At 56.1% G+C, this 70251-nt stretch overlaps 1 protein-coding gene and 1 long non-coding RNA gene across 2 annotated transcripts; both read right to left on the bottom strand.

Annotated features, from left to right (window-relative positions):
- Positions 1–10329: 10329 nt before the first annotated feature.
- LOC308346326 (uncharacterized protein) lies at positions 10330–35639 on the bottom strand. The gene is made up of 4 exons (XM_080809181.1): positions 34345–35639; positions 34087–34238; positions 24941–25016; positions 10330–10687 (listed from the first exon to the last, which is right to left on the bottom strand). The coding sequence occupies exons 1-4, from the start codon at positions 34656–34658 to the stop codon at positions 10549–10551; spliced, it is 681 nt and encodes a 226-aa protein (XP_080665307.1). The 5' UTR covers positions 34659–35639; the 3' UTR covers positions 10330–10548.
- A 3831-nt stretch (positions 35640–39470) lies between these two features.
- On the bottom strand, positions 39471–43855 carry LOC308346327. Its single transcript, XR_013967166.1, has 3 exons — positions 43755–43855; positions 41116–41192; positions 39471–40871 (listed from the first exon to the last, which is right to left on the bottom strand). It is a non-coding gene; the product is annotated as an uncharacterized lncRNA (long non-coding RNA).
- Between the last annotated feature and the right edge of the window lie 26396 nt (positions 43856–70251).

The following is a 70251-nucleotide window of genomic DNA, read 5'->3' as shown; positions in this document are numbered from 1 at the left end:
AGGAGGGTGTCAGCATGACACATGGAGGAGGTGCTCAATGAGACACGAGACAATGAGAAGCTCCGTGTGACAGGTGAGGGGGGAGGGGCTCACATGACAGGGGAGTGAGGAGGGCCCCAAAGTGGCACATAAGGAATCAGATGCTTAGTGTGACATATAAGAGGGGAGGGGCTCCATGTGACACATGACAGAGGAGGAGCTCATTGTGACACATGTGGGAGGAGGAGCCCAGTGTGACGGGTGAGTGAGGTGGGGCTCAGTGTGACATGTGAGGGAAGAGGGTGTTAGCAGGACACATGAGGAAGGAGGGGGTCCAAGTGACATATGACAGAGGAGGAGCCGAATGTGACACATGAGGGGGGAGGAGCTCAGTGTGACAGGTGAGTGAGGAGTGAGTCAGTGACACGTGAAGGAGGAGGTCTCAGGGTGACACAAGGGAGGAGGAACTCACTGTGACAGGTGAGGGAGGAGGGGCCCAATGTGACACATGACTGAGGTGGGGCTAAGTATGACATGTGAGGGAGGAGGGACTCCGCATCACCCATGAGGGAGGAGGGTGTCAGAGTGACACATGAGGGAGAAGGGGCTCAGTGTGACACATGACAAAGGAGGAGCTCAGTGTGACAGGTGAGTGAGGAGAGGCTCAGCGTGACACGTGAGAGAGGAAGGGCTCAGCGTGACACAAGGGAGGAGGAGCTCTGCGTGACATGTGTGGGAGGAGGGGCCAGTGTGACAGGTAAGTGAGGAAGGGCCCAATGCGACACATGAGTGAGGTGGGGCTCAGCGTGACACATGAGGGAGGTGGGTGTCAGTGTGACAGATGTGGGAGGAAGGGCTCCGTGTGACACATGACAGAGGAGGAGCTCAGCATGACACAAGTGAGGTGGGGCTCAGTGTGACATATGAGGGGTGAGGAGCTCAGTGTGACACGTGTGGGAGCAGGAGCTCACTGTGACAGGTGATTGAGAGGGGCCCAGTGTGACACATGAGGGAGGAGGGGCTCAGTGTGACAACAGAGTGAGACATGACTCAATGTGGCACATGAGGGATCAGAGGCTCAGTGTCACACATGAGGAAGGAGGGACTCAATCTGACACATGATGGGGGAGGAGCTCAGTGTGACAGGTTGAGTGCGAAGTGGCTCAAAGTGACAGATGAAGGAGGGGCTCAGTGTGACACATGAGGGAGGAGGGGATCAGCGTGACATGTGAGTGAGCTGGGCGCAGCGTGACACGTTAGGGAGGAGGGTGTCAGCGTGACACATGAAGGGGGAGGAGCTCAGCGTGACAGGTGAGGAGGAACTCAATGTGACACATGAGGGAGAAGGGGCTCAGCGTGACACATGAGGGGGGAAGGGCTCAGCGTGACAGGTGAGGAGGAACTCAGTGTGACACGTGAGGGAGAAGGGGCTCAACATGACGGGTGAGTGAGGAGGGGCCCGATGTGGCACAGGAGGGATCAGAGGCTCAGTGGGACCAGGAGGTGGGGAGGGGCTCAGTGGGACACAGGAGCGAGGACGCGTCAGCTCGGGCAGGAACCAGGAGTGGTGTTCACCCCCAGGACCACCCCTCCCCGAAAGGATGAGCGGACTGGGGCGAGGGAGGGAGCCCAGGGCACCAGGTCGGCCCGGGCAGTCCGCGCACACCACACTCATTGGGATTCAGAAGCCAACCCAGAGGGGCCACCCGACAAGCCTAAAAGTTAGACAAGATCATCTCCCGAAGGTAGAATTCCACGTCGACACCCCTGCTGTAGCTCCCAAAGCCCCCCAGACCCTCTACCACGGAGGGCACGCCACAGTTTTGAAGGGGACCCTTAAGACCGCTGAGCCACCCTCCCCCCCAGCCCGCCACAAGCCCATGCCCCTTCCACCCCAACCATCCACAGGGTCTTCATGGACACCCGAGGGTCCAAGATTCTGGCTCTCTGAGACCTAGAAACTTCCAAAATGGGTATGTGACAACCAACACTTGGCCAAGCACAAGGCACGAAAGTCGAGAGACAAAACAATTCCCTCCCGGACCGCCACTGTTTCGGAGAACACAAGTACGTTGTAACATCCCCAACGCACCGAGGGCAGAACTCAGATTTTTACAATGGAATACATTTTGCTTTACAAAAACATGCACTGCTCGTCCGCCATTTTCTGATTTTGCCCCAGAAACATGACGCCGTGTCACACGTGGAGCCCACTCCCTCCCTGTCCCCAACAGCTACCCCTCCTCCACGGCCACGTAACCTTGCCCTGAAACCACCCCAGGGCTTAGCCCTGAGGAGCAACGGTCCTGCTCCCCTCTCTCATGTCCACTTTGGTGGCAAGAGCCCAGAATCTGGTTCTTAACCCTCTCAGTGCCGACATCTGATACTCAGGGGAGCGGCCGCTGTCCCCTCTGGAAAGGGAATGAGGTGACCAGCAATGGCTGTAGGTAGAACTGGGTGACCTCCAACAAAAGGCACGGCCAGGGTGCTGACCCGGAAAATGGGGTGTCGGGAGCAGGAGCCCTACCAGGGCCTAGGAGTGAGGACCCCTTGGACAAGTGGTGAGCTCCTGGGTTCCCGGCGCCATTTCCGAGATGTCAGCCACCAGCAGGGAAGAAAGAGAGCCATGTGCCCTCTCCTTCCAGACCCCACTCAGCAGGACCTTGGCTGAACCCTCCGCCCCCGTCCCCTTCCCCCCCCCACCCCGCCCCCCAGGTCACGTTCACTCTTCTCTGCCCCGCGTCCCCAGGCTGCCCAGGCCCAGGCTCTCTGTCATCCGCCGGCTCTCGTACGTGTCCCCGAGGCGTGCACTCCCAAGGGCAATGTCCATTTACTTGATGCCTGGCACAGGGCCTGGCACACAGTAGACCTTCACCGAATGTGCAAACGAATGAATGAAAGCCTACCATGTACAAGGCCCTGGCGGCCAGAGGGAGCCCCGAAGCGTGGATGATGGAGGTGACTCGGAGGATGGGTGGGTGATGGCCAGGTCCGCAGTGATGGAGATGAGATGCTGTGCCCGGGATGACAGAGGCCAGGTGGAGATGATGCGAGCCCGGGCCTCGGGCCCAGCAGTCGCAGGTGACAGTGAAACAGTGCCAGGGGTGAGGAGCCATGATGAGGGAGCCCGCAGTGACAGATATGCATGACATGGAAACCCCCCACCCCCCCCCCCAGAAGCTGAGCGGGCGATGGGGAGGAAGCCGGGACCCACCAGGGGGACCTGGAAACTTCCGAAGGCCAAGGTGACACATGAATCCAGAGCCTTTACAACCGCGGCCCGCACGGCGTCTGGCCCGACACCCCCACCACGCCCACGACACCCCCACCATGCCCACGTCATCAACAGAATGCACGCACGAAGCTTCCAGAACACTTGTGAAGGCCGAGAACCTTGCTGGTGAGGAACAGCGGTAGCCCGGGAGCAGGGCTCAGTGAACGTTGTCGCTTGCATGCCCCATCAAGGAATTTTGGAAAAGCCACCGACCCCCTCCCTACCCTCCCCCAGGCCATTTTTGAATCGGCAACAATGCCAAGCTCCAAGTGCTGCAACGACATAACCTCCGCGTGTTCTATGATATACGCGCGGCGGGCGTGTGGAGCACGTGTACCATCTACGGAATGGTCGAAAGCTCAGGGCTGTTGGTAAGGCTCGTTTGAGTTTTCCACTCTCAGCCTCACCGGCAAACCAATCGGACACAAAGTCTAATGTCATTCTTGGCACTTTTTCATCCGAGTCGACGATCAGACTGTGCGTCTCCGGTAGAGGCAGCACCTGGAGGGTAAAGGGGGCGGGGTGGCGCGAGGCGCGGCGGGAACTGACCTGGATCCTGCAGCACCGGGGACACGGCTCTGCTCCAGTCCGAGGCTCTGTCAAGGGCGGGGCGCATCCGCCGAGGTCTGGGAAGCCCCATCTGGTCCTGCGGTCCCCCGCCAGCAGCACGGTGACAAGTGCCCCCGGCGGCAGGGCAGGCGGCAGAGGCTGGGCAGAGGACCCAGCAGCGCCTCACTGGACCTGTTCCTGTCCCTCCGTCTGTGAGATGCCTGAACTACCCTGTGGGCTGCCCTGGAGGCTAGGGTCTAGGGGCTGGTATGGAGGAGCTGGTTAGAGCCCTAGGCCAAGGGGCAGAAGCTGGGGGGCTGTGGGAGGGGAGGGGTCCATGCCAGGACACAGAAGGGAGAGACTACTGTGTCCGCTGGCTAGAGCTGGTAAGAGGGGGTGTCGGCAGCTCACAGGGGGCAAAATCCCCCTGATCTATGACCAGCGTTGCTAGGGAGAGGCAACTGGCGGGGGGGGGGGGGGGGGGGAGGGACAATGAAGGGGAAGGGGGCGGGAGCCAAGACTGTCACTCTCCTGCCCGCTGTGGCAGGAATGGACACAGAGATGGGCTGTGGACAAAGCTTCAGGGGGCATGTGGCAGGGGTTGAGAGTGGGGAGTAGGTCTGGGGGAGAAGCAGATGGGGGACTCTGCACTCACGGCTTAGGGAGAGATCCAATCTGTCTCTCACTTCTAGTCACCCTCCACCGTCTGTCTCTCTCACCCATGCGCGCGCGCGCGCACACACACACACACACACACACACAAGCACAGACCCTCACACGCATGCACGCTCACACATGCGCACACGCACGCACACAGACACACCGATCCAGGCACACACAAGCAGGCACGGGCACACGTCTGCCCCCTAGTCAGGCCAGGGACCCTCTGCACACGGAGCCCTCCCGGGGCCAGGACCACACCTGAGCCTAACCTGGGGCAGTCCCCCAACACTGACCCAGTGCCCACCTGTGCTGGAGGGCTGGTGCGGCAGCTGGGGTAGGTACAGGGGTGCAGACTACTTCCTGGACCAGGGTCCCAGGCTGCAGGAAAGCTCTAGAGGCAGCACACTCAGAGGCGGCGTGAGCAAAGGCTGGGGGTGGGGGGCAGCTAAAGCCTGACCCTTTGAGGTTGGGGTCACCGTCAGCTCTTAGTGAAGGGAGGCACCTCCCAGTCTGGGAATCCAATTCCAGAAGGTCAGCTCTGGGGCACACTGGGGGTGGAGACTGGGGGGCTTCCCTCCCAGCAGTGCGGTCCTCTGAGTGCTGGGCACGGAGGGCCCCAGCCACGGCATCAGAGACACAGCCCCTCCCGGGAAGGTGAGCCCCCCGTCCCCCTCCATGGACACGTGAATATCCCCGGAATGGCCTTTAACCCTCTCGGAGCCCAGGGCGTCCACCTCGACATGGGGGCGCTGCCAGGAGCACCCAGCCCCCCGACAGGCACACTTCCACTCAACTCCACCATCAGCCAACACCAAGCAAACGAATAAAGTGCTTTGTCAAGTGCAGGTATAGAGGTAACGTTCCACAACACCCTACCAGCCCCCAGCCCGCCCCACACCCGCCCCAGTTCGAGGCCCCTTGGCTGCAGGAAGGCAGCCACAGGGCTGCGGGCTGTCTGCGAAATGCAGCGACCCCAAAGCAGCCTAATAAATGCCTCTCTGGGGTGTGGGGTTCCCCCTCCTCTGCTGATTGAGTAACATGTAGCTTGAATTTGGCCTGACTCTTTGGGCTGGCCGGCCGGCGCCCTGCCCATCCATCCTCCTGACCCACCCACGGGTGGGGGTCCCAGGCTCCACAGGGGGGCTTTTGCTGCTGCTGGGACTGCCTCTCCTAAGCCCCAACGTGACTGCAGGGTGCACAGAGGGGTAGAGCCCTAAGGGTCTCCTGAGAAGTGCACGGAGGACACTATTAGGAACACTCACTGTCCCCTCACTGGCAGGCTGGCTGCGAGCAGAACTTGTGGGAAAGTTTGCCCAGGGCCCACCTGACGCTGCCTCACCCCAGCCCCCCACTCCAGAATGGTAGCTGGTGGTTAAGACTGAGAAGGGGAAAATGATCGTCATCGGGGAGAAAACGGCAGCCCCCTGCCTCCTCTAAGAGCTGAGATAGGAGCGTCAGTGTAGTCTGGGGCCCCACTGGGTCCCTCCGGGGAAGGAAGCAGCCCCAGCCTCCCTGTCACTGATCTCTTTGGCCAGCAACAGCCGCTCCAACAAGCAAGAGAAGGACAAAGTGAATGATGGGGGAACTGAGGCCCTGAGGAGGGTGTGGGGCAAATTGTGGCTGGGCCTGGCTCCCTAGACTCCTCGTCAGGCTTCCTCCTGGCCCACGCCCCCCCCCCCCCGCAACCCCCAGAGCATCCTCACTCCCTCTGGTCTGCTTTTCTAGCACGGAGCTTGGGGCTGAGCCCCTGGAGGCTGTCACCACCGCAGTCATTCTGCCTGAGGAGGAGGGAGCTCGGGTACCAAGCCTTCCTACTTCTCTCTTGATGCTTGACTGCGGACCACCCACTCAGCCTTTGGGGCTTTTCCTGAATCTCAGTAAAATCAGAGGCAGCCTGCGGTAGGAAACGTTGACCTCCAGAGGGAGGACTGGTCTTAACAGACACCAAGGAAGCAACCTTTCTCTGGGCCCCATCCGGAAAATAGGGGAGCTAACTGGGAGACCTCTCAGGGCCATCTAACCCTGATACAAGGGAAGCCCTCTGCACTGAAGCCACAATGGTAGCATCTGGAAGCCGGCCTCTCATGCTTTGAGGGCAGGGGCTGTGTCAAACTCATCTCCTCCCCGAGTCCAGCACAATGCCCAGCACACTCCAGAAACATCCTCGAGCTGGATGACCTTCCTGGGAGGGGCCGTGCAGGAGTCTCTGAGCGACCCTAAATCAGGGGCTCTGCCTGATGACCTAGAACTTCTACCCATCCATCCCTAACGCCTACTCTGAGCCTCGCTCCCCAAAACAGATGACTTTTTATAGCGGATTCCACATTTCTTCACAAGCGCTGCAAGCCTGCCGGCTCACCCGGTTTGCATTTGGCTTTGAATTTGTTGTGGGGACTTCTAGGAAATCAGCAATGAGTGATTCTAATAATTGCTTGTTCTTGGAAACCTCCTAAAATAACTTGGCCAGATGAGGGTGGGGGAAGGGCAGGGCCGTCCTCTAGGATGACATTTCTCCTCCGCTCCGTCCCAAGTCTAGAGTTCCAGGTACTCATAAAAGAAGTTTTTGTGTGCATAGTTCCAAATGCTAATGAATTTCCAGGAAATAGCACCAAAATGATGTTGGCATCGTTAGGGTGTGTTTTTCAAGAACTCTTGCTAGCTGCTCCCTTTTCCGGCACGCTCCAGCTGCATAAAATAAGTCCGTTTCTGGGATATGTTATCAGAGCGCTGTCTCGATGGCATGACTGAAGATACCGGATTCTCAGAATCTCCTGGTCTAGACACTTCAGAGTCCTCACACGCAGAGACTGCGAATTCTCTCCTCCCAAAGTTGACACTTTCCATGGCTTCAACTCCATGGAGTTCTCATGGCTTCTGAGAAAGTCAATGTTTTTGGCCTGATCTCTTTCATTGTCATGTCTCCTCAGCTTAGCAGACAGTCTGGTGTCAGCTGAGTTCCTGAAGGACCACAGCAATCAAGGTCCTTGCGGCAGAGTCCCAGCCCACAAGGCAGCTCCATCTGGGAAGCTGCCATCATGTCCCCATGTACTTGGAGGTGCCCCTCACCCACACCCATGCTGTCTTCAAACCCATCTTGATGGCCTGGCCCTGTCTCAGTCCCAACCTCAGTGGAGCTTCCGTTGCTAGAAAGAGGCAACCAGATCTGACCAACCCCAAGGTCACAGCTTCCTGCCGGTCTGGCGAGTGGGCGTTTAGCACCTTCCCCTAGGAGAGGAGCTAAGCCGCAGAAACGAGCTTGGGTTACATTCCAGGGTCCGGCCAACTTGGCAGCCCCGTGGGTCAAGGCTGGTGTGCGGCCAGCCATGAATCCAGCCCAGCTACAAGGCATAAAACAGTGTTTTGCTGCACAGATACCCTCTCACGGGCAAGCTTCGTCAGCAGTAGCCACCCACAATCCATGATTTCGGCCGCCATGCTCTTCCTAACACTGTTTCCTCCTGCCAGGAGTCCCCACTCCACATCTTTCCTAATGCGTCTGGAACCCAGCTTCCTATGGGATCCAAATGCTACCTCTGGTGTAGTGAGGAGTGCTGCAGGCCACGGGTGGAGAACAGAGTCCCCTCTGCCATCTCCAGTCTCAACACACCTAGTCCTGCCCAAGCAAAGTCCTGTCCAAGAAAGCCTTGAGGCTTTCTCACCATTTCTGCATGTCTGAGCTTCATCAGAGGCAGGAGCTGAGGTTTCAACTCTGAAACGTCAAGGGGACCCTTCATCATGGACAGCTGAGCTTCATCAGAGGCTGAAGCTGGGGTCTTGGCTCTGGAACATCAAGGGACCCCCTCACGCTGGATGTCCCGAGTTTCATCGAAGGCTGGAGCTGGGATCTCAGCTCTGGAACATCAAGGGGACCCTGCTTTGGTTGCACAAGCCACAGTGGAGTCTGGAGCTGAGGTCTTGGCTCTAGAACATCAAGGGGGCCATTGATCATGGACATCTGAGCTTCACCAGAGGCGAGGGCTGCAGTCTCCGCTCTGGAACATCAAGGGGACCCCTCATTCTGGATGCCCAAATGTCATCCAAGTCTGGAGCTGGGGTCTTGGCTCTGGAATAGCAAGGGGACCCTCCTTCTGGCTGCAGAAGATTGATCGAAGTCTGGAGCTAAGGTCTTGGCTCTAGAACGTCAAGGGGCCACTCGTCATGGACATCTGAGATTTATCAAAGGCTGGAAAGACAGTCTCGGCTCTGGAATATCAAAAGGACCCTCATTCTGGATGCAAGATCTTCACTGGAGGCTGGAGCTGGGGTCTCAGCTCTGGAACATCAAGGGGCCACTCATCATGGACATGTGACCTTCATCAATGCTGGACCTGGGATCTTGGCTCTGGAACATCATGGGGATCCTTCATGATGGACACGTGAGCTTCTTCAGAGGCTGGAGCTGGGGTCTCCGCTCTGGAACATCAAGGGGGCCCTTCATCGTGGACACCTGAGCTTCATCGGAGGCTGGAGCAACGGTCTTGGCTCTGGAACATCAAGGGGGCTCTTTCTTTATGGACATCTGAGCATCACTGGAGGCTGGAGCTGGGGGATCTCAGCTCTGGAACATCAAAGGGACCCTTCTTCACAGACATCTGAGCTTCATTGGAGGCTGGAGCGGCGGTCTTGGCTCTGGAACATCAAGGGGGCCCTCCGTCATGGACATCTGAACGTCACCAGAACCTGGGGGTCTGTCCACCATGGGCAGGACCCTCTGGGCCCCTTGGCCCCATCTTGGCTGGGATGGACTCATCTCAGCGGGACACACTCTGGAAGCCTTCTTCTCCTTGTCTCCACACTGCCTGGCCCATACTCTGCGCCGTGGGTGTCATCATCTCCATCAGGGACTGGAGTCAAGTCTCCTTGGCGGAAACATGGCCATGGGCACCAAGGTGGTTCTTTCTTTCTGCAAAGGGGCCATGCTCAACCCCATGCACTCATGGTGCGACTCTCTTGTAGTTCTCTTGGGGCACCTCCCTGTGTGGGGGTGGGGAGGGGAGGTGGGGAGGGGAGGAAGAAGAGAAGAAAGAGGAAGAGGAGGAGGAAGGAGAAAGAGAAGGTAGGAAGGTGATGAAGGAGGAAGAGGGAGAAAGAAGGTGAAGGAGGAAGGATGAGGTGAGGGAGGTGGCAGTGGAGATGTTTTGGATGTCGATGGTGGCAGTGGCAGAGGTCAGCCTCTCCTTTTCCACTGGTTGTGTGTCCAGATCGCCTGTGCCTTGGCAAAGCCTGGTGTGCCGACCCCAGGACTCGGTGGGGACTTGGGTCCACAGCTCCCTTGCCTTTGCTCCTCTCGGTCACCATTCGGCCAACAGCCTGACTTTCCTGAGCTGGGTCTCGGGGGCACCGGGCTCAGTGCCCGTGCCGGTGGGGACAGCAGCTGCTTCCGGGGGGCCACTCCTGCAGCCTCCTTGGGTCCCGCCGAGCTCAGTAACTATCCTGTGCAGTGAGCGTCGGCCCCAGGTCATCTCCCGGCTGGCCGCACACTCACCGTCAGCTCGAGCAGGACCGCAGCTCTGCCTGGCCCCGGCAAGACCCCGGGAGGAGCGCCGGCGGAGGGGAGGAAGAGCGGCAGCCCAGGGGCAGCCCCCCTGGGGCTCTAGGGACCCCCAAACCGCGCTCAGCTCCGACTTCCTCCACTCCCCAGCTACATTCCTTTCTGGAAAGGAAACTGGCATCCCATAAACCATTAGAAGGAGGGGGACCCGCCCGAGTTAGTTCACCCCAACACGCGTCAGCCACAGGAGGTCAGCGTGGGCTCCCCCGCCCTCCCCGCCCGCCACACACCCCGGGGGGGGAGAGCAGCCCCAGCCAGACAGGACACCCGACAGTCACCCTCCTCATATTAGTAGCACACCCATCACGGCTGTTAAGGCAAGAAACACATTTATTGAGAGCACAATAGGGTGTGCCAAGCCCCAGGTCAGGCGCTTTCAAACCGCATCACTCGCTCCTCACAACAACCCTGTGAGGTAGGTGTCCTCAGGTGTGGGCCAGTGAACGCTCCGCGGTTCCCCCAAGTCTCAGGGCTCCTGAGGGGTGGGCAGAGGTCCAGCCCACGTGTCTGAGCCTCAGATCAGTGCAGTCCATCAGTCAGAGGACGGGTGGCTATGCAAGGAGAGGCCAGGAGGGCTTGCCCCTCCTCGCAGGGGGCGGCCCTGGTCCAGAGTCTTTGGGTCCGGCCTGTCCCGCGGGGACGTGTGCAGGGTGTCCCTGTGGCTGCGGAGGCTGAGAGAGACACAGGTGCAGATGAAGGGGCCCGCTCCCCGTCTCACTGGCTGACAAGAGTTCTCATGCAGACAGGCGGGCCGGGGGGGCGAGGAGAGGAGAGCGGCCCCCGGGACTGGACGCCACCGGACAACACGGGGAGGAGGCCCCGGCTCCCCGCAGCCGTGGGGGGCCAGGGGAGCACCCAGGCACCTGCTCCAGCCCCATCTAGCTAGTGCCCCTCCGTCTCTGGGCTCCCCCACCCACAGAGACTTCCAGAAGCGTAGCCTTAGGACCTGACACCTTCCTGCACCCGTGACCTCTGCAGGTCCTCACCTCACCACCCCTGGATTCCGGAACACTTGGCCTTTCTGAACACCGCCCAGCTCTCCTGCCCAAACCACTGCCAACTAAACTTGGATATTCTCTAAAATATCAGCCTCTCCCTCCTCTGGGGGTTCCTGAAAGTTCTCCCTGATCCCACCTCCCCCACCCACGCCACCCCCCATACCTTTGGCCTCAACTCCCCTCCCCCTTCCACCTTGTTAAATCTCTGTATTTAAAAGCCAACCCTTCCCTCCCTCTCTCCCGGCCTCCCAGAGCCGGCCGGGTGCTTCCCCGACGTCCTCCACACCACACACCAGCCTCTCAGGTCTCCACAGTTCTGGGGAGCACAGGGCTTCGGTGACCAGTGCCCACAGGCCACAGGGCACTGTGGTCAGACCCGGGGCCCACCGGAGAACAAGGGGTGAGGCCACCGGTGTGCCAGGTAACAAAGCATTTATTTTCACAGAAACAATGTCATTGAATCCCACAGTGACCGTGCCAGGGGAATGTAACTATTTCCAGGGTACGAGGGAGCAAAAATCAGCCACACCCAAGAGTGGCCTCGAACCCAGACCTTGATTCTCTGAACCAGCATACGGGGTGCAGCAGGGCGCACGGCCTGCACTCAGGGCTCACCGGCGTCCTCTGAGCGGATTCTACTGTTCCGTACCCATTCTACAGGTGGGAAAACCAAGACTCGGGGTACCAGTGACCTGCGCAAGGCCACCACGCTGGCAAACGGTGGCGCCAGGACCAGAATTCAAACGAGCAAGACCTAGAGAGTCCTGTCCCTCAACCTGTGCCCAGGCACCGTGCTTTAGGGGGTGAGACCGGATGAAAGGAACCAAGGTCTGGAGTCCAATCCCCGCCTTGTTTTGGGGGTGCCTACAGCTGCATCTCAGACTTGGCCCATGCCTTACAGGTTAATTGTCACCCACGGTGGGAACAAAGACATCTCAGGGGGAGACGTCCACAGCCCCAGGGAGGGTGTGGGCATGACCAGGGCCTCCCTCCAGCCTGGGCATTACCCAGTGCCACGTTACCAGAATCACTTGGGCCACAACACAAACGAGGACACTTAAGCCTAAATGAAGATTTATTCTAGACATAAATACATCCAAAAATGTGCAGAAGACAGACATTTCTATCGGGAGGAACCCTCCTCTGGGCTGCACCTTCTCCGGGGCGGGGGGGGGATCCCCACCACATGTGGAGACCCTCGGGATTTGCCCTGAGGAGTCCTTTCCAAGAAAACACTTTCCCCCTAAAGAAACAATGTGGACTCGACTCGCCTATTAGCTGACCGTCAATTCAGTTCTTCCAGTCCATGAAAAACCCTGCCTCGTCAGTCCGTGAGCGTCTATGAGGCGCCTACTAGTGCCTTGAAGGGTCAGAGAAGCATAGATCTCACCTGCCCTCGGGAAATGGGGACCCAGCCCTGCCCACTTCTAGGGGTGGTTGGGATGTCAACAATGGATCACACAAAGGCCTAAGCTTCCAGGAGGTTGAGGTCCATCGGGGAGCAGACACCTAAACACAGACTCAGAGTCCCCTGGGAGGAGGGCCCTATCTACCTGTCCCTCCCATGGGGTCCCTCAGGAGCCTGGAGGCAAGGCCCCCCCGCCCTGCTCAGACATGTTCTCAAGGATGTGGGATGTCCACGGGCCAGATGGCAAGAATGACACAGCGCGAGCCCCCACAACGAAGTCCAAAAAGACAAAACATGGGGCACCTGGGTGGCTCAGTGGGTTAAAGCCTCTGCCTTCGGCTCAGGTCACGATCTCAGGGTCCTGGGATCGAGCCCCGCATCAGGTTCTCTGCTCAGCAAGGAGCCTGCTTCCTTCTCTTTCTCTGCCTGCCTCTCTGCCTACTTGTGATCTATGTCTATCAAATAAATAAATAAAATCTTAAAAAAAAAAATGCTAACAGAAGTGGCCAGGTGGCCAGCTGCGAGGGCCATAAAGAGTGCCAGGTCCTGCCCACCAAGGCTGTGCAAGCAGGAGGCAGAAAGAGAGGGAGGCCAGTGAGGCTTCTGCCGGGGGAGGGCAGGGCAGGAGAGAGGCTGGGGTGCAGAACTCCAACCTACCCGGGGCGGCAGAACGCTGCTCCCCTCATGCATGAGACAAGGGCCAGGCAAGAAACTCAGGGGTCTCCTGAGATAAACCCCACCACCCCAAAATGACGCCTAATACCTCATCTAATGCGGCCAAGCATCAAGTCCCACTTGGACCCAACCGAGCTCTGGAACACAATTGACCCCTGCCAGGCGTCAAGAACACGCAGGCCAGCAGAGGCTGGCCTCAGTCTCTGGGAGACTTGGCTGGCAGGGTCAAAGGGCACCATTCAGCCTGGCTCTGATCCCCCGCTGTCTCTGATCTCAGCTCCCGCATCGAGAAACCGGGCCCACACCCCAGTCAAGCAGGAAGCTTGTGGGGTAGAGCGGTTAACAGCCCCGCCCCCAGCCCAGACTGCAGACTGACTTCTCCACCTTCCAGCCAGAGAAAGAGAGAAGAGGGGGTGTGAGGAAATAAGGAACCCAAGCTTTTCCCCTGAAGGGCAGAAGAAGAAGTCCCCTCTTCCTGCATGGCAGACTCGACCTCGGGCACACACGGACGTCTGCAGAAGCCGCCCCAGACATGGAGTCGACAGGTACAGCAAAGCCCCAAGCAGTCCTCCCCAGCCAGCAGCAACCTCCATGTGAGAAGCAGCAGCCAGGATGGAAAGTGGGACGAGGGGGGAGGCTCCAAGGAAGGAAAAAAGCCGTCACTCATTAATCAAACCAGAATTCACCCTGGGCCAGCTCGCTAACTGCTTGCAGACCGCTCAGCCTCTGTCTTACACGTTCCATTGACTGCTGAAACGCAACCAGCGAAGGTTCGGAACTTTCCAGACAACCCCTCAGCATTCGACCATTCCCAGTGAGAGCCAGAGTTTGATCAGCTCTGTTGTGATGGACCTAGCCCCTGGCCTCACAACCACCCAGTGGAAGGAGCTTTCTGGTGACCCAGCAGAGAAAAGGAGACTGAGGGTCAGAGAGGAGAAGTGACTCGCTCAGCACTGCCCAGTTTGCTAGGTGCCCCCCACCCCGGGGGTCTGCCAGGTTCTAATTTCTAACACAGAACACAGACGGCTGAAGTTTCATCACACGGCACCCCAAACGAGAATCCCGGTTTTCCGACAACACACATCATACAGAGGTCCGTAAGATACAATACAACAATTGTTAACAGGTTAATCAGGAGAGAAATATAAGGTCTTAGGAAGGGTTTTAACATCTGCCGCTGACGTTTGGTTACAATTTGTGGTTTGGCCATTCACCCATGCGTCCAGTCAACAAAAAAGGAAGGTGACCCCTACCACTGGCTTGGTACTGTGTTAGGCACCCGGGCTGCTGGCATTTGAGCCCAAATGTTGGTAATTGAGAGAGGGGACGCTGTGGTGTCTTTGATGGCCAGTACCTAATATTTCGGTGGGCAGTAGTGGGGCGAGGTGGGGAGGGGGGCACTGCTAACGAGGATCTCTTACGGAAGGAGGGATGTGTGTTAAGTGCCGCCCACAGGCCAGACACAGCGGTAGGCAAGACCCAGTGGGTGCTTCCAACCTTTTACAGAGGTGAGCGTGAACGCGTACCCCAGGGGGGCAAGGGTGTTGCCCAAAGAGGCCCCCATCCCCCTGGCATAAAGGTCCCTGCCAGAATGACTTCTATCTAACCCACAACGTCATGCCAACTTAGCACCCCATCCCACGATGCCTGCTGCCCATCTGGCAAAGCGATTTCCCGCTAACCTGCTGAGTCAGTCTGTCCCCGCCTCGGCCTGCCATCCACCCCCAGCAGCCCCCCGGGGGCACGCACACCGCCTGGTCAGAAACCCAGTTCAAAGCCTTGGTTACAACAATCCTCACAACAGCCCTGCGAGGTGGGTGCCATTGTCCCCCCAGAAGACAGACTCAAGCTGTCACGGTCAGTTTAAACCACACACGTTTGTCCAGCTCCGGGGTCCTGGCTTTGCCCACTACGCCCTCTCTCCAATGCAGTGAGTAAGCCGCGGAATTCTAAGCAGAGGCCCCAAGACTTCTGCCTCGTTCCTTACGGGCAGCAGTGAGCTAAAGGGGGCGGGGGTCCCCCCCCGGCCTGGGACCCGCATCAACACTCAGGGCCACATCCAGGTTTGCGAAGCACCACGTGTGTTGGATGCCCAGGTCTGCCAACAGATCATTCCGAGCAGACCCCCGCACGGGGCACGAACCCGGTCACCTCCGTGTGCAATCATCTCTCCCAATTTTCTCTAAATAGAACCCACCATTAACTAATTTCGAAAGGGACAGGAATGGCTCTAGGATCACCACCAGGCGAGATCAGGGTTCTTAATGACTTAAAAGCCAGCTCACGGCCAGAAGCAGCCGCCCATCTCAGACCCCCTAGCCGTCACTCTGGCCTCTTAAGGACACAGGTTATGATTTCTGAACACCTGGGGACACACTTTGCTGATTACCAATCAACCTAGTTTTGTAAGAACAAAGTCAGGGAGGGCAGTCAAGCTTCCCATGGAACTTGGGTCTTGAAGTTGGGGGAGCTGAGCCAAGGGTCAAGCCTTCTGCGGACACAAAGATGCGGCCCCTTGCAGACGGGCTCGTCTTTTCTTCCAGGAGGAAATCATCGGGGTGAGTCCCTGGGAGCCAGCTCCAGTACAGCACCGGCTAACTTGAAAAAAATGGGGTGTGGACCGTGAAGGAATGAGAGGGTGGAGGAATGAAGGCGTGAGTTACAACCACTGCCGTCTGGGGGGGAAGCAGGAGGCTGAAGGCAAAGCTCATGGCAGGGACCATGCACCGGGCAGGGCGGCCTGGGGAGGACTCCTCCGCTCACCGGCGGGGGGCCCTCTCGGACCCCGGCCCCGGATCTGCCGCAGTGGGTGATGCCTGGGAAAGCGCCATGGGGACAGAAAGCCGTGTGGGTGACGGTGGCAGATGAGTCCAGCTGGGACGTGCTCAGAGCAGTGACCCCGGAGGAGAAAGCTCTAATAAGGGTGTTCGCTTCATGACCACAGCCCATGGCGCTACACAGCCCGCCCAAGATGAAAAGGCTTGCTTTCAGGGAAGGGAGAGGCCAAAGCACCAGGTCAAGAAATGGAGGCCAAGTGCGCAGATGAATGGACGGATGGGTTAGATCAACACTGGCAGTCACCGCTGGCCTCCCAAGCCTCGATGCTGGGACAGACAGGTGTGTGACACATTCTGACGCAGGCAAACAGCGCTCAGTGCTGTAGTAGAGGGCTCGGCGGGAAGCAGCAGGGCGTGTTCTGGAAGGGAGGGCAAGCCCTCCGTGGGTGACACACCCTCCCCAAATGGTCTCGATGGCCTTTGAGCCCAGGTTAGTTTGGGGTGGGGCACGAGGGGAAACCCAAGAAGACCAGGGGGTCCAATCTGCTCCTTGGATCACAGAATTTAGTCGCCCCATTGAAGAAAACCTGAAGGGTTCTCCACCAATCCTGATCCAATATGTCCCATCCACCTAAGGACTCAGGGACATTTGCTGACACATCACAGGACACTGGGAATGCTAAGGACAGCAGATGGCCTCTCCTGATTCCCTACGAGGTGGTAAATGACGGTCCAGGGGGCTGGCTCCCTCAAAAGGAAACAGGGCTGAGTGTCAGGGCTGGTGGGAAGTCACTAACGAATGGCCCAAGATGCTAGGCACGGTTCTCTCGACCTCAGAGGATCAAAGAGCTATTCCTGCCCCATGAGAGTTCCAGAGGGTGCGGTGTAGTTTATAAGTCATAAATGCATGAACTCACCCAGGGAATGCGATCGTAAGTGTTGTCAGGCTGCCAAATGGAAAATGTCCCCACCCCCCATCTCCAGGAAGAAGCAAATCCCAGTCAAATAGACCTCCAAGACCATCTAGACCCACCCCACACCTGCTATGTGAATACCCTTTAAACTACCCCCATCAAGGGTCTGCCCAGCCTGCCCCTTGAATGCCTCAAGTGACAGAGGGCTCACGACATCCCCTCCCATTCCATCCTTGACCGGTCTCCCCAGAAAGCCATGACCCAATGGACTTGGACAAACAGTTCACAGAAGAGAAAATACAATTGGTTAACAAGGATACGTGAAAATGCTCAACCTTCATTAGTAATCAAAGCAATGCAAGTTAAAATGACAGAAAAGCACTGTTTAACAGAGAGAAACTAGCAATATCTTAACAAAATGCTAATACATTGCTGGACATTGTAAAATGCTCTAGGCCCTCAGAAATCAGTCAACACCCACACAAACTCCCCGGCCTTTCACTCGAGCAGCTCGACCCCAGGAAAGCCAGTCACATTCAGCACTCACGCTTTCACCCATCCATCCACCATGCGGCATCCACACCATGGTGGGCACAGGGGGTACAAAGATCAATCTGGCAAGCTCCTCGCCCTTGAGGGGCTCACAGTCTAGCAGGAGAAACTGGCATGCCATGAAGCAATGGTCATTTCGGGGTGAAGGAAAGCAATTCGTTAAGAATGAGAAAGAGTGGACGTGCGCAAAGCCATTCGCCGTGGTGGGATTCAGAGCATTAGGGGAAGAAACAAAAAGATGAGTTATACGTCACAGTAGCAAGTAGGCATTGCAAATGATGAACTATAACCGCTCAATGGGACGCAACACGGCCAGTGAGGCGATGATTTTTTTTTTCATGGAAAAAAGAAAAACGCTGATGACAAAAACATTGCATGGAAAATGCAGGATATATGTGGTGAAGAAGGCAAGGTTTAAAGGTTTCAAAACTGAATGCTTATTTAAAAAAAAAAAAAAAAAGGATGTCCACTTAAAAAAAAAAAAAGTATGCCCACAGACAAGAATGCAAAGGGGAAAGAGACAGCGGCATGACGTGGCAGGGTGATGGGTGACCTCCTGCTCTAGGTCAAGTGCCATCCACACCGTTTACATTAGGAACACGAGGGGGGCCTTGGCCTGTCTGCCCCTGAGGCCCGGCCTCCAGCCTCCAGCCTCCAGCCTCCAGCCTCCAGCCTCTGGAAGGCCAACGCTGGGGCTGAGCTTCCAGAGGAGGGAGTTGGGAGTCACAGAGGAGTCTAAGAAGAGCTCCTGGTGTCACTGGGGGAAGGATTTGTGCACGGCGTGCATGCAAAAGTCCAAGTCCAAGAGAGAAAATTGGCTCTCATTTTAGTAAGTTAAAAGAAAGAAAAACACACTGAAGATGTGCCCTGATCAGAGGGGAGCACTGAGATCCCAACTCGGAGCTCGTGGGTGGGTCGGGAACAATGGGGGCCCCACGGGAATCCCCACTCTGGCTCCTACAGCCATTGGTGGGGTGGGGGGCACCAGGGGGAAAGCCCTGTCCTGAATCTCAGCACCCCAGAAGTGGAGACCCTTAGAACACCAGATTTAAAACTCTAAAGGGCCAAAGACTCTGAGGGTCCTGACCTGACACCCCTCATGCCCTCTGCATTCCCGAGAACACAGACAATCGCCTGGATCCCAAACCACACACCCATCGGGGCACCTGCCGGTCTCCCTGGAGCTTCTCCCATTGGCCCATTTCCAGCCCCTGGGACCCCTCCACAGCCCCTCTGACACGGGGAGAAGACTCCCCCAGAGGTCTCTTCCTCTCCCTCTGCTTCCTCCAGGCGTTTGGCGGTGGCCCCCGCCCCCGCCGCCGCCGCCGCCGCTGCCTCCTCCTCCTCTTCCTCCTCCTCCCTGCACACCCAACATTTTAAAGCCTTCCCGCACCTCAACTGACTTCAAATAACCACAGAAAGGTTCCCCTGCCCTGCCCCCACCCTAGTGCACATGGTGACATGTGGGCTGGTCAGGGAAGCTCTTTGGGGGGGTCCCTGGGTTAGCAGGTGCCTCAGGCTTCCCGCCAACTGAGGCAGAGCCCAGAGCCCCCAGATTCCTAAGGAGGAGGAGAGCAGAGCCCTGCAGCCCCAGCATATAGGCCCACGTGGCCCGGCTCCCATGGCCCAGGCATGTGGTCCTGGAGGCACAGGTGGTGGCTCCAGACGCATGAATGCCAGCCTCCATTCCCGGCTACACAAGAGGTGTGGAAGTCACCCCAGTCCCCCTCACTCCTTCTTCACGTCCTATCTCGAACTCTACAGCTATGATTCCTGCGCCCCCCTTCACCGCCCTGAGTGAACACCTTCAGCGTGGCTGCCCGCGCCCCCCCCCACAGCAGTACCCCCCACCCCCTGCGCCTGCTCCCACCCAGGGTCCAGAGCCACTGCAGGCGTTAGCCCCGCCCCGGCCCCGCCCTTCTGGGGGTCCTCATGCTCCCCACCCCGCACCTAGGCGGCACCTCCTGCTCAGGGCACTTGTCACAAATCCAATTTTGGTTTCACGTCCCGAAGGGACACTGAGAGGTCAACAGGGACTCGGGTTGTAGTTTTCGCAGACAAACAGGCACGTAACACACAACTGCACAAATCCTGTCCACTACAGAGAGAGAGGAGACCGGACAGACCCCGGAGGCCCCGGGGTCAGAGATGTCAGTACACACGACCTTCCCGAGGGCAGGTCAGGAGGAGAGAGGACAGCTCCAACGCACACCCCAACGCAATCGCTGCCCAATACAGAAGACATCAGAGAACAGGCGAGAAGACAGGGAGGCCTTGAAACGGGCTCTGGGGATGCCATGTCAAGGGGGCCGGGATCCCGGGACCACATCTGCACCCCGGGCCGAGGTCCGCCTGCCCCGCACTGAGAAAGGCCAGCGGCCCACCGCTAGAAGACCGGGCTGGAGGGCGCGTGGGCACCTTCCAGAAGGTTTCATGAACAAGGTTTCTGGTGACCCTGGGCGCCTGGGTCACAGGGCTCCTGGGTCAACCTCCGCAGGCGCTCCTGGCCCGGCGCCCACCTTTCCCCGCACACCCACACCTCCCCCCCAGCCCAGGGGCGGCCCCCACAAGCCCCGGGGCTCCTGCTCCCTTGCTCTCTGCTGCCCCCTGGCGGGAAGAGCCTCCCTCACGGGGGACCCAGCCCAGGGAGGGGCCGAGACCCCCACCAGGCCCCGCACCCCTTGTTCACGCAGCCTTCTGCAAGGCCCCGGCCCGGGCCTGCCGCCTCCCCAGGGCCACGGACAGGGCACTGCCCACAGGCGGGTCGGCGTCTGCCCCCACGATCCATCGGAGCGGGAAGCTGAGGCCCTTCCAAGGTTACGGATGGGGACACTGAGGGTCGGAGGAAGGAGGCGAACCGGCCCGCGCGGCCAGCACTCCGCGGCCGGGGCCTCCTGAGCGGGCCCCTCCCGGCCAGGCCAAGTGCCGCGCCAAGCACGCAACATGCCAAGAGCCGTCACTCTTCCTGGCCCTCTTCCTACCCTCTCGGGGGGACTCGAGGCCCAAGACACCGCTGCCTTCCTCCCTTCCCTCTCCCCTTCCTCCTTCTGTGCTCCTCCCTCCCCTCCTTCCTCCGCCTCTCCTTCCTCCTTCCTCCTCCTTTCCTTCCTCCTTCCTTCTTGCTTCCTTGTTCCCTCCCCGCCCCCTTCCAGCTCCTCCTCCGAGGTCCTCCGCAGACAGAGCCTTGGGTGTGCGGACCCCCCTTCACAGCCCTTAGCCAGGTGCTCACCTCGCATTTCGTTCCCAATTCCTTTCTCTGATTTCTTCCCAAATCTCGCCTTCCTGACTTTCTATCACTCCTCCCCGCAGGAAGATGAGTCCCGCTCCCCGCTCCTGGGCCCTCCTTTCCCTTCCTGGTCCCCTGTGAAAGAGCCCACTGGGGGAGCCCCCGGCCGGTGCACACCAAGCACCACACCCTGTGCCCAGCCGCAAACTCTCTTCCTGGCCCTGAGCCAACTACTACCCGCAGGTATTTATTCTTTCCTTTCCGGGCCACCATTGCATCTATTTCATTAAAGTGCGAGAAGGCGCAGCCTTGTCATCGGGCGAGCTGTTTCCTTTATTTTTCATTTATGCTCTGAGAGGAGTAATGCATTTATCTATTTAAGGAGAGTGTCTATAAACTAATTATAATCCCTCGTCACACAAGCTCTCCCAACTCTCCATTTGTCACTGTGGTTGTTTTCATGTTTATGATCTTCCATTTTTGGTGTTTTGCTTCTTTTTCCACTCCCTCCACTTCCCTTGTTCTAGAAACAGGGACTGACCCATCTCATGGACCCTTAGGACCGAGGAGCTCATGGCTAATCCTAACAGAGCCTGCTCCTTCGGACACACCGGCCGTGACCTGCTCTGGTGTCCTCCCCTCTGCCTCGGCTCTCCTCCTCTCTCTTCCCCTCTATGGCTGGGTCCCTGCGTCTTTTTGCTCTTGGGCGGGGGGGGGGGGGGGGGGGGAGCTCAGGCGCCCAGAGTCAGATGAGTGACAGTCCCAAGGGCAGTGCTCTCCTGGCAGTCCCGGGCATCTCCACTTCTAATTCAGTCCTCCCTGGATCCATTCATTCTTTCTGTCACCCTTTTATTTCAATATTTATTCTTTTATTTACGGACCTCAGGCGCACAGAATTGGATTCGCCGTCATCTGTGACTCCCGGAGCCTTCGCATCGCCCGTGGACGTGACGCTTCCTTGCATTCATTCATTCATTCCTCGCACTGGTGATTCGGGTCAGAATTTATTTCCCCATCTCCAGAGCCCAGTTTTGAATCAGTCGTAACTCTGGGCTCCCGCCGCCTGCTCGTGTTCTTGTTCTGGTGTGGGCCTTTGTGTCTCGTGGGTCGTGGGTCGGTCTCTTTATTTATGGTCCTGTTTTTATCATTTATAAACTCTGGGGCCCCAGATCTGAATGAATGTGGACGATTGGTGCTAAGCCAGTTCCCTCTCCTAGACTTCATTGTTTGACCTGTTGATTTATTACTTTTTATAATTTTTTTTTTAATTTTAACTTTTTTCCTCCCACTCTTTCAATCGTTCTCGCTGCCTTTCACTCTGCTGGAAATCAGACACCTTCCTCACTGGGTAACATAAACCTTTCTTCTCTTCTACTCCTTCCCTGGGGCGCTCATGTATCCATCCAGTCCTTCTCCCTAGTTAAGTAACTACTTTTCTGCCCCTCGAGTTAGGTGTGTCTACACATAACTGCCTACCCGCTCATCTACTGCCCACCATCCACCCCACCCCCAGCCCGTTCTCATGCTTCTCTGCCTCTTTCCTTTCTTGCATTCTTTCGATCTCTGACACTGAGTCGCCGCAGACCCCTGAATCCTAATGCCTCCTGCAAATGGCCATCCCTGACCTCTGTGGCTCCGTGGTTCCTTCCTTCCTTCCTTCCGACCATTCTCCCTTCCTGTTTTATTTTTCTTTATCAGCTACTTGTTCCACTAATAATGGATGTGAGCGCTCAGACTGACCTATGACCATCCATGGTTCGAGCCCACCCGCTCCCACGGATCTCTGTCCTGGCGCCCACCGCTCTGTTTGGTTGCCGACCACCCTGAGAGCTGTCCTTCCCTCCAATGCCAGCTTTGCTTCTCCCCTCCACTCGCCTGCCTTCCTTCTCCTGGGGCTTCGGGGCCCCGATGACATGAACGACAACCCTGCTGCCCACGTTCCTGGCTCCCCTTCACTCTGCCCCCTCGGTTTCTCTGGATCCTGAGTTACTTGCTGATTTACAGACGTCTTACTTGATGGACAGCACCCTGGCTTGTGGAACTGGACTCACTCTAACTTCTGCTGCGTGACAGCGCTGCACCCCGCGTTCCACCGCCGTCCGCCTGCAGGAGCGTCCCCACGTTCCCGGACTTCTGGACCTGCTCCTGTTCCTTCCATGCTTCTTGATTTTTATTTGGGTATTTTACTTTATTCTCCCTTGTATCCTTTCACGGGACAGACTCAGCTCCCAGGACTGGGGGACACCACAAGCCCCTGCCACCATGCTCCCATCCAGGTCTAGGAGTTTCCACCACTCACTCTCTCTTCTTGGCTTTCTTTCATTTTGGTATTTATCTATTCATTTACATGGGCCTGCAGTTAGAAAACTTCTGGTAAAAGTTAACTCACTTCTTTGGTGTCCTGGGTGTCCTCTCTCTCTCTCTCTCTCTTTTTTTTTTTTTTTTTCTACCTATTCTTCAAACTCTTGGCTGCTGATTTATTTGTCTATGCCAGGAGCCCACCTGCAGACTCGTTTTAACTCCTGGTCTGCGATCACCTGATGTACTCCTCCTTATATACTTGTGCATGTCCTAATTTAAGAAAATACTAGTTCTTCCTTTCGTTTACTATTTACCTTTTGCCGTGTTCTCTCTCCCCCCCCACCAATCGCCTGCTCCCTCACGCCCGCTCTCGTACCTGTCTGATTTTCATGGGACTCACCCTCTCGTTCTCACCAGGGCTCGGGCAGTCCTTTCAGTGACCTTCTCCTTAGGCTTTTTCATTTTAATTGTGCTTTGACACACAAAAAGCCACCTACAGGACCCCGATGAGACCGGAGGGAAGCGTGCACCATGAACCTGTCATCGCGATCCTTGTCCTAAACCTACCCATCACCTCCGGAAGCCTCCTCCCGCCTGGAAGGATCGTCATCATCGCCATCACTCATGATCAGAACACTTCACAGAAGATCTAGCCTCCTAGAGGGTGTGTAAGCACACGACACAGCCCTGTGGCTACTGGCTTCTGCATTTCCACCCCTGGGTCCTTCGCTCTCCTATTTACCTTTTATTCTTGTACTGGTAAACTTCAGGGACGGTCTATTTGCATCACACCTATGTCTGGGTCTACGGTGACTGGGTGTCGGCTCGTGAGTGGCTCTCTTTACACACTGACTGAACACTTCACTGATTTAGAGATGAACATCCTGCGCACCGAACAGGATCTCGGTCACGGCACTCTCATCCCGGCTTGCTCCCTTCTTTTCCTAGTTATGTGTTCATCCACTCCTTCCTGCTTTCACTCATCCAACCACGGGCCCTTATTTGGATCAGGTAACAGATACCCGTGAAATGACCTCCCAGTAAGAGAAACGGAACACCCAGAGTATCTTAGACCCTCCTGCTTGCTCCCACCAAGCTGACCACCGAGGCACAAGCCACAGTCCCTAACACATACACATGGCAGATGTAGGCACAGGCAGAGTCAAGGTTAGTGCAGCCGGCCTGCCCCCCGCCCCCGCCCCCAGGGCTCACGTCCTAGACCAACCCGGACAGATATATAATTAGGGCCGGCTTCCCCAGGCCCCCTCGGCAGGGCAGACGCATCCCCCCTGGACCCCAGTGAATGGCCATCCCCATGAGAAACCTGTTTCAAGACCCCAGAGTACACAGAGACACACACACACGTTGTACACAGTCTCCCCAGTGGGAAACGACAGACATGGCGTTCATTTCTAAATAGACGGCTTTGTCTGTAGCAATATGAAAATATTTTGGCCTTTCAAGGCAAATACAAAAGAAACTACCCATTACCATTGCTGAGTGTCTCAGTCCCAAACAATAAAGAACTTGAAGAGGTTTAGCCGGAAACTTTGAAGACAGAAAATCTGCCCATTCTGTTTTCCAGACATTTCAAGGGGGTGAGCGAAGGTCATTGGAGCTGGAAGCCCGTTTGGGAGGCTGGTCCCTCGGCCCGCGTTTTTTCCTTGGCCCTTTGAAGGGCCCCCCAGCTCACAAGGGCACTTCCATCCTAGTCTGCCCTGGGGCACAAGAGCCAAAGGGACACTCAATAATGAAAGGGCCATTCATGGAGAGGAGCTAGAGAGAAGGAATTCTCTGGGGGTCCGGCACTCGAAGCCGCCTATAGAATTCTTTTGCCACAGAGACAACACAAGGAGGCTGGGGGTCCTGCCTTACAACACAAGCCCCCCCCCCCAAGGTCTGCAATCAGTTTGCCTCACTGGGCACCCACCTCCCCGTGAGCGGCCCCTTGGCCAGCGCTCACCAGCACCCCCCCCCCCCGCGAGGCCTCGCCTGGCCATGTGCTCTGGGCGGCAGCCCCCCACCCTCAGTAACAAGCCCACAGATGTGTCCCCCCACACCCCAGCAACTTACGATTTGAACGCCGGAGGGTGCTGGGTGGCGTGTCGAGGTCTGTCCTTCGATGGAGGATTCCGGATGGCGTCTTCAGCTGGAATGAGAGTGCGCAGGGTCACTGGGTGGAAACTCACCCAACTAAAGCAGGGACTCCCCAACTCCCCAGCAAGTGTGGAATTGGTGAAGTCAAGCATTTCTCTTTTCCGTACACGCTCGCGTGCTCACTCACCTGCCAAGCTCCCCACCCCAGCCTCAGCTGCGGACAGAGTGGATGGGCGCAGGCCCAGAGGCAGGGACGTGACTCCTGACCCAAGAGTCCTTGGCTTAGTGCGACGCATGGAACTAAGTGCCAAGGACTTACAGCATGAATGACAGCTGATCTGAACACCAAAAGGGTGCGGGGCAGACTCCCTGGAAGGGCGTCCCACCGTGGGGGAAGAGCAGTGCTAAGACACAGTGTGTCCTCGGGCAGAAGTCAACAAGGCAGGGCGTGAACGTGGGTAGGACTAGAGCGGCAGGCTGGGGACCACGGGCTGTGGAGTCTTGAATGGACAGTGTGTCCTAAAACCATGGCACACAGTCAGGGGACAGAAGACCGTGGTGCCCAGAGAGATGCCTCCTCTTTAATGATTACGCGCACCTTTCTTTTTTTTTTTTTTTTTTATAATTTTATTTATTTATTTGACAGAGGAAAGATCACAAGTAGGCAGAGAGGCAGGCAGAGAGAGAGAGAGGAGGAAGCAGGCTCCCTGCTGCGCAGAGAACCCGATGTGGGGCTCGATCCCAGGACCCTGAGATCATGACCTGAGCCGAAGGCAGAGGCTTTAACCCACTGAGCCACCCAGGCGCCCCTACGCGCACCTTTCAATCAGCACCGTGACAGGCTGTGTCCAGGCACATCAAACCTTATGTTTCAAGCATTTGCCTTAAAGTTAAAAAAAAAAAAGTGGGTTCAGTAACAGAAGTTACTACAGATCTGCCAAAACACACCGACGGTACAAGAGGAAAGAGGGAACCCAAAGAATGGCGTAAGCGCTGTAGTTCAGTCCACAGCAACGTATCGCCTGGCCGACCAGCGAATCATGTGCCACCCAACGCCAGCTGTTAGAGAGAGGAAAACTCAGGGATGGGGACAGGTACAGGAATGCTCTGTACCTGGCCATTCACTTTTTCTATAAACCTGAGGCTGCTCAGGAAAAGAAAAAAAAAATCTATTTGTTAAAACAAAACAAAACAAAACAGATTTTTCTAAGTGAGTTGACTTTGAACACACGTGCCATAGAGTCTAGGGAGGGTGAGTAGCTGCGGCCGGAGGGCGGTCGGCCCCCATGAGGTCTCTACAGCTCTGTGAGGTGGGTGAGGGCGCAGCCAGAGGTCAGGGCCAGAGAGCGTGCAGGGTAGGAGCTCCAAGGTAGGGAGGAGGCCCTGTGCAGCTCCCCCTGCCCTGACATACGTCCTGTGGGGTGCCCTCCATTGTCTACACCTCCCCAAGACTTGGCCGGGACACCGCGGGGTACGCCTCTTGCTTCTAAATCCTCCTAAAAATTCCTTCCCTGGCCTCGAGCTTCCCAAACCCTGTTTTCCCCTAATCGGTTGATTTTATAACTGAAAAAACAAAAGTCACTAAAAAATAAGTAAATGTTAACCAAAGAGTCATAAGCTGGTGGACGGCCAAAGACAGACTCTGGTGATACACCAGCCCTGGCCCCCCATCTGGAGCTGGAGACCACCTTAGCTCGTTTCCAGCCCTCCCTGGGAGCCTGTGAGCACCTGGGGTGGCCCTCTGCTCATGATCACAGTCCCAAGGTGACACTGGGACTCCAGACCCTGAACACACAGCCAGACCCTCCTCTGCCCCAGCACTGCCACTTCCCGTGGGAACAAGGGGTAGGAATGGGGGTGGGGGGAGGAGTACTTTGGTGTATTTAATAGGACCAAGGAAATCAGGTCGCTTGGGGCATCTGTGTTTTTTCTCCTGCTTCTGCCCCCCGGGCCCCATGAGTGTCCCCCCCCCCACCTGCCCCCAACCCCCGGAGCTCCTGACAGTCCTGGATTAACTTTGAGGCAGACCCAGGCTGCCTGCAAAGACATGGCGCCGGCCAAGTCAGACATTGGGTTCAAAGCTGCGTGCAGCATAGCCCTGGGTCTGCCGGGATCGAAGATAACAGAGCATGGGGCTGGAAGCGCAACAGATGTGGCGGGGAAGCCACAGGGATGAGTCACTGTCTGGAGCCCAAGGAAGACACAGGGCTTCCTTATGGGGTCCACAGACACCACGGCCACCAGCATTTGATCTCATCTCCTAAATGCCTGCCCCGAGCTCCTGATCCAGGAAGCCCTGGTGGACGTCCCAGAAATATCCCCGTGGCTTCCCGGGATTAGCCAAGTCTAGCTCTGGGGGCGCCTGGAGGGCTCAGACGGTTCAGCATCTGCCTTCGGCTCAGGTCACGATCCTGGGGCCCTGGGATCGAGCCCCGCATCGGGCTCCCTGCTCGGCAGGAAGCCTACTTCTCCCTCCGCCCCTCCTCCCCGCTTGTGTTTCCTCACTTTCAAATAAATAAACTAAATATTTTTTTTAAAAAGAAAAGAAAAATCTAACTCTTCATCTCAAGATTTTAAAAGCGGCCAGAGGCCCTTTTCCAGCGGCCAACAGGACCTAGCGCGTCTGGCATGGCATGCCTTTGATACAAAGAACTTATGGATGTTTAGAGCAGGGAGAGACACAAAAGGATTATTTTCAATCAAACGGTGATTTCCAGAACTAGAGCCCATAGTTTATACAAATAATCAGCCTCGCCTCAGATCTCAGGCTTCCTACCTGTTGAGTGAAGACCGCCCTCCCACAACTTCCCTTACAGACGCGGGCTCTTCGCAAAACTAATTTCCTGTACCTTTGTGAAGACCGGGGCCTGGACATTACGGACCCATTTATGAAAATGGGAGCGGTAATTGGGACATCTTTTGAAATCACGTCCCCTCTCTCACCGGCCCCCCGTCAGCCCTCTAATTTCCCTTGGCCGGACCACGGAGGATGTTTACATATGCCTGTTCCTGGAACCCGCTCTCTGCTACAGGAGTGGGCAATTAGAGAGAATTAGGGCCTATTTGGTGTATGTTTACGGTTTATGGCTGGAGTGGTGGAGGCAGCCTCGGGAAAGGCGGCCGCTGGTCTAATTGAGGCAAGCGATTTCTCGATTCCTCATTTCTGCTCCCAGGTATTATATTAGCAACCAAGGTCACGAAACAAAGGCCACAGCCCACAGTGGCAATAACCAGGCGCGGCAGCGGCCCCGGGCTCCGGGGACTTATTTACCAAGCACAGGCGAAGCACAAAGGGCTACCTAGAGGCGGCTTCTAAGTTGGGTCAGGGACGGGCAGCTGGCATAGGCCTGGTTACTGAGCACTATTCCAGAAGTTGCCATCCTGATGGCTTTTTCAGTTCTCAGCTGAGCGGGCGAGGGCACTGGCAAGAGGTGTTGCCCAGCGTCTCATGACCAAAGGGCACAGGGTGAGCCCCAGGGGCTGGCACGGCCAGCCGCATCCTCCTGGGACTGCCGCCACGGGGCCCGTCTCGCTGCACACTGACCACTCCACAGCCCAGGAGGGTTTTCCAGGCCTGGCCAGCGGCCCACCCGTATGGAAAAAAATGCTCCATAAAATGCCATCCTGGCCCCAGAGTATGCCAGCAAGCCCCTGGGAGCTAGCTTGGGGCATGAGCGCTGTGGGGATCCTGTCCACGAAAAGCTGACCGTGGGTACTGACCCATGACTATGCTAGTCAAGCTGGTGGCTACCAGCAGTGGGTTTCGCACCCAGGGCCCGCTATCCGAGACAGGGCACCAGCCCTCTCTACTCTCTGTGTCCTCTCTAAAGCAGAGGGGCTGGGACAGCAGGGCACCAGCGATCTCTGATCCCCTGACTTGCAAACCAACCAACCAACCACAGAGGACCAGTGAGGCACCTGGAAGGAACCTAGAGCTTCAGGGTCCTCAGCTGACGGCGATCCTGCATTGCCCCATGTTACAGATGGGAAAACTGAGGCCAGAGGGCTAGAGACAGGATCCAAAGTCACACCCAAAGTTGGGGCTGAGCATGGGCTGGAACCAGGTCACCAAAAGACCGTGTCCAGAACACCCATTTAGAACCTTCTCCACTGAACAAGTCCCGGGTAGTGGGGGTGTGCCCTGCCTCCAGCCAAGAGGCGAGTGGGGGGGCCCTCTCTGGACACATCTTCCACCCACTGCCCCCTCTGTTGAAACAGGGCCCTTGCCTTTCCCAGACTGACACCCCATGCTCCTTCTGCCTTATAGAATACACAGAGCTGACAGGCTACTACCCCATTCTCCAGATGGGGAAACTGAGGCCCAGAAGCTGGCAGCAAGAGGCTCCGGCCAAGACTGAGACGGGGACTCCTTTCCTCTCATGGCTGGGATTTCTGCCACAGTCACCCCAGAGGGGCCAGAGCCCTCAGAACAGTTGGGGGTTATGCTGGCGCAAACTCTGCCCTCCATCTGGCTGGGTCCCCTTGCTCGATGCTGCCCCTGGGCCTGTGAGCCATGCCGAGCCCCGTCATCCTAAGTGTGGACACTGGCTCCCAATTCATGACTGCCTCCAGCATCAGGTGGGCCTGGAGATTGGGGAGAAGGCGGGGAGCGGGGGGAGGGGAGAAGGAGCAAGCAGCCTGACGGGCTGGTATAGACACACGGTCAGCCCTCAGCCCCTCAGACCCTCCTCCTGGTCCTCTCCTTCCCACCCTGGAGTCCTGTCCCCCCAGCCCCATCTGCCCGTCTGGTGTTCTCTAGGGCATCAGGCCCGATTTGATCCAGTTCTGGTTTAGGGGCAGAGGCACAAGCAGTCTGCGTCCTGAGACACATGCAGAGAAGCCCCAGACCTGGGGAGCAGGAGCACGTCTGGGGTCGCGCTGGTGGGGTGACTGGCTAACCGTGTCATTGTGCGGCCTCTCGTCTGCATGGCGCGGCCCCCAAAACACACACACACACACACACACACACACTCTCCAGTACAGGGAAGGTGACTGAGCTTTTCTCCTTTTCATCTGAAGAAAAGGCACCTTCTATTGAAAGAATGTATTCACAGGACCTGGGAAAACTCCTGTGCACTCAGCCCTCCCGATTATCCCCAGGTGGCTGTTCTCCACGGGGGGCGCCCCCACATTCCTTTCTGCCTGCGCCTTTGTTCCGACTCAAACAGCCCTGGGAGCTCCCAGGCTAAGAGTTTCCTCCTTAAGCCCCTGCCAGAGGCCCTATTCACTGCCAGAGAAGGAGGCAAAAGGTGGTGGGCAGCCTTCCTCTCCCCCGACCCCCAGGCTGGGAGGACTTAAGAACTCTCCATCTGGATTGTTTTTAAGCCCAAAGAAATTGGAGAGCAATTAAGAGACCCGGGGCTACCGCCCCAGCCTCCTCTCCCCTGATTAATTCCCCTCTCCCACCCGCATCCCCCCCCCGGGGGGGGGGCGACCCCAGCCTCAGCTCCTCTGCACCTGCTCCAGCCCCAGACCCTCACGAGCCCGGGCCTCGGGGGAGGGGGCAGCTGAGAAGACAGAGATCTTTCTGCAGACTTTCTCATCAGTCAGTTCCCAAAACCATGGCTAGAGCAGTGGATTCCACTGTTTTCCACAGTGAAGACCGGGATACGGGGATACGGGACTACGGGACCAAGCGTCTGAAGAAGGCGCTAGAAATTCCAGAATGTATGGGCTCCTCCAAGATGGGTCTCTCACCCTAGCACGGTTGAGGAGTCCCCCCCCCACCCCACACCTGCTTCTGCTTGGTCCAACTGAACTTGGGACCCCTCTCGCTGGTACTGCTCTGTCCTGCTGGGGTGCAGGGTGCCGGGACCAGGGGGTTGGTGGGGGACACCTCTGGGGAGAGATCTCCCAACAGAGTCCCCAAGGGCTCTCTGAACTCATTCCTAGCTCTGAAACACGGACTCATTTCACATGCCCCTGCAACACCCCATCCCTCAGACTTCCCTAAAGGGCCCGGCTTCTCAAGCCACTCAGGACGCAGGGCTGGTTCCCCTTGGAACCAGGCCCTGTACAGAGAGCTGTCCCTCCTTCCCTGCCCACACTCGTGTCTCCCTTTCAAAACGGGAACTCCACACTCAAGATGGCCTCGTTTGGAAAGATACAACTCTTTTCCAGAATTTTCCATCTGCTCACACCCTAGATGGGAGACCAGGCGATGCTTCCTTGTTCTCCCCTTTAGGAGAGAGGACAGGGGTTAAAGCCGCGGAGGGAAGGGGACTGCTCCCTTCCTGTGTTAAACACGGGTTTTCTAAAAAGAAGCTGCCCCAGGACCGCAGGCCTTTCTCAATTCAGCTGACAATGCTGGTCTCGCCATCACCCACTGCCCTTTAACCCTTTGGAACCTTAATTTGTCTCTCTCCACACCCCCTTCTGTGTAAAGCCGCCTCCTTCTTTTCAAGGAAAAATTCATTAGCAAGCTCATTAAAGATGGGTCGATTTTTTTTCTCTTTCTGGAAATCAGATTGCTCATAAAAAACACATTGGAGTTACTTCATGTAAACGAATAAGAAACACATGCCCCCCGTTGCCCGTACGTCTTGCCAGGTTTTGACATTATTTGGAGAAATGTGCTTGGAAATGCATTCGGGGTTTGAATCACAAGTCAGGAGGCATGAGGTCAGGGGCCCCGAAAGCTGCAGGGAGCCCCCCCACCAAGCAACCTGCAGGTGGGAAGACGCGGGGCCGAGGGGGCGCTCTGTGTCCTTCCCTGAGTACAGAGGCTGAGCTCTGTTCTGGGCTCCGTTTCCCACCCACTTAGGGGGACGCCAGTGGGATGGGACCGCCAGCTTCCAGACGAGACCACCATCTCCTCCACGCATCTGTGCCCTCCTCGGAGCATCCACTTAGAGGCAGGACAGAGAGACCCCTCCCGCCACACTGACAGGGCCCTCTGCCCTCTGTCTAGCCTGTCTGGGACTCCAATCCACACCCGACTGCTCAAGGGTGGGCCAATCCCTCTACAAAGAGAACTTTCCCGAAAATGATCATTTCTTTCAACACTTAATAACGCCTGGAATGTTCGGCTGTGAGGCTGATTATTGATGATGTTCTGTTTTAACTCCTTTAATTGAGAAGACTCGATCTAATCTTTATTTTCTGCTTAAGGACGTGCAAAACGCAAAATAACGTGTGACACACACAAAAATGTGTATTTGCCTGAGACGGAACGTTCACGAGTGTACCTGAGATACAACCAGGCCCAAAGAGAGGCCATCCCACCCTGCTGGGGACGAGGAGGGGCAGGGGCTGGCAAAGGCTGGGGGTGAGCTGGACACCTGCCCTCGCCTTGACTCCGCCCCTCAGTTCAGCCCACCTGGAGGGCCTGCTGAGATGTCCCTCCAGAAGAATCCAGAAACCATGGGCTCTTGGCTCAGACTAGCTCTGTGGATCTGTCTGGGAAGCTCCAGATACGACACACAACTCGACCCCCCCAGGCCCCCGCCCCCCGACCTGCATCCTGCCCTGTGTAAAGCTTCCCTCCCAGGCCTCTCTCTCTGCCACGTCACCCTGCTTGCTAACGGCTCAGCAAATGCCAACTATGGAGTAAATATCACAGGACAGAGCTTTCCTGGTGCCCCTCCTTGGATTCAGCCCTGGGCACACACTCCCCGCCTCTAGGCAGCCCGACTGGCTCTCCAGGGAATGAAAACAAGCAAAGACAACGGTCCCTGGGCTCGGAGGCCTCCGCCTCTCGTCGCCTACACTGACGGGGTCTGTGGACAAGTAATATCCGCAACCCATTTCCCTTTCAGGGGAGAAGAGCAGGGCAGACCTGTCTCTGAAACCTCCATGGGATGAGAGGGCATTAGGGAGCCTGAGTGAGAGACCCTGGGGGTCTGCGGCACCTGGAGGAGGCCCCCCTCCCCGCTCTGCTCATCGCCCGCCCTCTCACAGACCCTGGGGACCCCCGGGGGCCAAGGGGGACGCTGGCATCTGGCCCGGGGACACTGGGGGACCCACCCGAGGCTCCGTAAGTATCTGTGGGCTCGAGTTAGCCTCACCAGGCCATTCCCCATCTCCCACCTGGACCACCCCAGGAGTCTGAATGGCCTCATCTATCAGCCCAGGGGCTACCCCAGGAGCATGAGGCGGGAGATACAGCAGGCACGGACGGAGTCAGCCTCGCTAGCGCGGCCCCCTGCGTTGCTGACTCTGCCAGCAGCCCCCACCCCAAGGCCCCTCCGGGAGACTCGGCTCCTGGGATCCGAAAAAGAAAATGTGCCCTCGGCCGAGCTTCCTTTCTTCCTGCCCGTCTTGCTCAGCTGCCACGTGGGCCACATCGCTGCGTGAGATCTCCCAGGGAACCCCGCTAGACCCTCCAGTCCCTAAGACAAAGCTGGTCTCAGGCACCCCAGCAGGGCCCTAGCCCTGAGCCCCCATGGCTCCTTCCATGCGTCTGGAATAAGGAAAGCCCAGATAGACAAATGACTCGTTCTGGCGTGAACCGTGCGGCTATAATCCTCTGCTTTCTTCTTCCCCACCATTACCGATTTTATTTAAACAGACTCAAACATTCCCATCTCGTTGCAATTTCGGGGGTGAGGAAAACGGGCCGAGAGAAGAACTCACTCAAAAACGACTCTGCGATTCAAGGACATTATCAAAGCCTGGTGTGTGAGAACTCACGAGGACTGACACAGCTTTGGCTTTCGGGGAGAAAAGGTTTTCTACGGACAGACAAGCCTTCCTGTTTCCATGTGTCCCCGCTGGCCGGAGGGCCGGGCCTCCGAGACCAGAGAGGGCGCCTGTACCGGCCCTCATTTCCTTCCCGTGCTTAGCCACGCTGCACTGGGGACCTGCCGTGTGCCTGGCCTGAGCTGGTTCTTGGGGGCCCGTGGCCAGAGTTGTGGACACCCCTCACTTACCGTGCCCGGCCCAAAGCATGCCACGGCCCCGGGGTGGGCCCCACGTGCGCCGGCGCCATGTGGCCACGGTCCCGGCGGCTCCAGGCGGCTCCAGGCGGCTCGCAGACCCCCGCCAGGCCGCAGGGTCGGTGGAGAAGAAGATTTGCTCTTGGTAGTGGCCCCCTCCCCAGGCTAAATGTGTACCTTCTAGAATCGAGACGTGTGAGCTGAAACTAGTGAAATTCTGGTGTCGTGAGAAAGCAAGACACTCACCCCAAAGCGGGTGGAAGCGGAGAGGCACGGGACTGGCGACAGGCAGCTCGGCGGGCTCCGTGGTGCACAGCGGCGATCCTCCGGGGGCTGCTCTGGCCTCTTCCATCGGGCTCTTCGGCCGGCCCAGCCGGTGTGCCGGGGACAGGGCTGACCTGGCAGGAGAGGCAGGAGATGAGGGTTATGACAAGGCTGGCACTTCAGAGGAGCTACACATACATACATACACACACACACACGAGGCAGTGAGCCAAGTCTCACCTGCAGCGTGGTTTTCGGTGGAAGGAGGTGGCTCGTGGAGATGAGCAATGACACGAAGCAGCAGCCACGGACCCAGTTCGTAGCCCCCACACCGGCCGTGAGGCCTGGGGCACAGCAGAGCCCAGGCCTCCCAGGGACAGGCTGTGGCTAATACCCGGTGGGACGAGACGAGGGGCCTGGGGGGTGGGGAGGGGCAGGACAGAGGTCTGGCTGCAGCCACGGTCACTCCGAACCCCCACACCCCCCCACCCCCACGGGAGGAGGCATCCGAGGATGGCTGGGGGAGGTGGCATGGCGGCAGGGGCCTGTCCCATGGGCCCTGGGGACCGGTTCTCTGGCCACACAGGGGAAGGGTCTCCTTAAGCTGGGGAAGGGGCATTTATACCCTCGAGAAGGCCAAGAGGCAAGCAGGTGGGAGACGGACGAGGAAGCAGGCAAGACCGTTAGTAACCACAGGTGTGGGCTCAGCAAGGAAAATCAACCAGCTAAGCAGAGGGCGGGACAGTGGAGGCCCAAAGGGATCAGGAGCCCAGTGATTCAGGTGCAGAGAAGGGGTAGATGGGTCGGGCGGGGCGACAGACTGTGGCAAGCAGAGCTCCCGGTGGGTCAAGGTGGCCACCAAGACAGAGCAGAGCAGGTAGGCAACCGGACAGAGGGCAAGCCTGCGGAGCTCCCTGGAGGTTTCCAGCCAACGCCTGGTGCACAGGGGCTGCATTTGGCCCCAGAACAGAGAGGTCCGGGTCACAGACCCCGACTCAAGAGGGAGACCTGGGGGGCCGGAGCCCGGGGGGCACACACACACCACAGCAATTCCCGCGCCCCTGCCTCAGTCCTGAGCTGTAGGGCGGGGGGCGACTGCAGCCGTCAGCACTCAGCTACGGGATGGGGGGGCGGGGGGATATCCGGGAGGCAGAGAGGGCAGGAGGGGGCAGAGCCCTGGAGATGGGCACCTCCAAGTGTCCCCCAGGGCTTAAATGAAAGGTCACCGGGGCCAAGTGGCCCAAGGCGGGCCTGCCCTTCGCGCCCTTCTGCCGGCCTTCTCCAGAGGCAGCCTGAGGCAGCACGAGGCCGCCCTCAGCAGAAGCAACCCCCCGGCCAGCCCTCCCGGGGAAGCAGAGGCCATCAAGGGACACGCTAAGGGACGCTGGGGCTGAGCCGGGGCCGGGCCATGGGCTCGTTCAGTAAGGATCAACTGTTGGATGACGGGATGGACGCCTGAGTGAGTGAAGGGGCAGGACCAGCAAAGCCCAGCTCAAATGGGGCCTGGGGGCAGGGCGGTGCCCACACTCCCCCTCAGAGAAACGACTTCCCGCCTCCTCCCCCCCCCCCCGTTTGCCTGACGCTCCTCGGTTCCCAAAGACTCCCGTCTAGCGTCACGAGTACGGCGGGTCCTTCACTGACTCACCTGTCCAAACAGACAGCCCACATACTCTTACTGAACCCCACTTAGTGCCAAGCTGAGGCTGGGGCACCCAGAGGAAGCCATGGGCTGGCCTAGGGCACCCCCGGAGGACCCAAATCAGGAAATGGGTGATGGAAGGAGGGAGAAGGCGGTGGACAACAGAGATGGGCCGGAAAAGGAGAAAAACAGAAACTCGGGGCGGGGGTGGGGGGGGCATCTCCTGGCCTCAGGCATTCTTTGCTTTTCCACCTGGTGAAGCCGCCTCTTCCTAGAAGTCCAGAGCCTCCAGGATTGACTTAATGAGGGATGTTGAGACCAGTGGGTTTTGGTAGGATCCCTATTTTCAGAGGCGCTCAGCCTCACCCGGTCCCCTCACCCAGGCAACCTCTGGGTCACTAGGACAGCCTCGGACATGGTTCAGGTGCTCGACGAGTTGGGTTTGCAGATGTGAAAAGAGTAAACGAATTCTAGGCCGTGATGCCAGAGAACCTTTAGCCAACAGAGAACTGTGAGCCTCCTCCCCTCGCTCCCATCACCTCCCTTTTCCTTTCGTTCTCCATCTGGCTGAAGGTCTGGCTAGAGTCTGATGCTTAACGGAGTGATCTGATCTTGATCGGCCTTGGGGTGAGAAAAGCCCAGAACTGCGGACTTGGGGGGTGGGGATACCTGCTCTAAAGATATCGATGGGCTCTGGGAAGTTCAAAGATCAGGACAGAAGCTTGGTGGGGGCCCTTCCACTGGGGCACAGGACATATGGAGGAGGGAGGTATGAAGCGGGTAAAAGCAGGGGCTGTGGGTTCTGCTGCCAGATCGGAGTTGTAATGTCCCCTCTGTGCACTTGACTCACTGAGCGATGCTGACAAATGCCCGGGGCCTCTGAAGCTCACGTGCGGCAGTATGTGGGAGGCACAGGTGAACTGCGAACCTCACGATTCCAAGGGCAGGGGCTGGGGGGGTGGGAGGGGCACCAATATCCACCTATTTCTTGATGAGGATGAGGCTTTCCAGGTCAGGGTCAACCCTGGGACAATTCCACGGGTCCTACAAGTAGATTATGAAGTTTTTAATGATCCGTGAGCCCTGAAACAAGTCAGGGGCGCGCTCCAGCAGGGAACACGCACCCCTTCATTCCCGGGCTTCCGGGGAAAGAATCCACGAGGCGCGGAGGGCCGGGACCCCTGCGACGTCTGTGTGTAGTAAGGGTCGAACAAAGGAACTTTCTGCAAAGCAGTGCTGTCTGCGGCGGGCTCCCCAAAGCGGCCTTCAACTTTCAGCCCCACTCAACGGACCGCTGACTGGGACAGAGGCAAAGCCTTAAATGAGGAGCCCACGAAACCCGGGCCGCCGCACCAGAATTAGAAGTGTGGCCTCAGCCCTGGTCGGCCCTGCCTGCGGACGCCGGCTCACCTCATTATGATAATCAGTGTGTTTTTCCTCCCCAGACAAAGAAGGGCTCCTTATGAGACGAATATTGGAATCCAGCAGCTACCTCATTAACGTCCGCGGCCTCTTCCTTGACAAGGCCCAAGATTAGCCCTGCGTTCATTAAGGGGAAAGGGCGGAAAGTGGAATAAAACAGAAAACCACCGCTGGGGGGGACGGGGAGGGCGCTTTCTGTGGGCCATTCATCCCTGAAAGGCGTCGTGTACCTTCGGGACTTAATCACCAGCGAGGGGGGGGGGGGCGGGGGAAGGCTTAGCCAGGATGCGGGACCTAAAGAGGTTAAACTTGATAGAAGGAGTTAAAAACCCAAAATGGGGCAATTTGGTTTGAAAGCTTCCTGGGATCTGTCACTGGGATAATCAATTTAAAGCCTTTTTCCTGTTTACTTTCTTTGAGCCAGACCCGACCCGAGAGGAAACCTTTCACTGGATGGGTTTTTGGTAGAGTTCAATATTTTTTTTCTAAGGCTCCCTTCCCCACTTTTGGGGGCCTCTAGTGTCTTTTCTTACTTTTTTTTTCCTCTGCCGCTCTTCCCCCACCTCACCCCCTCTTCCCCCACCTCACCCCCGCCCCCCACGTCTTTCTTCTCTCTTTGGTTCTCCCCGTGGGAACTTAACCTGTCAGAACAGCGGACGGGGACTCCAATTTTCTCACGAACATTTTATTGACCTGATTTCAAGTCCCTCGACTGGTGTCTGGTTCTTACCTGCGACACATCCACCTGACCTGCCAGGTAAAGACTAGTGACTCTCTTCCAGAACTGAGAAAAAAGTGGCTCGGAAGAACTGACCAACCCCTAGGCCTCAACACCAGGCGGTTCAGCCAGGCCTCGAACCCTGCAAGACAGTAAGAGGCTGGCTCCCACACAGGAGAGCTGTGGATACCCCAGGTCCTAGGAGAAGCTAAGAATGAGGGAAGCCAGGAGCAGGTGATTCTGTGAGGAGTATAGGCCAACAGGAGGGAACCAGAGCCGAAAGCCACATGAAGGCCAAGAAATGAAAATGTGTCCATGTGTCCGTGAGCTGGAAACGTGTCCAGAGTCAAGTGACAGAAAAGTCATTACCTGAGGTAGGGTCGTTCGACGGAGCAGAACAAGTCAGGAAGCAGTGGGTTGAAGAGGAAATTGGAGGTGAGGAAGGAAGACAGCAAGTGTAGACAGGCCTTTCGAGAAGCTTGGCTGCGAAAAGGAAAGAGACAGGCTGTAGTGGCTGGAAAGGGGGGACAGTGAGGGGGGCCTGGGAGGCTCCCGGCTGTGGAGAGAGCGAAGTTAGGAATTGAGAGGGAAGAACTAGTGGCAGGAGGGACAGGTAGGCCCGAGACAGGAGAGACCAACGCCGCAGACACCTCTCTTCCTTCGCTACCCAAGAGGTGACGGGGGTGCAAATGTGTCGTAGGACCCCAACCTGGGAGGAACACCTTGATGGCCTCTGTTCCCCTTGGAGGTGGCAGGCCAGCCCCGGGGTCGGGACAGGGAGTTGTGAGGTTCAAATGAATCGTGGTTATCAAAAGGCCTTTGCGGACCGCAAAGGGGGCCATAATGTTCGCTCTAATTACTCACTGGGAGCAGGACGCGCAATCGTTAGGCCCACTCAAACCTCACGGGGCCTGGGTTTTCACTGACCATAAATTATGCGTCCTTACATTAAGGATGTAAAAACCAGTGGTAAAAGCTCCCGGCAGCCCCTGGAAGACAAAAGGTTCCCTCCTAATAGCCTGGATTAACTCAAAGCAGCTCTCCGCCCACTTCATTTGTCACCTTCCAAGTCACCCTTCCACCTTCTATTTGCCACATAATCCAATCAGGCCCTTTTAGATGCCCGGGAGCTATTGTCTCCATGGAGCCGGGCTTCTCTAAAGCGCCCGAGTTGTTTTTGTCTTGTCCGGACAAAACTGGTTGGCTTAAAAGGGGACGAAAGAAAGTGCGGGTCGAAGGAGGACCCCAATTAGCTTCCAGGAGACTGTTTTCATCATCTTTGGATCACATACCAGGCCTGGTGTGCTGGGCATATTGTCGGCGTTCCAGAAAATGTTTGTTGAATTAATTCTGCTTTTATTTACTCTGGAATTTATTTATCGAGCGCAAACACACACAGCACCTACTGGGTGCCGTTATTACTGAGGGAGAATGGGGTTGGGCATAACGAGGCACTAACGCTGGGAGTTAAGTATCTAGCAATTTCTATAGCAATTTACAAAGCACTTTCACGGTGGTTACATCATTTGGTCTTCAAAAGCGCCCTGTGGGGTAGATAAATGCGGGTGCTTTTTTTTTTTTTTTTTTCTCTTAAATCCCCATTTAGCCCATGAAAGGGACTGGGGCTTGGAGAAGTTAAGTGACTTGTTTAAGGTCACACCAGTCATTGAGAGGTGGCACCAGCACACGGCACCAGCACAGGGCCACCCAGATGCCCTCTACCCACCCCCCCCTCCCCAGACCATGCTTGACAGCTGGGATTTCAAACAGGCTATCCCACTGTCAAATGCCTGATTGGAAATCAAAAGGCTCTTAGTACAACTCTGGGCCCAGGGGAGGTAAGGGGCGGCCACAAGGGCACCCAGGGTCCAACTCTGACCCCTTCTCTTGCCAACAATGTGACAAAACACTTACACTCCTCCAGCCTCAGTGTCCCTGCTGTGAATGTGAGCGTGTCCTGTGTTGTGGGAGGGGGCACTTGCTTCTCCTAAGTCCTCTTCTTCCCCCACCCCGCCCCCAACCCCCCACCCGACCCTTTTAAAATCCCTCCAATCAATGTCAAACCCATTCTCTCCTGTAAATGTGGCTGCTTCGTTCATATATGTGTGTACGACATGGAAATAAGACACTCGTAGAACATAGAAAGTGCTCTGGAAATGACCACATGTGAGGTTCATGTTCCTACTCAGGTCTGCCCAACGCCCATCTCGGTGGACCCCTACCTGCTTCAAGGAGAGCCCCGCAGACAGGGGCTGCCTGGAGCGCTGTGGGAGAATAAACGAGAAGCATGAGACGAGAGTGACAGGGGTGGGAAGGGACCGACCTACCAAACTTTTTCAACAACAGACATTTGCTGACCACCTCCTCTATGCCCAGCCCTGCCTGAGGGGGTTTCATATCATTCAATACTCACAACAACCCTGGGAGGCTGCTCTTGTCCCCATTCCCCAGAAAGAACAAGGAGATCTGAGAAGAGGTGGGGAGAGGTGGGGAGGCCCTTGGCAGTTCGGTAGCCAGGCGTCAGGGCACATGCTCATTCCAGAAGCCCACCCCGGGCCTTGGAATTGCCAGGGAGATGCTGGTCGAGCCCTTGGCCCAGGTCCCCCTCCTGAGAAGTTCCCAAAGGGATCCTTCCATTCAGGACATCATACAGGCAACAAGGGGGTTGTCATCGAAGAAAGACTGACAACTCCTTGGGCAGGGAAACACTCCAGGGCGCTGGCAAGTGAACACAAGTAGAAACTTAGAGGAAAGTATTCATAGCATCAAGGCATAAGCATAGCAAAGGTCAGGGGTTAATGACCAACGCCCCCTCACTAGGGCATTGGTTTAAACACTCGGCCAAGAGGGAAGAGCCGGCTGGTCGGTTCTGGTCCTCTTCATCCTCAGTCATCCTCGTCCTGGTGGTGTGGGCATGGGGGGGGTGGTCTCTGCCAGTGGCTGCTTTGTACGCTGGTGCCATCCAGGGGTCGGAGCTCCTAGTGGCCTCTGCAATTGATCAAAGGTTAGAGGCCCCACTTAAAAGTCCAAGTCTATGTAGTAATGAAATTTAAATGAATTAATTATAACTAAAACTAATCAGTTAAAATTTAAAATGGTCTTTTAATTGCTAATGGGTCTGGGGGTGGTGCAGGGAGGGCGGCAGGGGTGGGGATTCTGCCCGGCAAGTTGAGTTATACACTTCCCCAAAGAGGGGCCAAGGTACCATCAGGGGGAGGTGATCAGCAAGCACCTTGGCAGCAGCGTGGCATCGGGAGGTGGTCCTTGAAGACAAGGAGGTGAACAGGTGATGTCATCCCTGAGGAGACCCTACGGCACGGGAAGGGGGCTGGATTAGAAACCATCTTGATGACCTCTAACGGTCAGCACAGGAACAGCAGAGAGAGGGAGGGGGCACTCAGAGGGAGAGGGAGGGAGCAGTGGGAAAGAGGGGGCAGGAGGAGGGAGGAGTTAGGAGGGAAGAGGGAGGGGAATGGAAGGAGGAGGAAAGGGAGGGGGAGGGGGGAGGGAGGAGGAGGGAGGAGGGAAGGGGAGACAGGAAGGGGAGGGGAAAAGAGGGAGGAGGAAAAGCAGAGGGGAGGGGGAAGAGGAGAAATGGGAGGGGTAGAAAGGAAAGAACTGAAAAGGGGAGGAGGGAGAGAAGTGGGAGGGGGTAAGGAAGACTTGATTGACAGAGCGCAAGTGTTAGCAGTGTGCGCATGCGCAACCTGGAGCCAGGTCTAGCGGGCCGCGAACCATTTGCAGGCACAGACCGCTAGGGGGCGCGCGGCCAGCACCCAGGACTCAGGAGCGCAGCCACCTGCAGCGCGCGCGCGCGCAGCAGAGCCTCCCGCGCCCCCGCAGCGCCTGGCCCACAGCTGCCAGGGGCACAGCTGGCATAGAACGGGGGGGGGGGGGCGCCCAACAGGTCTGGGGCTGGGGTGGGGGGAGGCCACAGCCCACACCAGCACATCGCGCAGGGCCACTATGTCCTCGAAACACTACACCCGCCATCGCATGCCAGAATCCACCTGTGGACATCGATCAGCGCCCCCCCAACACATGTCCAGGGGCCCCTCGGCACCCCCAACTGGGAGGGGGGGTCACCCTGCATCAGAGACACGTAAGGCTACCGAGAAGGCGCTCGCCACGGGATCTTTCCAGAACACGATTCCACTTTTATTAAGTGAAAACACAGACATCTTGGCTCTGACCTTCGGTAAGTCCAATTAAAGATAAATTAATTAAAATTCTAAAGACCCAGTTCTCGATCCACCGTTTTCACTCATTCGCGTGGCTTCGGGACACATGATACAAAATACTATCGCTAAAAAGTAATACGCAGGCGGGCAAACCCACCTAGAATCGTCCAGAGCACCACCGACCCCCCCCATCTCAGCTCACCCCAGCAGGGACCTCAAGACAGCGCGACGACACCTACTCCACAGCCTGACGACCCCTCCCGTCTTGCTCAAATGCGCCACATCCTCTTGTGAAGACCCCCAAAACCAAAGCCCGCTACGATCAACTCATCTGCGCCCACGCTCTTCCACGACCCCCTAAGTCACAAGTCACCGCGAATCGCGGCATCTCCGCCCGGCGCCAACGCTCCAGCGGCTGCCCAGGGAACCCCGGCATCTTAAAACATTTCCCCCCTCAGATAGACGAATCCAGAATTCTCCAGTAAATCCCGCGCTCGACCCCCTCCAGCAGAAGAACAAAGGCCACCTCCCCTCGCCACCCCGCCCCCCAAAATTCCGCAGTGCCACCAGCGCCCTCTGGCGGCCAGCAAGAGAACCTTCCAGAAACCTGCCACGTAGCAACCCGCTCGCGCCCCCCCCCCGCCCGAGCCCGCCGGCCCAGAGTGGGGAGGGGGCGGCGTGGGGGGGCTTGACAGGGACAAAGGAAACGGCAAAAGACGACTTTATCAAAACTCAAAACCCCGCAACATGTCAGAATCTTGTAACGACCATCATGCAATGCTAAAAAGACCCCCGGCCCCCAATTCCCAACTCCCAGCGCCTGGACAGCCCCAACACGCCCCCTTTTCTGTATTGCTCTCTTCCCTCTAGATTAGCCTCCCCCAGCCCCAAGGACACGGCCTTCTCTGCACCCCAACCCACCACCCTGCTATTCTGCCAGTGCCCCCAATGACTTGACCTTCCCCTCGGCCGCCCTTCTCTACGGAACCGGTCCTAGGGGGCTTCTGATGGGTCTGCACTTGGGCGCCATATCTTTCCACTAATAAAGTGACGGATCGGGGGAACCAGATGATTAACAGTTAGCAATTTTACTCTAAATTTTGACTGGAGTCTGTCTGCACGAAACCTGGGTATCTGGATTCGCAATCCCTTGTGGACGGGAACCTGCACCCCTCACGCCTCCGGGCCACCAAGAACCCGGCCAAAAATTAGGGGGGCATCTACCTGGGAGACTCTTCTTTTTAGGTGCTCTTCCCCCCCGACTCGGGGGCATGCATAATGCACCCGCCGCCATATCTCCCACCAACCGGGATTCTAAAGGTGCCTTCGAGCACAGAAAATCGGGGTTTTGGACCCCGGCGACTGCGGTACGCTGGATTCTAACGGGGATCTGATCGAATCCCTCCCCCTGGACTTCACCTAAACCCCTACCACCACCCAGCCGACCCTCAAGCTGAGGGTCTGGACGAGAAAAGGGCCCTGATTTTGCCCCCCAGGAAAATGTGCCTCGAGATCTTCCTGCCTGACAGAATTTTCACCGCCGACACTCGGGGACCAGGCGAGGTGGCCGCCTTCGAGAGAAGGTCCCCGGCGTCTGTCATCGGCATGTCCAGGAGGACAGAGCCCAACCTCGAAGGGGTGTCGTCTTCGATTTGCACATCCTTCCAGGCAAGGATGGCCAACCACTCACCAGGTGGGGAGATTCTCGCGTGGGCGCCCCGGCTCTCCGGAGGAGCTGCAGCCGCGGCCAGCGGGCCAAGGCGCGCTCCCTCTCCGCTCTCCGCCGTCTGCGCTAGGGGCTGGCTGGGTGGGGTTTATATGGAGGCGCAGAAGGGGTGGTCTCTGACGTCAGCGCATTCTGCTGCAATGCGCTCATTTCTCCAAAAGTGATTGGCCGGAAAAATGAGCCCCCCAGATTCTATGACAAATTGCTCTAGCCGCACCCAGATTGCAGCAAAGAAGGGAGGAAAAAAAAATCTGCCGCAGTGCCCCTCGCCGCCATGACCAACACCCTGTGTTCGCTGGTGCTTTTTGCCCTACCCGAGCCCCGCTCGCCGAGCACGGCGATCTGGCTGCACAATTTGCTGGGAGAACGGGACAAGGGATGGTTTTCCTCAGGCGGGCCGAGGGTACGGCTGGGGCGCCGGGGGCGGCACATCACACACCTGACTATTTCGGAACCTCTAGCAGAGGATGCGGCTTAGGGAAAGGAAAATGATGCTTTCTGCTTATTGTCCCGGAAAATAAAACGCCCCGAGCAGGAGAACCAGTACCCACATGTAAGTGGCGGCTGTCACCCCCTTTTAGCCCACCCGTCCATTTCTGATTGGTTATCTTTGACATGAAAGACTCGGCACAGCCTTGCATCTCCGAGTCAGGGAGAGGAAAAAAAAAAAAAAAATGGGTTTTGAGTCCCGGGCTTTGCCGCTTACAACCTGTGCACGAGAACCTGGCAATGTCCCTTCCTCTGCCAGGGGGTCCGTTTCCTACATGTTAGCAAGGGGGTACCCCCCCAAACCGGGGTCCTAATAATAATTCAGACATGAGCCGTGTCCCTCTAGGGAAAGTACTTTTCGAGGAAGATCGTGTCCCACGTGGAGACGCGTGGGGTACCCCCCAAAATCGAGGTGATTTCCCCCGCACGGACACTTTGAAAAGCCAGCCCCCCTCCCTGTGCCGCCCCGGGGAAACAGGCAGCGACACATGTTGCGGCCGAGCATAGCTGCACGGCCTCGTGCTCCGGGACTTGGCACATGAGATTGAATCCGTAACAGGTGGTGCCTTCAGCAGCTCTGCCGGGCACCGAGTGGCAAAGCGGGCAGGGCCGTCAATCAAATGTCCTCTCGAAAAGGTCAAAATGCTGTTGAAAGGGACTGGGGATCTATCTTAGGGTGACAGGTGGGTGGCAGCCGGGAGGGCAAGGATGAAGCGCCTAGTGACAGAGAGGGGTGAGAATGAGCGATGGGTCCCGAAGGGGAAAGGCAGAGGGGCCCTGCGGGGACTATCAAGTTCGAACAGCTCCGTCCCGCACTACTTGGCGGGGGGCGGGGGGGGGGGTCTCAGAGCAGCTTCGGAGCGACCCCCCTCCGCCCCCCGCCGTGCCCAGCGATCCTGCGCGGTGGCTTTCACACACACAGGAGACTCCGGGGCTGAAAAGAAGGGACGGAGCGATCCGTAAGGGAGGTGGACGCGGACCACCAGGTCACGAAAGACCCCGAGCCTTGGGCGGGGGGCTCGTTTATAGGTGAGCGGTTGTGCCGCTGGGGAGACAAGACAGAGCGGGCTTTAGGGACATCGCGGGGTGCCAACCCTAAAGTGTCAGATAATGTGGGGGCGGGGGGGAGAACACCCAATTTACAGCCTGCGGACCACGCCAGGAGTCCCAGAGACTAGCGTCCCCCATCAAAACTCGCGAGACAGAAAGGCCTGCACCAGCCGCAGACGTCAAGAAAGCTTCAAAAAATCATGGCTCCGAGCATCCTTGTCAACAGGAGAACGTTTATTAGCCTCAGTATTAATAGCTAGGAAACAGCCGGAGCGGCCCGGGACCAATCAGCGCCCAGGAGCCCCTGTCGTCAGGCCTGCGCAGCCAATCAGACGCCGGCAGGCCCGGTTGCTAGCCTCTCGGGGGCAGAGGCGAGGGGTGCGCATTGTCACGGGGGCTCCCGCTCGCCCTCCACGCGTGGGAGGCCTGCGTGGGAGCCCAGGCGGCCACCAGAGAGCGTCAGTAGCCACGCATTCAGGGCCCCCGGAGGCCGCCCTAGAGACAGTGCCTCCTGGCGTCAGCCTTGCAGCCCCAAAAGGACAGGAGCTGATGCTCTGGGAGGAGCCCCAGGCCTGGGTTGGGTGCCCCCGGGAGGCCCAGGAAGGAGAAACTCCAGACATCCATGCGCATCTCTTCTCAGGGCCTGGCGCCCAGGAGGAAAGTTGGGCCTCCTAGCGCAATCAGCCTCTCTGGTTTTTTTCTTTTTTTCTTTTTTTTTTTTTTTCCTGGGCTCCCTGGCTCCAAAGCCCCAAAGCCCCAAAGCCCCACGCTCAAGAGTTTAACAGTAAAGCCCACTCCTCTTTTTCAGGGTCTTACTGACAGGCCAAGGTAAAGGACCCTGGAAATTATGTGTTTCCGACAAAAGCGCGGGGCGGGGGGAAAGGGAGGGGGGTTGAATCCCCGCTTTGCTGCCTCCTAACTGGGAGGCTGAGGTCCAGGCCTCTCCCTGGGCCCCTATTTCCTCATCTGGAAAAAGGAAAGAGTTGGACAAGATGGTCCCCAAGGAGCCTTCCAGTCCTGCTTTGCTTGATTTGAATGTATACATCAGGCGAGTCAAATGTCTTCCAGAACATTCTGCATGACAGTAATTAGTATCAGGTGTATCCTGCAGTCCATGTGGCTACTTCATCATTCTGCTTTTCTTTCCATTGTATTTTATTTTAAACAGAACACCATGGCAACATGTTTATCCTCCTGGCTTCCTAAAAGAAAGAAAGAAAGAAAGAAAGAAAGAAAGAAAGAAAGAAAGAAAGAAAGAGGAGAAGATAGAAAAAAAAAAGGCAGAGAGAGAAAGAAAACACTGCTGTAAACTCATCTCTACTGAGTATGGTTTTAACCACAATAAAAAAAGATATCCATATGTTTAAATGTTTTTGTTGGCTTTTCTGGAGCTCAGAATCTAACTTTTTAAATATTTATTGGTCCAGAGCAATGGAAGAAATAACTTGAAAGAGCCAAATCTATGGTAATATTTGGATCCAAACTGTTTCTCAATCTGAGCGATGTTGTGAATGCTTTCCTTGCTCAAAAAAGGACATTTGAGGGCTCAGATTGATATCAATAGGGCCAAACAGACAAGGAAATCCAGGCTTGAGAAATGACTCGTTTTCTTTCTGTACATGCTGAAACCCAGCTCTCTTGGAAGGGCCCTGGAGGAGAGCCAGTGTCCCAGACACATGGTTTAGCCCTGTTGCCTTTTTTTTTTTTTTTTTTTTTTCACATAGATCTAATTCAAAGCACACATTTTTCTTCTTTTTTTAATTCATACTTGGGAGCCCTCAAAAGCTGTGTGAGCAGTCTCCTACCCACATGTACATACTTGTGGGCAAGTGTACAAATGTCCTAAGATTTGGCCAGGAAATGGAGACAAGGTCCTCCTGTATCAATCTCCCAGCCGTGGGTAAACGCACTCTCGTCTCAAAAACCACACTGTGAGCTTTTACAAAAAAGCATCCCCTGAGTGGCTACCCTTCTAAGCAGATTTTCCCAGTCTTCCGGGTACCCCGAAAATGCTAGTATTCCCCAGAAATCTCTTGAGGCTCCTTCTGCACTTCCCACAAGTGGCTACAGTGAGGCTGGGCGTTCCTAATCGCTAGTATACAAAGCCAGCCTCTGGCCATTTCAACACGCCAAAATCACACATCTCTGAACTCCGTACCATTCCTCCCCGTAGACCTGAGCCAAAGTCAGAGAAGCAGCCTGGAATTCAGAGGGCCTTCCCATGAAGTTATTTTGGGGTACAGACACCTGGGCGTTGTCAGGAACAGCCTCTCTGCCTCCTAGAAGGTGTGAGATTGGACCTCAAGCAGTCAGGATTTGGGGGAAATGATCAAATAACGGTCCCATCTTACGGGGTCTTGCAATTGACAGTGGCTCTTCTAGAATGCACACCGACCCCTTGCTCTGATGCTAACAACCCCTCAGGAAGGTTAAAGTAGGTTCTACACCCAACGTGGGACTTGAACCCACACCCCTGAGATGAGAATCGAGTGCTCTACTGACTGAGCCAGACAGGCGCTCCTCTAAGGAACTTGAGTTTGCCCTCAATATGAAGTCTAACGTCTTTCCCATTTAAGGACTTGGACAAGGGGCTCGCTTTTTATTTATTTATTATCCAAACACAATTCATACCCACACTCCCTTCCCTGTGATTTGGTTGCTTGGGGGGGTCTCTGCCAGATGTCGTGATTCTGGGGTTGGGAAATGGGGAGCTGGACACCAGGGGTGCCCCGTGTACTTCTAGGCCCCTCCCACCCAGGACGCCAATATCAGGAACGCCCCTCTTCCCGGAAACCTGAGTTTCTGGGTGCAGCCTCAACCTTTGCATAGAGGAGTTTGTCAAATTGTAGATATTAAAAGACAAATAGAAGTCAGCGCCTTTTGCAAAAGGCCAAGGATAAAGCTTACTTCCCGGTAGGCTGCTGGGCTTCAAGGCAGTGCGTGTATGTGTTTGGCTCTGGGGGTTTGTGGTATGCGGGAGAGAGGGTAGACACTGTTCCTTACCAATACTTTCCATGATTAGAGCCAATGAAAAAGAACCGGAAGGTAATAGCCCAAAATTACCCTCAAAAGCCCCCTCAAGAAAACCATCAGTTGTTCTGGGTGAATAGACTCTGGGAGATTTTTCTTCTACTTTTATGCATGTCTCTATGGCCTGTATTGCTTTTTTAATCGCATTTTTGTTTTTTAAAAAAAATGCGGCCATGCAAAATGACTGGCCATCTGAGCATCCCCCTTCAAGACGTCAACTATGAAATTTCTTTCTGAACTAAACACAAACCAAGAGCCTCGGGGCTCCCCTCCTGAGTAGTTCAGGCACAGTCCCTGGAGGGAGCTTTCAAGAATGGGGGTGGAGGGGTGCTGCCCGCAAGGGCGGGGGCAGCCCCACGGCCACACCCAACTTCTGGAAGGGCTTTCTCAAACCTGCACCAGAGGAGAGCAAACTCTGAGCTGGTAGCCACAAAACCAAGTGAAACCAAAAACTGGTTTCATTCCTACAGGAGGGGCCTAAAGAGATCCATTTAGCGGGGGATGAGGCAGGCCGAGAATGGGATCTCGGCGGAGCAGAACCCCGCCATGGCTTGGATATTAGCAGTCACATCCCGACTCAAGGAAAAGGTGGCCACGTCGACCCGCCCCGCCCCCACCCAGCCCCCCTGGCTTTGGGCGTGGGCCAGCCCCCGGATTCAAGCAAGGGGTTTTCTTGGCCCAACGCCATGGAAATATTTCCTTCGGTGGAGCAAAGAACTGCTTCATTCAGCTGCCCGCGGCTAGGGAGGGGGCTGGCTTTACCGTATTGGCAGAACCACCGAGGCCTGGGGGAGGGGCCCCCGAGAGGAAAATGTATTCCAGGTAGAACAGGACTGGAAAGTTTGCTTTCTTTTTTTTTTTTTTTTTTTTTTTTTTTTTAAACTAAAAGATCGCTGACAGTTGAAAAACTGCCACCCCACCCAAGAGGCTCCAAGAGAAGACATTTGTACTAGATTTCAGTGATGACTATAGCAAGACCTGTCTTAACGGCAAAGGGAAGGGGGCCAATTCTGGGCAAGCTTTCAATTTAAACATTCAAGGTCTCGATCCTTCCAGAGAGCACAGTCGGCCTCTCTGGGCCAGGCCTGGTGATATCTGTGTCTCAGCCTCACCCAGAAGCCACCGTCTCCTTAGTGGAAAGTCAAGGGCGTCCAGGAGACAAGGCAACTGGGGGACGTCTGCACAAGAGGCAGGGGTCCCAGGGGTACACAGTCCTCCCTTGTGGGCTGCTTTCGCAGCCTCTGGTGGCCCATTCTCACCTGGTGGTTGAGGGTTTGGGCCCTGAGAGCAGACCTGGGGTGCAAGTCTGTTTGCTTCCCATGTGGCTTTGGCTTAGTCATTCAAGCTCCTGGGCCTCATTCTCATGGTCTGTAGAATGGGGATAAAATGCCTCCTTTTGGTACTTAGATTAAATGGGGAGAAAAAATGAGTGCTGTACTCACCGTGTGTCCCCAGCTACAGGACACAAAGAGTGCCCAAAGAGATCTTCTTGATTTTTTGTCATTTGCCTTTATTTTATAGAATCAATTATTTTATTATTTTATAGAATCAATTTATTTAGTAATTTAAAAAAAGTAAAGACAGTCTCTCCCTTGCTATCCTGCCTGCCACTCCCTTGTGGTGTGTTCAGTAAACCTCCACCTCCTTTAAAAATAATAATAATAAAATTTAATTTAATTTTTTTAAAAGGGGAATTCAGTAAAATTACTAAGTCAGTGAGTGAAAGATCTGTGCTCTGTGCGCCCTGCGGGCCTGCCACGGACGTGAAGTTGCCCCTCTCACGTGTGTAGGACAGCCTTGAACACCGTTCTCTCCAAAATGCCCGGGAGCATGGCTGCTGAACCTCCCAGTTTGGAGACAAGGCTTCTCCGATCCCCACAATCCACCAGAAAGAAAAGAGAAACCAGCCTCCCCACTTGCAGCCTCTTTGCTGGGCCCCGCGGGCTGTCCGTGGACCAGGCCGGCCACCTGAGCACAGCCACCTGGCCCAGCACCTTTCATCTCCAGCACCACCAAGGAACAGCTGTCTTCTTCGGTGTGACCTCCCCTCTCCAAGTCTGGGATCTGAGATGCAGTGTGCCAGCTCAGGGGGAAAAGAGATCTTTCCAATAAAAAATATCCCCAGGACACGTAGCCCTTCTCCTCCCCTTCCTCCGTGCTGTCCTCTTAGACCTGGGAGGACACAACAGGCGTAGACATTTGTCAAGGAAGCGGTGAGACCGAGTGGGCAAGAACGCAGGCTCTGACCTCGAACCCAGGTTCAAACTCTGTTACTGCTGCTCACTGGCTGCTCGGCTCTGAGGGCGTCTCAGGAGACTCTGTGTCTCAGTTTCTTCATCTGTCAAATGGGGATAATAATGGCATCTGCCTTTCAGCCAGCATCTTGTTAAGAAGGTTGAATGAGGCCCGACATGGGAAGCCCTGGGTGCAGGGAGGGCTTGGGGAGATTCTCAGTCCCTGGGGTGCCATCCTTCCACCCCCTACACACAGCCACGCTGCCCCCAGGGGAGCAGATCTAGCAAGACAGCCCTCTACGCGGCGCACGGGGTCTTGGCCATGCCCTCGCCCCTACCTGAGGCTGAACAGCTCCGGGCCTGGCAGAGGACAATCGTGAGCCCCTCGGTCCTGGCAACCCCAGCAGAGGGGCAGGGGCAATAATGCTGCGGGGGCGAGGAGTCGCCGTCCATGCCAGTCCCTGCAGCATATGCTCTTTCTAGAGCTGGAATGCACACACATCTTGAAACCGCAGCCCACCGAAAAGCTTTGTCCCCCCGGCCCCATTGGGGTAACTGCATCACCAAGGGGGCTGGGGGTGACCGCCAGGCCCTGAAGGTCATTTCAGAACTCTGCAGGTCATGGCGGGCTTCGGAGTCTCGGCCCCATCCACCAACTTGTTCTGGCTTACGCTCTGCAAACGCTTTGCCCTCCGAGACAGGGCTCAAATGTTCAACATACCCTTTAGGTGTTTGCAGAAAGGATGAGCTTAAAGGCGCTTGCCTTTAGGTAAACGGAACTGCCCTTGCACTTTTGATGATAAAGAAAAGCAAACAAAGGCCGCCTTTCAAAGGCCTGCGTGCTCCCACCAGCTCCCAACCTAAAGACACCTCTCCCTTTGTGAACCGGTGGGGGTGGAGGGCTTCGGGAAAGTCTCCGGACCCCTTGGCCCCCTGGAGGAGGGTCTTGCCCACCTCACCCCGTGGAGCCTCAGCAAAAATATGAAATACTCAGGCCACAGTTTTGCTCTGAACACAAAAAGCCTTCCACATTCTCTGGAGAGACCCTGGGGGTCAAAGTCCCCAGCTGGGGCGGTGGTGGCCCTGGGGATCCAGTCACCTAGTAGGTGACACACAGGCCGCTGGGCCAGGCCGGCACTCTCAAAGCGAGCTGCCCCCCCACCCCAAAAAGAGGCCAGCTGAGGTTTTGACCCCTTTAGCTGAGTTTTTATCAACTTTGAAGGGCAATTCCAGATTTCCGCACATGCCTTCATTCCGTTCAGGGAAACTCTAGGTTCCTGGGCCTGGCACTGTCTTAGCTGCTGGGGATGCAATGACAAGCGATGGGACAAGCCCCCCGGCCAGAGCAGTTGAAGCTCGGGGCGCTGTGCTACGCTCCTACTATGTGCCAGGCCGGCCTCCGACTGCCCCTGCCTCTGTCTCTCAGGGAGACAGTGTGCTCAGCTCGGGCCCAAGAAGGAGCCACTCTGCCCTCGCTGGGAAGAGGATTCGGCAAATAGAGAACCGTCACTTAACTCGAGGACAGAGCCCGGCGGGGGCTGGGATGACCGTGAAAAGCTGGTACGTCTCGCCCCGGGGCTGAGGCTCAGGAATTCTGGGCCCGCGTCTTTCCCAACAGTCTGGCCTTATGTACATTTCCCAGAAATTCTTACTGTTTACTCTGAGGGGCCTCTCCACAGCAGAAGCCGTTCAAACCCTGCTTTCAGCCGTAAGTCACTTTTCTGGCTGGCTCCGGGCACAGACATCTCGGAGCGTTGAACGTATGGCCACGTGGCCACCCAGAGATCCAAGCAAAACTGTCTGGCTGCCCAGCCCGAGCTGTCCCTGAAAGGCTTCAGTGTACGGCCAGGCCCCCCGCTCCGGGGGCCCTCACACACGCCCTGAACAGCCCGCGCAGACCCAGGCCCGCACTCGGGGCTGGTTTCTGCCGCCCAAAGAGGGCCCTCGTTTGCAGAAACCTGAGTGGAGCTGGGCCGATGGGGGTCAGGAAGCGGGGCTTCCTGGGGTGCAGGGGTGCGGGGACTGTGTATAAGCTGTCCTCTCCCACTAGGCTGGAAAGGAAACAGAGCGGAGGGTGGGGGTAGGAGGTGGAGAAGGGCAGACGAGGGGAGGGGGCAGAGGGGTCAAGGCCACCAGCCGCTCACTCAGTGGCAAGCCCACCCCCAAACCCTCTCTCTCTGGGCGAGGTTTCTGTAGGGGAAGACTGAGTCCACGTGGAACCTGACGCCTGCTCTCTCCCCAGTCCCAGGATTTTGTCTGGAGGACAGAATAACAGTCACACACCCTGGGGCGCCTGGGTGGCTCAGTGGGTTAAGCCTCTGCCTTCGGCTCAGGTCGTGATCCTGGGGTCCTGGGATCGAGCCCCACGTCAGGCTTTCTGCTTGGCGGTGAGCCTACTTACCCCTCTCTCTCTGCCTGCCTCTCTGCCTACTTGTGATCTCTCTCTCTGTCAAATAAATAAATAAAATCTTTAAAAAAAAAAAAAAAAGGAGTCACACGCCCTAAAAAGGAAGCTGTCTAAGCACCAAGGAAAAGAGCCATAGGTGACAGCCCTTGGTCACTCCAGGCCTCCCTGGGACTCTTGCACATTCTGTGAATTAAGAGCAGGATGTGAGGGTCTCCAGGAAGGCGGCCCCAAAGAGTGGGGACTGCTGTGCCCCTCCTGCCCAAGAAACGTGAGGGTCCGTGGTGGAGCAGAGGACGGGAGGCAGCTCGCATGAGAGCAGGTCAGGGACACCCCAGCCCCCAGCCTCACTGCGGGGTCCTGGGGAAGGGGGGCTGGGCGCTTGGCAGAAGTCATCATCACGTTTCCAGACGTTAAAGGCGACACTGTGCCTGCCTTTCCAACCTCAGTGGAAGGCGACATGAGGCAAAAGCAAGATGTGAAGGACTTTAACGTCTGCTAGGGGAGCCCCCGAATCGAATCAAGATGGCCTCACCCCCAAGGCTGCGCTCCTGGCAGGCTGGGGCAGGATCTCTGAGCCCGGGATCCGGAATCGAGCCGCCTGGCAGCTCTAGGAATCCGTGCTGAGCAGAGCACAGAGGCAGAGCTGTGTGCCCCTAGACTGGGGCTCGTGAACCCATGTTCCCTCTAAATAAAGTTAAAAAAAAAAAAAAAAAAAGCCCGTCTCGTCCCTCCCAACTCTGCGCCAAGATTCACTTGCACAGTGAGACTCTGCGCAGAGCCTGGCTTTGCTTTATTTCCTTGCTTGGCCAAGTTCAGCTTGTGACTCTCTGGCACCCCTCACCCCCAACCTGCAGCCAGGGGCCGGGAGGTGGCCCGGGAGGCTCGGGTCTATAGAAAGCACAAAAGGGTAACGTTTGATTAGGACCTGTCAAAATGTGCCTGCAGGATTTTGTTTTGTTTTTTAAAATCTCCACTCTCGTATTCAACTTTTGAGAGACTTAGCATGAAAATGCCACAACTGGATTGGCTCAGGTTGGTGAAGCTTCTGCCTTTGGTTAGGATCATGATCCCAGTGTCCTAGGATTGAGCCCTGCTTCGGGCTCCCTGCTCAGTGGGGGAGTCTGCTTCTCCCTCCCTCTGCTCCTCCCCACCCCCCGCACCCTCCCCCACTCACGCGCTCTCTCAAATAAATAAATAAAATCTTTTTTTTTTTTAAATGCCACGGTCACCCCGCCCCCAACAGCTCCCCTCACCAGCTCTAAATTGTGTCTGCGGTGGAAATGGGCACGACGTCTCTATTGGGCATTCTGGCCACGCAGACCAGACGCTTGGTGGCACGTGAGCCCAAGCCTGGCCTCTTCCCTTAGACGCGGTCCCTGCACAAAGGACTGGGCAAGTGTGTGAAGGTGCAGAGAGTGGTGGTGTCTGGTCGGCAAACCGACCACCTCGCTTCCCCGCTTTTCCACTCTCGCCTTGTAATGGCTCATTTCATTTTCACCGGAGAGCCAACGGCTCTCGGGCGCCTGATTACAGAAAAGGAAACTGAGGCACAGAACTACAACCCGTGAGCAGCAGACACGGGGGGTGTATGCCAGGAAGCACTTCCTCCCCCCGTGGCGTTGCATTCACATTTTTCCCGACCCCTATGCCCACTCCCCCAGGGCGGGGAACACGCAAAAGATGAGGACGGTGAATTGAGCTCTTTGGCCGCACGGCCACGCGGCCACGCGGGGGACAGAGAACCTCAAGGCTGGAGGCTTATATGGGCGCAGCTTTGCGGTCTGGGAGTTACTGATCTCTTCCCCTGCAGACGAGAGATGGCCCGTGCGCCCCCACACTTGACCCGGGAGGGGGGCACTGCGGGGCAGGAAACGTCGCCCCCGAAAGGATTCGGAAATCCTTTTGACCTGACCTTCCGCGGGAGAGCTGGGTTTTCCTGCCCGGAGACTAAGGCCTGCAGCCGCTCCCACCCAGCTCTGCGGCAACTACTAGCAGGGGCGGGACGTTGCCCGCGTCCTTGACCGGGCCACTGGGAGGTGCAGGCTCGCCACAGACCGGAGCACAGAGAACCCCAGCCCCGCTATTCCAGTGCTCCCCAGCACTGTGGCCCTGAGTGAGCCCTGCCCTTGGACCCAAAGGCCCCACAGCGAGGGCAGCAGGGGCCCAGGCCCCCCGGGTGGTGACGTGAGTCCGGCAAGCCACGGCACAGCCACGCGAGGCAGGTGGTTTTGCAAACCACGGTGCGGCAGCCAAGTGAGTGACCTGGCCCCTCACGGGGCCCACGGATGGTTCCCGCTTGCTGGTTTGGAACCTACAGCATTCACACTATCCTATTTTCAAGGCCACCCCGCAGCCCCGTTGCACATTTGCGTGTCCCAACGTTCCCCGTCCATTTGCTGGGGGGAGGAGCGTGGCCAGCAAGAAGTGCCAAGAGACTTCAGCGTCTGCTCTCGGGGTGAAGCCCCAAGTGTCTAGCCTTCTCCGAGACTCCCAGACCCTAGAGGTGATTTCTCTGTCCTCGGGGCTGAGCAGCAGTGGGGGGATGGGCAGCCTTCAGCCTCACCCCTCCCCCAGTGCAGACACAGTCATTTGCAAACTAGCAGGACCAGGATGGGGGCCTGAAAACTGCTGGGCTGGAGTTCTTTCCTTTCTTAAAGGGACAGAACAACCCCAGCCGGGAGTAGCCCAGGGACCAAAGACCACTTCCCTTGCGGGAATACCTTCCCGTCCACTTCCTGGGCTCAGCGGCACCAGCCATGACCCTGGTTGGGAGAAGGAGCCCTTGGGGCCTGCTAGAGCTTGGGAAGGGGCTGGCACCTGACCCAACACCTGGAAGGGGCTGTGAGGGTTCTTTGGGGGTTCCTGGGGAAGGAGCCCCTCACAATTTATCAGGACTTCGAGGATCACAAGACGGTGTTGTATTCTTGATTTTATCCCCAAAGCACACCCATCCAAGCTTCCATTCTTGCGTTTTACAGATCCCTCAGCCGAGGTTTCCAGAAGCCCAGAGACTTGCCCATATTCCCCAAATCTGGTCTGGCAGGCCCCAAGATGAGGGCCAGTTTGTGGAAGCCAGATCCTTCTCCTCACCGTCTCAGCCGAGTCACTAGCTTGAGGAGATGTTGGGGGACAAGGAGCCCAGTGCCTGGGGCGTGGGACTTGCATAGGATGATGGGGGCCACTGGGCTGGATCCCACAAAATACTGTCTCCTGGTATCACTAGGAACAGGTCAATGTCAATGGTCAAAGGTCTAAAGGAAAAGGGACTGGGGCACTTCCTACCCCTTACAGCAGGTGAGACTGAGAGAGCAGAGAGGCCCAGGGAGTGGGGGAGGTCAGGGACAGAGATTCTTCAAGGGGAGACTTGTCCACTGAAAGAGACCCAGTTCTCACGAAGACCTCGTCCGATGAGATGGGCATATCAGGGGGCACAGAAACTCTTCCCGGTGAGCGCCCGTCTTCTCCCTTGCCAGCCTCTTCTGTCTCCTCTGACGGCTGGCCATTGCCTTCCCTTCTGGAAAAGCGGAACCGAGAGTTCTGCTTCAACATTTGCTCTCTCCTGAAGGAGACCAAGAATTGCTCCTCCTGTAGAAATACATGGCTTGAGTCCCTGCACCTCTGGGTCTAGGGAATGGTGAAAGTCCGTCTCCGGAGATGGAGGGGGGCCAAACAGAAGCGTGTGTGTCCACACACGTGTGCGTGTGTGGACACACACATGTATACGCATGCTCGTGTGTGTTTGGGTGAGCGTGAACTGGTTACAGCCCACGACACGGTTCTGGCCGCGCCTGCGAGCGCGATTCCCAGTTTGGCCCCATATCTAAGCTCCGGCAGGGTCCCTAGGACTCCACCACCTCTGCTCAGACAGCCCAGGGGGCTGAAAACTGCCAGGGGAAAAGGGAAAGATTGCGCCCCTATCCGGCTCCACCATCCCCCACCGAGGGCTAATAATTCACCGGTAACCAAGAGCCTGGGGGGAGGGTCAGCTAAGAGTCAAGTATCAATTCCTCTTGAAATGCAGAGTTTCAGATGGGGGAGGTGAAAACCAAGGGCCTGGAGCTGTCTTGCCGCAGACTTTCGGCAACTACCGCAAACTTCGCACAAAGTTGCCCGAGGGCCGTAGATAACCCGCGGAACTGAGAATCGTGGAGATCCGTGAAATCGCAAACCGTGGCGAATCGTGGTGAATCACAGTTGAACTGTGCTGCAGAGAAATGCTTCGAGGCAAGGAAGGGCCAGGAAGTGGGGGGTCGCGGCAGACTTCTGTGGTCGGTTACGGCGCTGCAGGATTATGGTGTGGCGGCAGACTGCGGGCAGCTGGGAAACCGCCGGCAACTGGGGAACCGCGGGCAACTGGCGGACCGCGGGCAACTGGCAGACCCCATCCTGGCAAGGGCAGTCTCCTCTTACAGGCCCACAAACTCTTGGCAATTTCTCATTTGAGTCTGAGACATGACTATCCCGCGGGCCCCCATGCTGCCCAGAAGCCCATCCTCAGCACGGGAGGGCTGTGCTCCGTTTGCTCAAAAGGTAGGGTTTGCTACAGGTGCCAAAAGGACTCCGATCCCTAAACTCAGTAACTCAGATCCCTGGCCTCCAAGGTAAGGGTGACACACATCTCATTCTTGGGGCCAATCCGCCCAGTCCCCAATGGCTCTGGCTTCTGCTGGGGAGCCATTTGCAAAACTATGGGGCGGCAGTTGGGGGGGGGGTGGGCGCTCCACTCCTGGAGTTTGGGCGATGAGTTGGTCTGTTCAATTCTAGACTGTCTTTTTCTTCTGGAAGGAATGGGGTGACCCAGGCAGGTGGTAAGGAATGACCCCAAGGAGAAAATTTACAGAGTCCATCTTGATGTGGGCCCGGCACTGGAGAACCACAGAGCAGACACAAGACGTTTCACAAGCCGCGCAGGCAAAGCCATTCTAGTTACACTAACCTCCGCAGACGTGGGGAGAAGCTAGTGTGGCCACCCGCGTCCCACCCGTGGGTCAAGGATTTTGTGATTCTTGGTGGGGTTGATGCTGCCACACTGACAGTTCATAGTGTTTTCAGTAACTGTACCCTGTCACTCATTTCATTTACTCATTACCACAATGCTGGGAAATTGGTCCTCTGCTGTCTGGTTTTGGAGAGTCCCAAACTGGCCCCTCTCAGGAACCGGGCTACTGCCAGGACCACGCAAACCATAAGGGAAGAGAATCGGGGTTCCAGATAGGCTCTCAGCAGGAGAACAGGATCTGAACAGTTTTCCTAAGTTAGGATGAAGGTCAGGAGCAATTGCCACTGCAGAATTTCAGCAGGTCCTCGAGAGGGTGCACGGAATTGTCCAAGGACTGCTGAGATGGGCATGATGATGTGCAGATACCTCACCGGGAGATCCTGCACACCTGAGAATGGCAGCGACCCATAAAGTCACAAGCCAGGGTGAATGGTAGTGAATCCCAGTGAACTGTGCTACAGAGAACAGTCTCCAAGCAAGGAAGGGACGAGAGGGGGGTCAGAGCAGATCTGGTGTGGCAGTTATGGTGCCGTGGGATGACGGCACAGAGGACCGCGGGCAACTGATGGGCCACGGGCAATGGCATACTGCAGACAACTGGGGGACCAGGGACTACTGGTGGACCGCGGGCGACTGGTGGACCACAGGCTACTGCGGTCCGCAGCCAATGGAGGACCGCGGGCAACTGAGACCACGGGCAACAAGGGGACCACAGGCTACTGGGGACCACAGGCAACTGGGAGACCACGGGCTACTGGCAGACCATATGGGCAACTGGGGGACCGCAGGCAGTATGGGACCGCGGGCAGCTAGGGAACTGTAGGCTACTGGCGGACCACACGGGCATCTGGGGGCTGCAGGCAGTGCGGGACCGCGGGCGACTGGTGGACCACAGGCTACTGCGGTCCACAGCCAATGGAGGACCGCGGGCAACTGAGACCACGGGCAACAAGGGGACCACAGGCTACTGGGGACCACAGGCAACTGGGAGACCACGGGCTACTGGCAGACCATATGGGCAACTGGGGGACCGCAGGCAGTATGGGACCGCGGGCAGCTAGGGAACTGTAGGCTACTGGCGGACCACACGGGCATCTGGGGGCTGCAGGCAGTGCGGGACCGCGGGCGACTGGTGGACCACAGGCTACTGTGGTCCGCAGCCAATGGAGGACCGCGGGCAACTGAGACCACGGGCAACAAGGGGACCACAGGCATCTGGGGACCGCGGGCAACTGGGGGACCGCGGGCATCTGGGGACCACGGGCAACTAGGGAACCGCGGGCTACTGGCGGACCATGTGGGCAACTGGGGGACCGCGGGCATCTGGGTGCTGCAGGCAGTGCAGGACTGCGGGCAACAAGGGAACCGCGGGCTACTGGCGGACCATGTGGGCAACCGGGGGACCGCGGGCATCTGGGGACCACGGGCTACTGGCGGACCATGTGGGCAACTGGGGGACCGCGGGCATCTGGGGACCGCGGGCTACTGGCGGACCATGCGGGCAACTGGGGGACCGCGGGCATCTGGGGACCGCGGGCTACTGGCGGACCATGCGGGCAACTGGGGGACCGCGGGCATCTGGGGACCGCGGGCTACTGGCGGACCATGCGGGCAACTGGGGGACCGCGGGCATCTGGGGACCGCGGGCTACTGGCGGACCATGCGGACAACTGGGGGACCGCGGGCATCTGGGGACCGCGGGCTACTGGCGGACCATGCGGGCAACTGGGGGACCGCGGGCTACTGGCGGACCATGCGGGCAACTGGGGGACCGCGGGCATCTGGGGTCCGCGGGCTACTGGCGGACCATGCGGGCAACTGGGGGACCGCGGGCATCTGGGGACCGCGGGCTACTGGCGGACCATGCGGGCAACTGGGGGACCGCGGGCATCTGGGGACCGCGGGCTACTGGCGGACCATGTGGGCAACCGGGGGACCGCGGGCTACTGGCGGACCATGCGGGCAACCGGGGGACCGCGGGCATCTGGGGACCGTGGGCTACTGGCGGACCATGCGGGCAACCGGGGGACCGCGGGCTACTGGCGGACCATGTGGGCAACCGGGGGACCGCGGGCATCTCGGGACCGCGGGCTACTGGCGGACCATGCGGGCAACCGGGGGACCGTGGGCATCTGGGGACTGCGGGCTACCGGCGGACCATGCGGGCAACTGGGGGACCGTGGGCAATGAGGGACCGCGGTCTACTGACATACTGCGGGCAACTGGGGGACCACTGGCAATGGGGGATCATGGGCAATGAGGGGACCGCGGGCAACCAGCAGACCATGCAGGCAACAGGGGAACCATAGGCAACTGACGGACCGTGGACTACAAGGTGAACTGCAGGCAGCTGGGGGACCGTGGGCAACTGGGACCACGGGGAACCGATGCGCCATGGGTCACTTGCGGACCGCGGGCAACTGGTGCACCATGGGTAAATGGCGGACCACGGGCAACCAGCTGACCCCGACCGGAGCAGGTCGTGCTCTCTTTGCCCACAGGGGTAGATGATAGTCTGGGGAAGATGCTTCAGGTGCAAAGTCTCCCCCGGAGCCCCCATACACAATTCTTTGGACCCCAGGACCCCAAGAGGAGAGAGCTGCAGGGCCCATTTTCAGGACAGACTTGCCTCAGGCCGAGAAAGCCATTTGCAAAACAGTAAGGGGAGTGTGGTGCTGCCTCCGGAATTCAGTTGGCTTTTGCAATTCCTTTAATTAAAGGAACAGGGCATTTAGGGAGCTGCCTCGAGGATGAAATTTACCACAGTCGCCCGGAGAAGCTTTGCAGCTGCCATTATTCTCGCTGCTCTCGCAGCTGGAGACCAGTCCCCCAGACCTGGGAAATGGTCACACGCCACTCCAAGGATCAAGATTTGAGCAAACACCAGTGAAACTTGGCAAATCGCGGTGAATTGTGGCACAAACTGCAGTCTGGTAGGGGTGGGGCAGGGAGACCAGAGGAACTGCGGTGGACCTCAGCATTTGTGCAGGGTTACGGTGCTGGCTGCTGCTGGACCTTGGGCCACTGGTGAGCCACAGCCCAGGGGAAGTTTCCTCTCACAGGCCAACAGACTGCAGTCGCTGTTCAGGACCTGGGGCATGAAAATCTCTTCACTTCCTAGCCACCCCGCAGCCTGCCCTGCACTGGGCTCAGCGCTCTTGGAGGTCTTGAGGGAATGCTGCAGGTTCCAAACCTTGTCAGGACTTCCCAAGCTCAATTTTACAGTAACCAGGGCTGAAAAAAAGGAGAACTGGGCTCTCTTGGACCCAGCGGTGGTTCTATTCTCTTTCTTCGGGAGCGCTTTGCTAGTCCCAGTACTCTTGCCTCCAGGGGACAGAGCCATTTACAAAGCACTGGGAGGGCGGCTGGAATACGGTATTTCTTTCAGCGGGTCTTTTCCAACTCGGTGGGCCCTCTCTGCTTAAAGGAGCCGGGTCTCTCCAGACGGCCTTAAAGGGGGCCCTTTAAGATTGGAACTTACCGAGTGCGGCCTGGGGGCGGGGCACATGTATTCATCCTATGCTCTCCCTGTTGGGGGTCCACAGAGTGGGGTCCGCAGATTTTTGGAGTAACACGGGCTAAGTCATTCTGGCTAAAGTGTCCTTTCGTCATGTCCGAGGGGGGTGTAGCATGGTATCCCTTCCTATACCCCACTCTATCAGAGATGGGGGGGTCCTACAGGGGTGGGTTCCTGCACACCCTTACAATGTATGATGCTCTCCCAAACCATAGCATTTGCTTAACACAACAGATCTAGGAATGGATATGCTAGTCCTCAGCCTTGTAGAACCCCGAACTGGTCCATCTCAGGCACCAGGGGCCCCCCTGATCACAGGGAACAGTTTCAGGGCAAAGATCTGCAGCAATTTCTGTGCCCCCCCCCCTTCTCTTCCTCCAGCCTTGCGGCAAATAGACTTGTAGAGGACGCGGGACTCCCATGCCCCAAAGTGCAGCACACAGGGGTTCAAGGTCCCAGAGCCCTTGGCGGACCTCGAGCATGTGTGGGTACCAGAGCACAGCTGGTGAAGGGCAGCCTGCGAGTGCAGCACCAGGAACGATGGCAGGACGACCCGTGCCAGAAGGTGAGCTGGGCAGGTGCCACCGGTGACCGGGGAAGCCAGCACATCCTGGTACCGGGACCTGGCACACCTCGGCACCACTGGCTTGCCACTCTCCACGATGTCCCAGTGACCGAAGTCACTGAATGTGGGCCTGGGGCCTTCCGTGCCTCTTATCCCCAGGGTCAGCAGGCAGCCCCACCGCCCATTTGAGCATCTAGACCCAATCTCTCTGCTCCAGGGGTAAGTACGGTGGGCAAAAAGCAGCCAAGGGGCAAGGGCCAGCCTTGGGGCAGCCCCTGCGGGCACCTAAGGGCCAATACTCCAGTCTTCGGTCCCCTGAGGTCTCCAGTCCTCCCTTCCCCACCCTCCCAGCCCCCATCCTCTGATGTCTGCTAACCAGTGCCACCAGGTAGAGGCAAGGAAAACCCACCTTCTGTTTGTGGGAAGCTCATGAGTGCAGGTGACCACTTCCCCCTCTTAAAGGAGGAGCCTGGCGCAGCACCACCTTCCCCTGGGGGCGTTTTGCTTCCTCCCGCCTCCTGGCTAAGCTACCGCCCCTCGCCCCTCGTCCCTGGGCTGGGAGAGGAGCCTGCAGATTGCTAAACCCCAGAGCCCGCCCGTCCCACACTCCCTCTGGGGGCCTGGAAGGGGCCACAAGGGAGGAGAGCTCTTCTGGGGGCCCAGGCGTCTGGTCGTTGCCAACTCCTCGATTTCCTGGGATGGCAGGGGTCTTTACTTGGCATTTATCTCACTGAATTCTCCCGACAGTCCCCCACATGTATTTTCTGTTCTCCAACATTGTGATGGCCTAAACAAGAAAAGGGACGCCTCTGGGCCCCCCTCACCGGCAGCATGAGGTTTGGGTCCCAGGCTTGTGATGGCCCCAGGCCCCGGGTGCGGGAGAGCAGGCCGACTCAGGGGGCACAGGCCACCCTAGCACAGGACCCGGGACACACAGACTGGGGCAGGCAGCGGTGAGGAGCCCTCACCCACTGACGTCGAGGCCACGGGTTAGGGGTGCAAGGCCTGGTTGGGGAAGGGAGCTGTGGGTGGGAGCGCGGCAGGGTGGGCGAGATGGGCTCTTCTAGCCGGCGTGGCACCCCCCCATCCTTTGTGACTGCGGATTCCACTCAAGGACGGAAGTGTGCCGTTAGGATGCGAGGCCTCCCTGGAGAACCCGGAAGGGAATCTGTTGGGTAGAAGATGCCAGGAGCCAGCATGGATGAATGACAAGCTTCGGGACCAAACAGCTCCCCACGGGCCACTGAGGCAAAGGAGCCTGGCAGGCGGCAGAAGGCCTGTCCTTCCTCCTGCGCGGTCTGAAAGCTCCCGAGAGCCGTCCTGACGTTCCCTGGAGTGTCGTCATTTAACTCTCCCAATGGCCCGATCAGGGAACTGTCATAATATTTTAACATTGAAGACAATTACAGGAATAATTCTTGTTTCTTGTTGGGGAAAAAAAGAAGAAGCCCACACAACACAGAGCCAAAGAACGCGCGGTGTGTGACCATGCAGTGTGACCCTCAGTCCCCTTCTGAACCCCGGCCGCCAGCCTGCTCCCCAGGAGGGGGCCCTGGGCCGGTGGGGTCTCCAGGTGCGACGTGCATAGAAGGTGGGCTTGGAGGGAAGTGCTGCTTCTCCCTAGAGCACCCCGACACCGCTGGGGGGTAGGGGCATGTTCGATTTTTGGGGGGAAGGGGGTTCCCTGTGACCAGAGAGGGTGCTGGCCAACAGAGAACCCATCTGTGTTTTGTGGAGGCTGCTCTCCCCCTCCCTCCCTACCTACTCCCAAGCGTACTTGATGGGCCCTCCTAGGTCTGGGACTAAATGAGATGGTCCCACCCAGGGCACCAGCGACGGCCAGGGGGGTGCTTCGCAGATCCCCTTTTAACAGGGGAGGAAATGAGAGGCAGCTGTGTTCAGTACAAACCACTCTGCTAAACAGAGATACGGGGCCTGGGGGGCTGATTTCCAGCTCCGTTCCTTTCTCCTTGTCCAGGTGTCCGCCCCCAACCCGGGGAGGAGGTTTGTCAGGATCTGAGGACATTTTCATTTCCCTGCCAACGTGTCCACAGGAGCCAAAGTGGCTGCTGCCTCAGGTGGGCCTCCGGGGGATGTGGGGGGCAGGATGCGGTGGGCGGTGCGGGCTGTGCCAAATGCCCAGATCTCATCACCTCCCTCCACAGTGATCCCCAGTGGTCCAGGAGAACAGCAACCCCCCAGAAGGGGCTTGAGAATAAGGAGGCCCTGGGGAAACTGCCCCGAACGGAATCGCTTTGCCGGGACCCAGAACCACCCTGTGATCCTAGGAAGCTCTTTCTGACCACCTTCTTCAGACACAGAGGTCTAGACGTGTCCGCTTCTCGAATGGAACCCTTAGGTCGGGTCAGCGCCCAGGAGTCAGGGTTGGCCCGGGCAACAGGGACTGGGCACTGGAATGCAATCCCTGTCGCCACTCAGAGACGTGACCCACAGACGTCACTGGCCCAGCATCTCCCGAGAGCAGAAGAAGGAGACGAGGGAGGCAACGCTCCCTGGGGATTTTCTAGGTGCGGGGTGGCCGTAGTTTTAACGCACAGTTGACAAAGGTCACTCAATCCTGTCTCCATGAAAATGGTGGACAGTGGGGAGATTTTTTTTTTTTAATTTTATTTATTTATTAGAGAGCGTGAGAGGGGAGAAGGTCAGCGGGAGAAGCAGACTCCCCATGGAGCTGGGAGCCCGATGCGGGACTTGATCCTGGGACTCCAGGGTCATGACCTGAGCCGAAGGCAGTCGCCCAACCACCTGAGCCGCCCAGGGGCCCCAGTGGAGAGATTTGTGAGAAAAAAGTGCAAAGAGCTGGAAAGTAGAAGACTCCAGCTCTAAGTACCCACGGGGACGGATATTGATTGGTCTGGACCTGGGGGAGAAAGGAAGAGAGTTCTGGAAACCACACTCCCTCTGTTTTCATTTGTCACAGGCTCCAGGGGACAGAATTACAGCCGATCCAGAAGTCTCCCGTTCCCACAGAGACCCCCTCTGCCGGCTGCATTCTCTGGGGACAGGAGCCCTGGAAACCCTACAGAGCGTTTTCAAGCCAAGTGAAATGTAAGAGCGGTGTGGATGGAAGGTGTGTGCAGGTAGTTACCTGTTCGTGTTTTGGGGAACTTCTGTGTCCTGTAACACAGGCACTGGCCTCAGCCTGACCCTCTCTTGTTCACCCTGAGCGCCCCCCACCCTGAGACACTGCCGCAGAAGGGGTACTCCGGGCCCTCACCCCGCCATCCTCTGAACCCACACTTAGCCAGCTAAGTTCCCTCTGGGCAAGGCCCTGCACATGGAAGCCACGAGAGTTCCCAGTCCTGCCACCTAATGACCTATAGCGAGGAAGGCTCTTCGGGTCTATCTTTCCAGAAGTTTCTTTCTCACCGAAAGCCCTTTCAATTAAATAAATAAAATCTTAAAACAAAACAAAACGAAACACTTTTCGCTTTGTATGGTTTAAATGTCAGGTATAGGGGCACCTGGGTGGCTCAGAGGGTTAAGCTTCTGCCTTCGGCTCAGGTCATGATCTCAGGGTCCTGGGATCGAGCCCCACATCCGGCTCTCTGCTCAGCAGGGAGCCTGCCTCCCCCTCTCTCTCTGCCTGCCTCTCTGCCTGCTTGTGATCTCTCTCTGTCAAATAAGTAAACAAAATCTTTAAAAAAAAAAAAAAAAAAGGATTTTATGTTTTCCAGTGATCTCTACACCCAACCTAGGGCTCAAACCCACAACCCCGAGATCACCAGCCGAGCCAGCCAGGTGCCCCAAGACCATCCTTTCTTCCCTGACTTGCCTTTCTGCTTTTGTCAAAAATCAGGACTCCATATATGTGTGCTCTGTCTCTGGATTCTCTGTCTGTTCCCTTGATCTATTTTGTTTCTCTTTTCACCATGCCGCACTGTTTCACTCACTATAGCTTTATGATGAGCCTTGAACCCAGGAAGTGCTAGTTTTGTTTTCCAGAGTTTCATTGGCTATTCTAAGTCTTTTCAATTACCATATGAATTTTCAGTCCCATTTATTTTTTATTAAATTTTTTTAAAAGATTTTATTTATTTATTTGATGGAAAGAAGACACAGCGAGAAAGGGAATACAAGCACAGAGGGAGTGGGAGAGGGAGAAGCAGGCTTCCTGCTAAGCAGAGAGCCCGATGCAGAGCTGGATCCCCGGACCCTGGGATCATGACCCGAGCCGAAGGCAGACGCTTAACAACTGAGCCACCCAGGCGCCCCTATTTTTTTTTAATTTTATTTTAATAAACATATAATATATTTTTATCCCCAGGGGTACAGGTCTGTGAATCGCCAGGTTTACACATTTCACAGCACTCATCATAGCCCATACCCTCCCCAATGTCCATATCCCCACCACCCTCTCCCGTCCCCCCTCCCCCCAGCAACACTCAGTCTGTTTTTTGAGATTGAGTCTTTTATGGTTTGTCTCCCTCCCAATCCCATCTTTTCATTTTTTCTTTTCCTAGCTCCCCCCAGGCGCCCCTATTTTTTATTAACTTTTTAAAAGATTTTATTTATGCAAGTAATCTACCCCCAAGGTGGGGCTCAAACCCACAACCCCAAGGTCAAGAGTTTCACGCTCCACCCACAGAGTCAACCAGGTGCCCCCTCGGAATTTGTTAGAATGAATTTATCCATGACTGTTTTTTTAAAAAACCCTGCTGAGATTTTGACCGAGATTGTGTTGATATATTGATTAATTTGGGAAGAAACGACATTCTACCAACACGGAGCCTTCCAATCTGGAGCAAGGCGTAGGTCTCCGTTTGTTTCTATCTCTAATTTCTCTCAACGGTTTTGTAGTTTTCCTTATGTAGACCTTTCACATGTTTTGTCAGATTTAGCTATAAGAATGTATTTTGATGTTATTGTAAGTGGCATTTTCATTTCAATTTATGATTATCTGTTGTTAGTGTATAGGAAAACAATTTCTTATATTGATCTCTTAATCTGCAGTCTTGCTAAACTAACCTATTAATTCTGGGGACTTCATTGTACTGGATTCCATGAGATTCCCCACAAAGATGATCCTGCCATCCACAAATACAGTTTTACTTCTTTCTTTCCAATCTGAATGGCTCTTATTTTTTATTTACTTATTTATATTTCGAAATAGAGAAGCTGGCTGAGATTAGGACCTCCAGCGCAGTGTGGAATAAATGCTGAGAGCAGACATCCTTGTCTTGTTACGGTTCTCAGGGGGAAAACGTTCAGTCTTTCACCATTAAGTACAATATTAACTGTAGGGTTTTTATTGATGCTCTTTGTCACGTTGAGGAAGTGACGACTCCTCGTTCGCTGAGAGTTTTTATCACAAATGGATGCTGAGCTTTAATTAAATGCTTTTTCTGAGTTCATTAAAATGTTCTTACGGTTTTTCCTTTTTTAGTGCATTAATATGGTGAGTTGCATTGATTGATTTTCAAATGTTAACCCAATCCGGCATTAACGGAAAGAATTCCATTTGCTCATGAATATTTTCCTTTTTATACATTTGTTTGATTCAATGTGCTAAAATTTTGCTAAGGGTTTTTGCATCTATGGGAATGAGGGAGATTAGCCTGTGGTTTTCTCTTTTTTGTAATGTGTTTATTTGCTTTTCGTATCAGGTTAATGCTGACCTCATAGAGTAAGTTGGGATGTATTCCTCCCCCTTGAATTCTCTGAAGAATTTCTGTAGTATTGGTATTATTTCTTCCTTAAATGTTGGCTGGAATTCTCTGGTGAGTCCTGTGGGTCTGGAGCTGCCTCTGTGGGAAAGTTTTTAGCTGCAGATTAAGTTTCCTGAACGCATATTCAGCTATTTAGGGTATCTGGGTTTTGTTTTTGTTTTTGTTTTCGAGTGAGCTTTCGTGGTTTGCGTCTCACAGAGAATTTTTCCACATCGTACAAATCGCAGAATTGATAGCATAGAGTTGTTCACAATATTGCCTGATTATCCTATTAATAGTGATAGCCGTGCGGTGTTGTCTCCTCGCTCGTGGCTGATACCGACTTTCCCAATTTTCTCTCTTTTTTTTCCTAGTCAGCCCGGCTAGAGGTTTATCAATTTTATGGATCTTCCGAAGAATCAAGCTTTTGGTTTCATTGATTTGCTCTATCATTTTTCTGTTTTATAGTTCGCCGATTTCTGTTTTGATCTTAATTATTTCCTTTCTTCTGTTTACTGGGAGTCTAATTGGCTGTTCCTTTTCTAGTTTATTAATTTGGAAGAGGAGGTCATCGATCTCAGATCGTTCCTCCTTTTAACCCCCGGGACATCTGATGCTATAAATTTCTGCCTTACTTCAGCGTGAGACACAACCGCTGATTCTGATATGCTGTATTTTCATTTGCACTCCATTCGAAGCACTTACTACTCTCCTTTTTAATTTCTCTTTGAGTCATGAGTTATTTACAAGCGTCTTATTTAGTTTCCAAGGGCTTGGGAATCCCCCCTCCCGCCCCCCGACCTCTTTCTGTTCTTGCTTCTTAATTTAATTCCTCTGTGGTCAGAGAACGTACTTTGTATGACTTGAATCCTTTTAACTATACGGACACTCGTTTGACCGGCCAGGGTATGATCTATCTTTGTAAATGTTCCACGCACACTTGACAGGAACGTGGATTCTCCGGTTGCTGGGTGGAGTGTTCTATCAACGTCAGTCATGTCAAGTCGGCCGCCCGCGCCGCTCGCGTCGGATGCATCCGTGCCGCTTTTCTGCCCACTTGCTCTATCCACTACTGGAAGGAGGCTATTCAAACACCCAGCGATAATCACAGATACAGCTATGTCTCCTTTGGGGCTCTCTTCTTAGTCTCGGTCTTTGTTTTATGTATTCTGAAGCTATGTTATTAGAAGACCGTGTTCAGGATTGTTAGGTCCTCTTGATTAATGACTCTGTTATCGTTATAAAACGAACTTGCTTTCAGCCCTCGTGGAATTCCTCACTCTGAACCCTGCTTGTCTGACACGGAGGGAGCCCCCCCTCCCACCTTTCTTCTGATGAGCGTGAGCACAGGATAGCTCTTCCTACCGTTTTTGCTTTTCCCCAGGGTGTGTCTTTGTACTTCAGTGTGTCACGAAGAGCATCAGTTCCCGCTCGTCTGTTAACCGTTTAAACCACTGATATTTACTATGATTATCAATTTTGCTTAAGTTCAAGCCTATTGTCTCACTATTTGCTATTTGATCCCCCAGCTCTTTGTTCTTTTCTTCAGCACTTTTTTTTTTAAGATTTTATTTATTTATCTGACAGAGAGAGATCACAAGTAGGCAGAGAGGCAGGCGGGGGGTGGGGGGGAGCAGGCTCCCCGCTGAGCAGAGAACCCGATATGGGGCTCGATCCCAGGACCCTGAGATCATGACCTGAGCCGAAGGCAGAGGCTTAACCCACTGAGCCACCCAGGCGCCCCTTCTTCTGCCTTCTTGCAACTAATTGTTATTTTTATTATTCCAGTTTACCTCCTCTGTAGACTTACGAGCTCTCACTCTAAGCTGTGTTATTTTAGTCGTTATTTTTTTAAAGATTTTATTAATTTATTTGATAGAGAGAGAGCACAAGCAGAGAAAATACAGCACAAGAGGGAGAAGCAGATTCCCCCCGCTGAACAGAGAGCCCGATGCGGGGCTTGATCACAGGACCCGGGGATCATGACCTAAACCGAAGGCAGAGGCTTAACCCACTGAGCCACCCAGGCGCCCCTATTTTAGTCATTGTGCAGGTTTATACTGTTCCCCATGAATTTATCACAGTTCGCCTTCTAGTATGTACCACTTAGTACAAGAACCTTATAAACTCAACTTCCACTTCCCCCACTCCTACTCCCTTACTGTTGTCATAAATTTTACTTTTACATATATTACAAAACCTACAGTAATTGTTCGTCTTTTAACTGTCAATTCTCTTTTAAAGAAATTGAAAGAACACAATACAATCTTGACTATTTCCTTACAGAGTTACCATTTTTGGTGTTCTTTCGTTGACATAGGTTGTATTTCTGTCTAATACCATTTTCTTTATTCCTGAAGGACTCCTCTGACATTTCTTGAGGTGTAGACCTGCTGGGGATGAACTCTTGAAGCTTTTGTGTATCTCAAGAAGGCTTTATTCCACTTTTGTTCTTGCAAGATATTTTCACCAATTATATCAGTGAGAATATTCAAAATGCA

The sequence above is a fragment of the Martes martes genome (assembly GCF_963455335.1).
Source record: "Martes martes genome assembly, chromosome: 7".
Lineage (NCBI taxonomy): Eukaryota > Metazoa > Chordata > Mammalia > Carnivora > Mustelidae > Martes > Martes martes.
Note: the sequence above shows the minus strand (reverse complement) of the source record. Positions and strands in the feature narration are given on the sequence as shown.

Coding starts and splice junctions, on each gene's coding strand:
- LOC308346326 (XM_080809181.1), bottom strand. CDS start 34,658: ATGGGACAGGCCCCTGCCGCCATGCCACCTCCCCCAGCCATCCTCGGA. Junction 34,239..34,344: donor CACCGAAAACCACGCTGCAG/GTGAGACTTGGC, acceptor CTCTCCTGCCAG/GTCAGCCCTGTCCCCGGCAC. Junction 10,688..24,940: donor CACCCTCCGGCGTTCAAATC/GTAAGTTGCTGG, acceptor TGTCTCTCTCAG/CCTCCGCAGCCACAGGGACA.